At 37.8% G+C, this 72,089-nt stretch overlaps 1 pseudogene; it reads left to right on the forward strand.

Annotated features, from left to right (window-relative positions):
* Window positions 1-3,027: 3,027 nt before the first annotated feature.
* On the forward strand, window positions 3,028-32,141 carry LOC138808705 (Golgi to ER traffic protein 4 homolog pseudogene; annotated as a pseudogene).
* Window positions 32,142-72,089: the final 39,948 nt, after the last annotated feature.

The raw sequence follows: 72,089 nt of genomic DNA on the forward strand, positions 1-72,089 counted from the left end.
GACAGTAGAGGCTTGACCCAATCACATTTATTTTTTTGTAGAATACAGAAATCTATTTTCTGCAATGAAGAACCAACCACGAGCTAACCTTGGAGACTGGAGGGAAGTTACTGGGCACCCTAACCTGGGCACTAAGGAGAAGATCAATCAGCCTGAAAGGATGCCTGAAAGAACACAGAACTGCAGCTTGGTGAGATGATCAAGCAGGTCCAGAGCATTGTAGAGGTGGCATTCACTTACTTTTCTACTGATGATATTCACATACCATCATAGTTTTATTTGCTTTATAAAAGAAAGGAAAGTTTAGAAAGTTCAGCATTGGGAATTTTCCAATGTAAAGGCAAGGCTTACTAACAATTATGTTGTGCTCAATAATAATACAGTATGGAAAAAGGATCAGTGTAGAGTATATAAAAACTTTAAGTACTGTGAAGATACTCTTTTATGAATCATGAAACTTTGTCCATGGAGCACAAATCTAATTTTATATGTTTTACAGTCCTGGGATATAATACATACAGTTTTCTGCTATCATTAGAAAAGGTACAGTTCCACATACTGAAATCCTACATGATTTAGATCTAATTAAGGAGTGTTTTATTCTGTGTCATTAGTAGAAAAATGATTGTTTTGTTTGGCCCCAAATAGCAAATTATTCTCAATGATTATGAACTATTTTGAACCTAATAAAGCTGTTTTGAATTCGAGTTCATTTTTTTTCTGCCAGTTCTGCTGGGACATGAACTCAGTAACTGGGTGCTGCCCTGTAGCTTTATAGCTCTTGGCTAACATTCTACTGCTTGAGACACTGCTATAGTTTTTTTGCTGGTTGGTCTTTTACTGGTTGGGATAAGAGACTTATAGACGGTTTTGCACCAACTGGCTGCAAACCATGATCCTCAAATCTCAGCCTCCTGAGTGGCTTGGATTACAAGCATGAACCATCAGTATGTGACTTCTGTTATGCTTTTTCATAGTAAATTTTCTCAAATGAGCCCGAAAATGTATCAATATGTGCATCCATGAATGAGTGAATACATTTATTTCTTCTGTGAAGTAAGTCATAAACTAAATAAGATTAAATAGTTTTTTTTTCAAATCTGAGAACAAAACCCAGGGCCTGGCACTTGTGTCTGGCCATTATCTCTCATTGGTTCTCAGAATGACATTTTTCTTTTTTTGCTGCAAAAACTGGCAGTGGCCACTTCATTGGCCCGGATAGAACAGGAGCATCTTCAGAGATTGTGTTTGGGGCCTAAGTGAATGTAAATAATATCTTCCCCACCAGCTAATATGTCCTCATCACTGTCTAAATAATTTCTTTTAGATATATTGTCTTATTATTGTACAAAATAATGGACTCCATTATATTTTCCTATTTTCATACTACTTATTTTCATAATATTCACTTTCATTACACTCTTTTGCCTGTCTCCTCCCATGGTTGCTTCTTGTTTTTACATTTTTCTCTCTCTCTCCCTCCCTCTCTCTTACTCTCGCTTTTTCTCTCCTTCCCTCTCTTTCTCTCTCTTTCTCTGCTTGCCTCTCTGCTAGTATTTGCTTTACACTTTCTACCTGCACTCCCCCTTTTAAGCAAAGCCTCAAGTTCTGGGTTTCTGCTTATTAATTGGAATTAAGAATTTTATCCAGGCATCGGTGGCCCTCACCTGTAATCCTAGCTAGTCAAGGTGCTGAGATCAGAAGATTGCGCTTCAAAGCCAGCCTGGGCAGGCAAGTGCATGAGACTCTTATTTCTAATTAACCACCAGAAAACCAGAAATGGCTATGTGGCTCAAGTGGTAAGGTGCTTGCCTTGAGCTGAAGAGCTGAGGGGTAGTGCCCAGGCCCAGAGGTCAAGCTTCATGTCTTACCAAAAATAAAAGTGTTTCCATAGATTTTTCTTTCAAACCATGATAATAAATTACATTTGTTCATGTAGATAATATAGGAATTTAGTATTGTTGGGTTATTAACAACTACTTAAATTATTTTTGAAAAATCATAATGAACTATGCTTTATGAATCTCATCTTATTCTGAAATATTACAAAAACAGTAGAGTTCTTCTATAGGGTCCCAATGTAATAGGAAGCCCTGTTCCATATCAGAAGTATCTATCAACCATTTCTTTCTCCTGTATCTTATTTTACATCTATTCAATTATTATTTTTATTTGTCAATTATCTTTCAGTAGTTGTACAAAGGAGTTGCCATATAACAAAAGCAGTTTATGAATACAGTGCATATTGATTTGTGCCACACCTACAATAATCACACCCCCCTCTGACCCACCATTCCCTTTTATTTCTTAGTTTTGCAGTATAGGCAATGAATTCCTTTTTAGCAAATTTAGTTTTATTTATTTATTTATTTATTTATTTATTTATTTATTTATTTATTTATTTATTTATTTATTTATTTATTGTCAGGCATGGGGTTTGAACTCTGGGATTGGGCATTATCCCTCAGCTGTTGCACTCAAGATGAGCACTCTACCACTTGAGCCAGAGCGCCACTTCCTGTTTTTTAGTGGTTTATTGGAGATAAGGGTGACATGGAGTTTCCTGCCCTGGCTGGCTTTGAACTGAGACCCTCAGATCTCAGCTTCCTGTGTAGCTAAGATTACAGGCCTGAGTGGCCTGTGCCCTGCTGATTATAGTTATTTTAAAGAGGTTGTGTAGAGGGATTTCATTTGCATAAGTCAGATGAGAACATTTCCTTTCATACAACATCTTCTGTTCCCTCACTTTCTCCCAATGAGCTTGACTACATTCTGCCCCTTCCTCCCTTCATTTGTCTACCCTTTCCCCACCCTCTTTTTGATGTACCCCAATTTCTTGCAATAATATTCTCAGGCTTTGTCCTAGTCCTTCTAAAGATTATACTACTTGGGCCACATTGGCAGCAGCGATGGTGGAGCAGGAAGGCTCTCACAATGAAGCCCACAATCACATGCAAGTTAAGCTGCATGGAGAAAGGCGGCCAGTATGGGGCACACCAAATGTACTGGACCATCTTCTTCAGGTACATGTCCCAGAGCAAGCCCGCTGAGGCCCAAGAGCTCATGTGCTCAGGAGCATACTGCTGTTCTTCCTTCATGGCCAGCAAAAAAACACAGCAGAGCTGTCCATGCTGGTGTTGGAGTCCCTGAAATAGATGTAGATGGCAGAAATGGATGGAGTGTCTGGCTAGGATGTTCAGTTGATGGACCCCTTCTCCAGAGCCCTGAAGTGTTCCAGTTGGGGTTCCTGGAAATGGGGCCATCCTTAGCTCCTTCCATTTTGGGCCCTGACCCTGTGGAAAGAGCCGAACTACTGGGAATCTTGATACTACTTTCTACACTCCACAGACGGTGAGGGCTGCGCCAACATGCTGGTGGAGGACTCCACGGCCCAAAGCTTCCATGGCAAGTGGACATACTTGTGGCTCAGGCAGTGCTGCAGTTTCTCTATTGGAAAACAAAACCAGGTCTGTGGTCTTCATCATGTATGCACAGAAGCAACATCCATCAAGCACGGGCCGCCCTCCATCCAATCCCTGCTCCACTTCATCTGATTTCTGCTGCTGGCCTTGGATGGCAGCAAGCTAACCACGTTCATGGTGCTGTGAGAGCAGTTCCAGCCCTCCCTGTGCAGGTACCCAATACATGACAAGTAGCTCGACAGGACAGAACAGGACAGGAGCATTGTCCCTCAGGGTACATCCCAAGCTTTTGTCTTCCTATGGAGGCAGTTGGCCACGTCCTGGCCTCCCTTAGTTACTCTATCACCTACAATTTTTCTTAGTTATGCTCTATGTATTAAAAACTTCCTTAAAGACAAGTTATACTGTTCATGGAGTTCATACTCACAGCTCTAAATACTGAGATGCCTAAAATATATCATTCTGCTTTGAGTAAATTCCCTCCAAAAGGTTTTCCAATTCAGAAGTTTATCTTTAATGGATTTTATAAAACCTTTCAAATGTTATACAAAAAAATAAGGACTAAGTAAATGAACGATCAAGTACTTAATGATTAGAAGACTCAATGTCCTGAAACAATTTTCCTTAACTGCTCAGTACATAGAGTATAATTCCAGACAAAATTCAGCCAGATATTTTTACGAGAAACTTTTAAGAGGGCAAATAGTATTTCCTCACTTTCTAAGGAAATATTTTTGTAGAATCAAAATGATCTCTTCAAAGTTTTAGGAAAAGTCAATAATAAATTCATCAGTACCTAGAGTTTTATAGATTGAAATGCATTTAAATGTAAATTTAGAAAATTTGTGTAGATTCCATTTTTTTTCGTTCTTCCTTAAGTAGGTTTGATAGGTTTCATCTTTGAATAAATCATCTGAAGTTGTTTATTACTGTACTTTTAAATTTTATAACGGTAGGATTTCTGATAAAGTACTCATTTGTTTTGGTTATTGGCAACTGGTTTCTTCTCTGTTTTGTTATTTTGTATTTTGATACGTCTTTTAAAATATATATCCATTTATTGATCTATTCAGATACAGCTTCTATTTTCATTGATTTTCTCTGCTGTGTTCAAAAGCAGGATTTTTTTGCCACTTAACGAAATGATTCTTAAATAGAAAAGCAAAAGAAGAATAGAATAGAAAAATAAGAGTATCAGTTCAAGCTTGTAATCCTATCTACTCAGTAGGCAAAGAGCTGAGGATTTTGTTTCAAAGCCAGCCAGGGGAGGAAAACCTGTGAGACTCCTATCTCCAACTAAACACCAAAAATGCTGAAAATGGAGTTTGTGGCTCAAGTAGCAGAGCACTGAGCTAGAAGTACATATGTGAATCCCCAGTGTCCTGGTAAGTTGTGTTTGTTTGTTTTTTTTTGAGGAGTGTAAATGTGTACAAATTTTAAGTCCTTAACGTAGCCCACTGCATGTGGTATGAAGTTACACATGGTCTGATCTACTGTCCATATGGTAATCACTGAGATTTAAAATTCTGTCTTCCTGAACATTTTCCAATTTTCTTCTTTGACCATACATTTAGGTATCAGGGGTTTCCTATGGTCAATTTTCATTTAAGGAAAAAATCATTTCAGATTTCATTTAAAGTTTGAGACTGAGACTTGTACTTGGTGTTTGATGTTGTTGCTCTTTAGCTAGTACTTTACCAACTAAGCTATGACTTTAATCCATAATTTCAGGTTATTCAAAATGCTAGGAAAGGTAATAGTGATAATAATGCTATTAAGTCTTTCGCCCATCTAGATACCCACATTTGATTTGTTTGGGTTCCTAGTTTATCAGTATATTTATATGTCATAACTTTTGTTTTTGTTTTTGTGCTATTACTGGAGCTTGAAATCAGAAACTTGCCCTCTCCTTGAAACTGGACATTGTTAGCACACAATGGTAATTCTATCTACTCAGAGAACTGAGATCCAGGTTTAAATCCAGCCCAAGAAGGAAAGACCATGAGTTTCTTATCTCTAAATAATCCCCCAAATAAATTTGGAAGGGAATCTGTGGTTCAAGAGTAAAACACCGCCCTTGAGGGAAAATGCATAAGTGAGAAGGTAAGGTCTTGAGTTTAAACTCCAATATCAGCACTCAAAAACGTTGCTTTCCTTGAGCTTTATATTAAATTGCTCAGAAAATCAGCATTGTAGTAATGTTTAACATTACTATTACAATAATCAGTTATATTTATTGATGTTATTCCTTTATTTTCCTAAAGTTTACTGACACATTAATATCCAGTAATAGAAAGACAGGATTACTCTTTCTTTCACAAGTATTTATGGTAGTTGAATATATGGAACAGAGGTGCATACCAGGAGTTTGGACTGAAGAGAGATATTTGCAAGCTCTTCACATAAATAAATGATAGTTGAAGACCCTGTGGGCATGTATGAAATAAGCTAAAGAAACCAGCAAGGAAAGATAAGGCATGATTCTGGAAAGCAAACAATTTTGGAAGAATAGAAAACAAGAAAAGTATGTAGCTTTTGGTAAGAACTTTCTAACTCACCTACACAGTGAGCACATTTGATTCCTCATTTCTAGTAAAAGCCATTTTATTTTCATTAACAATGATCTATTTGTTCCATTATATAAATTTAACATATTATATATTTCCTAGTAGATTAATATTTATACTTTTTTTCCTTTATAGAAGAAGTCCTACATTGTAGACAAGGCTTACCTCAAATCCTTATTCTCTTGTGTCAGGTTCCTGAGTTTTGGCTGGAATTACCATGTGGTAGCATAGTACTATATCCACTTATATTATTTACATTTTGTACACTTGAAAATTTGTGTGAACAACTTTAAGCCATAGTATTTTCTTGAATTTGAATAAATTTCTTTCAGAAAAATGTTATAAGTAGAGTTACTGAGTAAAGTCAAGTATGGTACACATACCTGTAATCCCAGTACCCAAGGGTATTGTAAGTTTAATAGCACCCTGAGCTTCACAGCAAGTCCTTGTCATCATCATCATCATCAACAACAACAACTGGTGGGCTTGGAAGAGAAAAAGTATTAAGTGACGTGATAGGAATATACAAAATTGTGTGTGTGTGTGTGTGTGTGTGTGTGTGTGTGTGTGTGTGTGTGTGTGTGTGTGTGTGTGTTCGCCCTAGGGCTTGAACTCAGGGCCTGGTCAATGTCCTGAGATTTATGCTCAAGTCTAGCACTCTACCATTTGAACCAAAGCTCCACCTCCAACCTTTTTAGAGGTCATTGGAGATGAGTCTCATCCAGTTTCCGGTCCAGGCTGACAAAGAACCTAGATCCTGAGGCCTCAACCTCTTTTATAAGTAGGATTATAGGTGTGAGCTTGTAGTAGGTGTTGTATTACTGTTAAGTAATATGGTAAACATCACGCCAGTTTTTACTCGCCCCAGCAGTGTTTGAGTGTTGCACACACACTTAAAACACAACCCACACCATGTTTGATGACATCCAGGTCTCATAATCCTGTGAGATAACTATTGTTACCTATGAAGAATTTGAGGTCCAGAGACTTTAGTTAACTTTGAATCCACACCTTGTATAGAGTGGAGCTTGTATGCAAGCTCAACTAGGTTTGTATATTTCAGAAAACATGGTATCAACATGTGTTCTAGGCAACATGTGTTCTAGCAAGTACTGCTCTTTACAGGTACTATTAAATTCCTCTTGTATGTATGACTCATTCCTCACCCTTTAAATATTTGCACCCCATCTCATAAGCTAGGGAAAGTACAAGTGATGAGAAGAGCCATTTTTGAAAGAGAAATTGATAATGGGGTTTGAAATTGGTATTGGATATTAATCTGATCTAATTCCATTTCAGATTTGCCTCCAGCACTATATTTCTGTTTTTTTAAATTTTATATTATGATAAAGGTAATTTACACATAGATTATAGTCATATAAGTCAGGTATGAGTATATTTCTTTTTGGAAATATCACCCCTTACCTTGCTGTCTTAGATTTTCTCTCATTGGTTTGGTTTTTATTAACTTCTTCTTCTTCTTCTTCTTCTTCTTCTTCTTCTTCTTCTTCTTCTTCTTCTTCTTCTTCTTCTTCTTCTTCTTCTTCTTCTTCTTCTTCTTCTTCTTCTTCTTCTTCTTCTTCTTCTTCTTCTCCTTCTCCTTCTCCTTCTCCTTCTCCTTCTCTTTCTCCTTCTCCTTCTCATTCTCTTTCTCCTCCTCCTCCTCCTCCTCCTCCTCCTCCTCCTCCTCCTCCTCCTCCTCCTCCTCCACCTCCTCCTCCTCCACCTCCTCCTCCTCCTCCTCCTCCTCCTCCTCCTCCTCCTCCTCCTCCTACACCTCCTCCTCCTCCTCCTCCTCCTCCTCCTCCTCCTCCTCCTCCTCCTCCTCCTTCTCCTTCTTTCTTCTTCTTCTTCTTCTTCTTCTTCTTCTTCTTCTTCTTCTTCTTCTTCTTCTTCTTCTTCTTCTTCTTCTTCTTCTTCTTCTTCTTCTTTTCCTCCTCCTCTTCCTCCTCCTCCTCCTCCTCCTCCTCCTCCTCCTTCTTCTTATTACTGTGATGTAGAAGGTTTGTTACATACGTTTGGTAATGACTACCTATTTTTGTCTTTGTTTTTGTTATAGTCATGAGGCTTGAACCCATGGCCTGGGCAGTGTTCCTGAGCCCTTTTGCTGAAGAATGGCATTGATATTAAGCCAAAGCTCTACTTCAATGAGTATATTTCTATTTGGACAATGTCACCCTTTCCCTGCGTCTCCTCCAGTTTTCCCCTCCTTCCCCACCAACAAGTTTCATAGTGCACTTTCAACATAGTCTCAACTGAGTGCCACTGCTGCATTTGTTCATCCTTTGTCCCTCCATTGCTATGCCCCCTTTACATTCCTAAAGAGAGATAAATGAAAAAATGACAAAAATGAAAGAAAATAAAGAAAAAATATTATCTTTCTTCTGGTCCTTGGTCACTCGTTATTTTTGAGATAGGTTTTGTGTGTGTGTGTGTGTGTGTGTGTGTGTGTGTGTGTGTGTGTGTGTGTGTGTGTGTGTGTGTGTGTATAGTGGGGCTTGAACTCAGGGAGCTGACCTTTAGCTATTTTACTTATAGCTAACTCTCTACAACTTGAACCAAACATCCATTTCTGGATTTGAACAGTTAATTGGAGATAAAAGTTTCACAGATTTTCCTGCCTGCGGTAGCTTCAATCCACTTTCCACAGTTCTCATCCTTCTTAATAGCCACAGTTAAAGCTAGATGTGAGCCACTGGTTATGCTTGGCCTACCTTATTTTTATTAAGTAGTTGAAATGTAAAATAAAGTTGCAGCAGTATTACAAAAGAATCAATTTAACTTACACAGCTTCTTTAAGTTTTAAAAATTTGTCACATATGATATATACAGAACAACAGTTTTTGTAAATGCCCCTGAAATTTGGTTTTCATCTGGGATTTTTCCTCATCATGAACTTGATTTTATAACTTTTTATCTAATAAATATTGATGAAAACATGTCCAGAGGGCATTATCTTTTCTTGGCTTTCATTATGAAATTGTGCAAGGTAACGCGTCATGATAAATTTGTGTGCCGGACCCTGATGATATATTCACATTCTTAGTCAGAAGGCATTAGTGCCTGTTACAAATCACCTAGATCTGACAAAACCCTATCTCAGGTCTTGTTACCACATTCCTCTATGTCGTTCTCTGAGAGAGCAATTCCGAGTCTCCAGTGATCATGACAGAGCCGTCCTGGACCCTCTCAGGACCCACCAAGAACACCACTCATGTGTGTCACCTAAAGAGTGATGGGAGACTGGTGTCTGCTTCCTATGATAGAAAACAACACAGGATCTGTTACGTCCTTAAACTGTCCTCAGTCCTGAGGATTCCTCAATGAGCATTGAAACTTAAGAATTAAGGAGACATTAAACTTTCTCTTCCTTCTGCCAGTTTCTGCTGCTGTCATCTTCTGTGGAAAGAAATAATCTGAGCTCTAGAAGCCATTTTGCTTATTCTAGGCCCTTAGAGTAAGTCTGGCTTTTATACTTAGACATTAAGATATGTAGTGATAAAAATAGCAAACAACATTTTTCCTATTCTATTTATTACTCAAATTGGAGTTTGAGAAAGTGACTTCTAATTAAGTGCTTCATACTAATAAGAGTTATTGGTAGAATTTGAAAACATATTTGAGTAAGTTCCTCAGTGAGCTGTGCAAAAGAAACCACAGCAAGTGTGCTGGGTCCTCCAGTCTAACCTCTTGACCAGGAAGGAGCACCTCCCTGCTAGGCCTCCAAATTGAAAAAAGAATACTGCTTATATCTCAGATTACATGCCAAAGCTAGATACCAAAGAAAGATAAGGATAAGTGATTAGTTTGACTTTGGAACAATGCAGATGGCAAAGAGAGTTCTAAGTGAACAGAAACAAAAAGAAATTTTCTTTTGTTCATATAGTACAATAAAAAGAGCTTTTCTTATTATCACTAAATTGTGGTTATTTGTACTTAGTACTAGCTTCTTGAAACTCCTAAAACACTCTTTCACATGAACTCAGAAGTTCCCAAGGTATCACCTTGACATTTGATGGGAAAAATTCATTTTTACACTAAAAATATTTTATTGTAAAGATGCTGTACAGAGGGGTTATATTTACACGAATAAGTTACATTTCTCATTGAAAATTGTTTCCCACTCTATTGTTTTTCTCTGTCTATCCCTTCCCTCCACTCCTTCCTCCCCCCATGTCCCCCATGTTGTTGTAAAGATCATTCCCGCTTTAATGTAACCTATTATTGTTGCACTGGGTCATCTTTCAGCATTTTGTTATTTCCCTTCCCTTTCCTCAAATACATGCATATATAGGATGGAGGGTACCAGAATCAAAGACAAGAATTGCCAGGGATAAAACTAATTTGAAAAGAAAAATGAAATAAAGTAAAAAGAAAGAACTAGTTACTGTACATTGGCTATATCAAGGTTGACAACTAAACAAAATAAGACCTGTTGTTTCAATATCTTCGTGTTCATTTCAATTAGCATCATTTTGTATGATCACACATATGTTTATAGTACTTCAGCTATTATAATCCTCTGTCAGGACTAACAGGATAATACTAATTGCAAATAAGGGAAATCATAGAGCCTATGTTTCTTTGGGCCTGGCTTACTTCACTTAATATGATTTTTTCCAAGTCTATCAATTTTCTTATGAAAGGGACAATATCATTCTTTCTTACAGAAGCATAAAATTGAGTAAATATACCACGTTTTCTTGATCCATTCATCTATTGTGAGGCAACTGGGTTGGTTCCATATCTTATCTATGGTAAACAATGCTGCAATGAACATAGTTGTGCTGGTAGCTTATTGTGCTCTATTTTGAAATCATTTGGGTGATGGCCAAGAAGTGGGATAGTTGGATCTTACGGGAGTTCTATGTTTAGTCTTTTTAGGAACCTCCATACTGCCTTCCATTCCCACCAACAGTGTAGTAGTGTTCATATTTAGCCACATCCTGGTCAACATCTGCTATTATTTGTTCTCTTGAAAATGGCTATTCTAACTGGGGTGAGGTGGAATCAATGTGGTTTTGATTTGCATTTCTTTCATGACCAATGATGCTGAGCATCTCCCTTCTCCTTTCTAGAGGCTACACAATTACAGATTTCTAGTGTCTCACCAGAGGCATAGAAACTTGTAATGCTGTGTGTGATTTTAGTTTTACATTCACTTCCTTGGAGCTTAAACTGACTCCTATAACTTACAATAAAGGTTTATACTATTTCACTTACTGAAAAATAAGTAATTTTCAAAAACGTAGAAAAAAATCTCTTGGTCAGGGGTTCCAGATTTTTATTGGGAAATTTTTATTTCGTTGCTTGTTTGTTATATCACTTAAGCACACGTTGAATTTTTGGTTTTCCAACCAAATCTTCAACAACCAAAAGCTATGTTGCCTTATTGGATTTCACTTCATAAGTTAGCAAAAAATTGACATATTTTTGGTTTGGTCTTTCAGGGATTTTTGGCTTATGGAGTGTTAGTGGGCCAGTACACAGGCTTGGACTAAGGGTCTGGAAATCTTGCTTAGATTATTTTACTCAATGCTGTCACTGTGCCACTTGAACCACATATCCACTTCTTGCTTCTTAATTGAAGATAAGAATCTTGAGGAGTTATTTGCTTAGGTTGGCATCAAACTGTGATCCTCAGATCACACCCTCCTGTGCAGCTAAGATTAGAAGAATGAGCCAGACCCTGGATATATTGTGCTCCCTATGTAACCTAATCAAGGGCACAGAATTCTGAAGCATATGTGTATGGTTATATATTTCAAAATTAGATGGCAATATATAGACTTTTGTGTGTGTGTGTGTGTGTGTGTGTGTGTGTGTGTGTGTGTGTGTGTGTGTGTGTGATAAATGTGCAGAGGGATATGAGGATGAATCTGATTTTGAGGAAGTTTTCACCTAGAGCTTTTCACAGATTGGGCTACGCTGTACAGAATGCTTGAGACTAAAAGTGAGGTAAATGCTGTCATCATCCCATTCTCCTACATCCCTTGCTAATATATTTATACCTGTGATGTTGTCATGGTTACTTTTTGTGTATGAGAGCCAGTACTGGGGCTTGAATTCAGGGCCTGGATGTCCCTTAGCTTTGTATGCAATGCTAGCACTCTGGCAATTGAAGCACAGCTCATCTTTTTGTTTTTACTGGTAAATTGAAGGTAAGAGTCTTTTATTCTTATGTTGGCTTTGAACTGAGTTCCTCATATCTCAGGGTTCTGAGCAGCTAGTTTTACAGGCCTGTGTTCCAGTGCCTAGCATTTCATTACTACTTTTACAAGCTGCATGCTCACACACATACTTTGCATTACAAAATCTCACTGCTCAGGATATGTGACAAGAAGTGAGGAAAGATGGTTGAGTGGATAAGTTACCAAATGCGCTTCTACCCCCATTAACATCATTCTGGTCGTTAACTTACCCTTCAGTCAGTGAGAACATATTTCCCCTTTCATTCTGAATTTTTCAAAAGGAAATCAGTGAAATGTTTTTGTTATATCTTTCAAAGATTATCTCCCAAACAGGAGATATTATTTGAATGTATTTGATAATATTTCAGATTGGGTTGGTCTTGTGTGTCGGAATGTGGGCAGAGACCGTCCAGCCAGCTGGGCATCAGGCACAGAGCTGATGCTTCCTGTCTGCTGGTTGCAGAGAGGAAGGTTTTCTTCCTGGCCAAGCTTTCAATTGATATCCTTTCATCTTTGACTTCTAATTACCTAGCATAACAAGCATGAACCATCACCAATAGGCTCATTTTAGAAGTATTAGTAGCTTTTCATTCATTGCTTTTTTCCAGGAAGTTTGATCTGGGCATCCTGGTTGTACCTCATAAGGTTATTTTTATGATACACGTTGCCTCTGCCATTTCTGAAATTCATTTCCTCAGTATTAGATAAATGAATTTGATCTAAAGCCAATAGTATTTTCCTTCCAAGATGCTAGGTACCTTATTTAAATCTTTTATCCTTTGGCAAAGCAATCAGGATGTTTGTGTAAAACCCTAATTCTTCAAAGAATTATAGTTATAAGGTATCATGTGCAAACTTTCATATAGTATCCTTTTTAATGTTTTTATTGTAAAAATACTGTACAGAGGGGCTACATTTACATGAGCAAAATAATGAGTATATTTCCTATCAAGCATTGTTACCTCCTCCTTTGTTTTTCCCCTACCATCCCTTCCCTCCCACCTCCAGAAGTACACTCCCTCCTCTCTCCTTCCTTCCTGCCTAAATTGTAAAGTAAGTTTTTCAACATAGTGTCTTTTACATCTCATTGTTACAGGGGGTCAAGCTGTATCCATTGTTAAGCATTTGGATTTTTCCCCTCTCCTCCCAAAGCTAGAGAAATATATATAGAAGATGCATGGCACCGACATCAAATGCAGTGAAAACAGGGATTATATTGTGGCGGAGCAACATATAAAGACACAAAAATTCACATAACTAATGTAACAAGATTGGGTGGAAAAATGATGATGGTAGAATTAATTTGATAACTCTTCTACAGTTTTTAATAGTTAAGGCTTTTTAACTCAAAGGAGGATTAAAACACACAGAATAGAGGAATATAGTTACTACTCATTTGATGTGTATGGAAAGATTATCAGAATTGTGATGATTAATAAAAATATATGTTCAAATTTCCAGTGGCAGTAAATGGTGCTGGCAAAATTGGTTAACTACATGTAGAAAACTTAAGCTAGATCCTTATATATCACCCTGCACCAGAATCAACTCCAAATGGATCAAAGACCTTGAACTCAAAGCAAACACTCTGAAAACATTACAGGATGGAATAGGAGAAACCCTAGGTCTCCTTGGCTCAGGCCGAAATTTTCTGAATAGAGACCCAGAAACACAACAAATGAAAGAAAGGTTGGACAAATGGGATTGCATAAAGTTGCAGAGCTTCTGCAGGGCAAATGACATAGCTAGCAAGATCAATAGAAAACCCAAGGATTGGGAGAAGATCTTTACTAGCCATACAACGGACAAGGGTCTCATATCTAAAATATACTTGCAACTCAAAAAATTAAACGCCCCAACAACAAATCCTCAAAGAAACAACTGCCCAATAAATAAGTGGGCGAAAGACTTAAAGAGAAACTTCTCTGAAGAAGAAAGAAGGAAGGGCAATAGACACATGAAGAAATGTTCAACATCCCTAGCCATAAAAGAAATGCAAATCAAAACAACATTGAGATATCACCTCACTCCAGTTAGAACAGCAAAAATCAAGAACTCTAACAACAACAGATGCTGGAGGGGATGTGGACAGAAAGGAACTTTACTTCATTGTTGGTGGGAATGTAAACTTGTTCAACTACTTTGGAAAACAGTATGGAGGTTCCTCAAAAGACTTCACATAGAACTCCCCTATGACCCAGCAATCCCACTTTTGGGCATTTACCCAATTGCTTACAAACAAGACCACACTAAAGCTACCAGCACAACTATGTTTATTTCAGCATTATTTACCATAGCTAAGATATGGAACCAACCCAGATCCCCCTCAGTAGATGAATGGATCAAGAAAATGTGGTATATATACACAATGGAATTCTATGCCTCCATCAGAAAGAATGACATTGCCCCATTTGTTAGGAAATGGAAAAACTTGGAAAAAATTATATTAAGTGAAGTAAGCCAGGCCCAAAGAAACATAGGTCCCATGGTTTCCCTTATTTGTAATATCTAGTATATGTATGAGTCAAGCGGAAAAGGTCAGATAATGTGATGTCAGGAAAATGAACCCTTAGATGTGTATTTTAATGTTTTTTTTTCTTCCATGCATGTGTTTCTAATGCATTTATAAGATTATCTCTTTGTTGCTTTGTATGTCCCTCCCCCACAGTATAACCCCTGCTTTCACTATATTTGATGTCAGTATAACTTGTGGAGGAGATGGGGAAAAACCAGTTGTTTAAGGATACAGTTGTACCTGTTGCAACAATGAGAAGTAAAGTTGTCATGTCCAAAACGAGCTTTACAACGTCGGTGTTGTGGGGGGGGAGGGAGGGGAGGAAGGAGAAGGATTGGGATGGGGGAGGGGGGAGGCTGGGAAGGGATGTGAAGGGTAAACAAAGGAGGAGGCTGCAATGCTTGGTAAGAAATGTACGCATTATCCTGCCCATGTAATTGTAACTCCTCTGTACACTATGTTCACAAATAAAATTAAATTAAATTAAAAAAAATTTCCAGTGGCAGACTGGTATGCTAAATGGGAGCAGACATTGGTGATGCCAGGGGTTTGAAAGCGGATAATGAAGGAGAATATCAGAGGAGAGCATTTGCTAAGGATATAATTTCCAAAGGTCATACCAAATATATGGAACTAGAATGCTAAGTGATGATCTACTGAGCACTAAATTTTATTTGTTGGATTCTTTGTTTTATGTATTCCAGGCATTAGAACCTTGGGCTTGGGTACTGTTCCTTAGTTTTTGTTTCTCAAGGCTAGTGCACTACCAGTTGTTTCACATGATATTTTGGGTGGTTAATTGGAGAACAGTCTTTCCAAATTAACTCTTTGGGCTTGCTTCAAACATGATCTTCAGGTATCAGCCTCCTGAGTAGCAAGCATTCCAGTTGTGAGCCACCAGAGCCCGGCTAGAGTCACATTTTAAAAGTATTCTCTTGGTGAATCATATGTGTCTAGCTCCTATTTGAGCACTTTGGTTCCAGGGGTCATGTTAGATTTAGAATAACATGAGAATTTTTCATTTTGTAACCCGCAGCATCCAATATCTATCTAATTTATTCTTATCTTCATTTCTGATCTTTTTTTCTTCATTGTAGCTTTCCATTCTTACTTCACAAGCAAGCATGTCAGTGCTGTTTTCCTTTTCTGAAGCAAGTCACGTCCATTCCCATTAATTGGGGATGTACTTACTGTTCTTACTGCCTGCAGTACCTGCTTCTAGATAATTGCATGGATGATGGCTTTCAAGCTAACTATCTCCTTCTCAGGGATGTCTCCTCGCATCCCCACTTTGAAGTTGTTGCCACAAAACGACCAATGTCATGTCTCTGGTTTATAGAAATTATCATTATGACTTCTGGTTTTCTATTCAGCAAGAAATTGCTAAGGAGAGATCCACGTTCACATCTGTTTCGCCAACATCTGTAATAATGCCTGGTCCTTAGTGCTCAGGAACCTTACTTGGAGATCAGCCTTCTCCAGCTCAATTTATGCTAGTTTCTGGTCAAGCCAGCTCTTCAAGCTGAAGTCTGGTGGCTAGCATTCTTTGTGCCTTTCTGTGTCGCTGAGTCCACTTCAGGGCAAGATCAGTGCCTGACACCTATTTCCTGCTATGGAAAGATGGCTGTGGCATCATAGAAGTTATGGCTATTGTTTTGTGAAGCTGCGTGAGGACACACATCCCCACAGAAATTCACCAAGCCAAGTGTGTCCCATGCCCAGAAGTGCATTCTACAACTCAGCAACCAAATTATCACCCACTCCCTGATGAACTCTATATTTCCATTTCCTTAAAAAGAAAGAAAAATTCAAAACATGCCTTTGATGATTTGTCATTGAATTACTGAAGCAGAGTATACAATTTTGTGTATTTGTAAGTCTTTCTCCATCTCTCTTGAGCCATTGACATATTTCTATGTGTTTGAAGCTTGGAAGGTAAAATGAGGTTTAATTCAGCATAGTCAGAAACACTTTTGGAGGGAATGCAAACTTTCAATATGATGTTCTACAGATGTCCATCTTGGCACAGGAACTGAGTATACTGTCATAAGATAAGAGGCTTGTTCTGATTTCTATTGACTTTCCTCTGGGTGCAGGGAGTGTGATCCCACTGCATGTGTGTCTCTTTGTTACACTGGAGGGCCAAGGACTCCTCTCAAAATCTAATGCGATGGGGGTAAGAGAGACTAAACCTCAGAACCCAGCTTCCCACATCACTAGGATTACAGACCTGAGACTCCTATACTCAACTCATAGCTGCTTTTTTATACATAGTGTACTAAGTTTCATTCTATTCACTTCATAGACAGATATGAAAATATGTGTATATATTTATTCATCTATTTATAATCAGTATTATATCTAGAATCAAAAAATATATTCATATAATTATAATCAAAGTTATATTACCACTTTCTCCAATAATGATTTACACTAGATTTGTGAAAAATATACTCAAGACAGAAAGTGATAAATGCCTTTGTAGTATGAAAAATCATATTCATTCTTATACATCATATAATATACTATAAAAATATAAAGAATATAACAAATATTTGCATATAACTGATTTAATAGTGGATTTTTTTCCTTCCTGACTTTGTCTTTGTCCATCTATGTAAGCCTTCTTTCTTCTATTGATGATGGCTTTTACTTTCCAATATAGGTATTTCCTATGTATTTTGTCAAATATTTTCAGCCCTAAGTACATTTTGGATATTATTGGAGCCAAATTTTTCTTCAATATTTCCCAAAGCACAATAAATATGTATACAGACTTGAATTCACTGTTGGAAGAGAGTCCCATATACCATTATAAACATTGTAGCATTTGTCACAATTGACAGAACTGCTTTCTAAGGACATCTGATCTGCTATGTCCTAGAGCTTTTGGAGCCACCTTATCACCTCATTCAGGCATGGCCTGGCTTCCTTGCCACTGCCTGTGCATTTAACAGTCCCCTTTATATCCATAAGTCTCTCTTGTACAGCCCCCTCTTACTCTGTGTTTTCCCACAAACAAAACAAGTGCATGGTGCTTGAGATTGTAGGTTGAAAAAAACCACATTTAGGATTCATGAATTGTATAACATAATATAAACATTGGCATTTTAATAACGTTAGAAAAATAAATAGAATGAACATTTTACAACAATAAGGACAAAAAGAAAAAGAAAAATTTTCCCAGGAAGAGGTGAAGGAATCTCGAAATCTAGATTGGCCTCTAAGTTGCCTTCAGGCAGCAATTCTGCCTCAGAGTCCTCAAAGAGATCTACTTCCTCATAAAAGATAGAATTTTTTCCTGAGTCGTGGGAGGGAGAGATTATAATTTCTCAATTGGATATTGGATCCCCTGCAGCAGGACAGATTATTCTGGATATTATGTGAGGACAGATTCCCTTTCGTCAACTGAAACTAGATTTTGGACCTCACTTATTGGTTTTCCTAAACATAGACTGGGTCATTTTCCATTGGCACACATTTATCCTGCACTCCAAAAAGAAAAGGTATGTACATATGACCAAATAAGTGAAATGAACCACAAGATAGGGACATAAGTGGTTTTTTCTTTCTTTCTCTTGTTTCTAACGTATTTACAATATATCATGTGATTTTTTTGTTCTTTGTATGTTCCTCCCCCATGGTATAACCGCTGTTTTCACTGTATGTAATGTCGATGCCATGCATATTTTATATATGCTTCTCTAATTTGTGGAGGGGAAGGGAAAAAACAAAATGCTTAAATAGAGATACAGGTTGACCCATTGTAATAATGAGATGCACAAGACACTTTGTGGAAAAACGATCATCAGAATTTAGGCGGGATCAGGGGGAGTGTAGCTGTGGAGGGGGGAGGGAAGGCATGATGGGGGATAAACAAAGGAGGAGGTAATAATGCTTGACAGGAAATGTACTCATCACCTAGATTATGTAACTGTAAACACTCTGTACATTATTTTTTACATTGAAAATGTATTAAAAAAGGTCAAAAGACCCAGAAATAAAACCACATACTTACAATCATCTGATGTTTGATAAAGGAGTGAAAGATGTACAGTGGAAAAACATAGCTTTGCCAGTTGCCTGTGGCTCATGCCTTTAATCCTAGCTACTCAGAAGGCTGAGATCTGAGGATCGTTGTTCAAGGCCAGCAGGGCCAGAGAAGACCATGAGACTCTTATCTCCAATAAAGCACAAGAAAATGGGAGGTGGAACTGTGGCTCAAGCACTAGCCTTAAGCTGAATATCTGAGGGACAGCGCTGAGGACCAGAGTTCAAGCCCCAAAACCAACACACAAACACACACACACACACACACACACACACACACACACACACACACACACACACACACACACACACACACAAATCATAGCCTTTTCAACAATTAGTGTTGGGAAAACTGGGCAGCTATAGTCAGAAAACTAGAAGTGGATCTCTGCTTGCACTAACATCAATTCAAAATGGATTAACTACCATAAAATCAGCCAAACTACTGTAACACAGAATACGGATGGCATTAGAAATTGTAGGTACAGGCATGGACTTCCTGAATAGAGTCCCAGGGACACAACAGATAGGAGAGAGACCCAACAAATGGGACTACATCTAAGGAAAGAAATTCTTCAAAGACTAGGGACATAGCCACTAAACTAAAAAGACAACCAACAAATTGGGAAAAGATATTTACCTGCAATACATCAGACAAAGGGCTAATATTCAATGTATACATGGATTTCAGGAAACTACCCCTCCCAAACCTAATAAACCAATCACTAAATGGGCAAGGAGGTAAGGAGAGACTTCTCAGAAGAAGAGGTAAATATGGCAAAGAAACATCAGAAAAGGTTCATCATCCCTGGCCATAAAAATGTAAATCAAAGCAATCCTGAGGTACCATCTTACCCAAATATTCTGAATTCTGAAAACAAATGCTGTTGGGAAGTGGATGAAAAGGAATCCTACTGCACTGGTGGTGGGAATGTATACTAATACAACCACTCTGCAAAGCAGTCTGGAAGTTGCTCAAAAATCTAAATACAGGCCTTCTCTAATACCATCCCATACCAGTTCTAGGCATCTAACCTGAGAATCATGAACCATAATATGACAAGGACACTTGCATAACCATGTTCCTTGCTGCTCAATTCACAGTGCCAAGTTATGTACAAAACTCAGATGCCCCACAATAAATAAATGGATCCAATAATTATGCTATCTATATACAATGAAATTTTACAGAAAGAGCCATTAGAAAGAAAAAAATAATGTCATTTGCAGGGAAATGGATGGAACTAGAATAAATCATGTTAAGAAAGTTAAGCCAAGATCATAGAGACAAATGGCACATTTTCTCCCTGATATGTGAAAGTTAGATTTAAAACTCAAGGGGATATGACAATCTGTACATGATTCTAGGCATCATATATAATAAGAACAGAAGAGGACAGGCTTTGGAGAAAATCACAAAATTGTAATACCCAAGCACCTCTTCTTATGTGTATAAAACAATACATATAACTGAATAAAATTACAAAGATAAGGAAACAAAGGAACTTGTCTTAATTCATCTATTCATTTTGTGATGACTCTGTATTCTTAACCCAATATACATTATATAATATGCGTGCACATCTAAGGAAAGATAGGGGAAGGGTACAGAATCAGTGGAAAGTGGATGAAAAATTGCAGCAGTAGAGCCCACTGGCTGTACTGGACATTGTTGAAAGTGAACTATGGAACTCGAGGGTCTAGATGGGAGGGAGGAAATGGATGAGAATGGGGGAACAGATGAGACTAGGTAAAAGGAAGAAAATGTACTAGTTACCTGACATAGAGAAAGGTAACCATGCTGTATATCACCACTAAAACAGCAATATTTTTTTTTTAAAAAGAAAATAGTTCCCAAATGAGAATATGAAAAAAGTGAAATACAGGGCAGATAATTCTTTTTTTTAAGTCCTTGGTACCTGAAAGTTTCAATCATTAGCTATTGTCCTACAAACTGAGTCATGCCTCTAAACCCAAAAGTCCTTACAATATTCATTTTTTTGTCCTTGATTTCTTCACATTGTCTATTTACTTTTCAGTGTGTGTGTGTGTGTGTGTGTGTGTGTGTGTGTGTGTGTGTGTGTGTGTGTGTGTGTGTGTGTGTGTGTGTGTGTGCCAGAAATGGAGCTTGAACTCAGGATCTAGGTGCTGTCCCTGAGATTCTTTTTTGCTCAAGAGTGCACTCTACCACTTGAGCCAAAGCTTCACTTCTGGATTTTCTTGAGCAGTTTATTGGAGATAAAAGACTCACACAAACGTTTTTGCACCACTACATTCAAATCATCATCTTCAGATCTTAGCCTCTGGAGTAGCTAGGATTACAGGCATGATCTAAGGTATCTGCCTTATTAATTGTTGCTTTTTCAAAAAAGCTGGTGCCAGTGGCTCATGCCTGTAATCGTAGCAACTCAGGCGGCTGAGATCTGATAATCGAGGTTTAAAGACAACCTGAGTAAGAAAGTCTGTTAGACTATTATCTCATTAACTGGTTACCCCTTCCCCAACTCCTTGGCCGGAGGTCCATCCAGTGGCGCCAACCCAAACAGCATCAACAGAGACAGAGACTGAGGTGAAACACACAGAGCCATCACCACCCTGCCCAGCCCACAACCATCTCAACTGAACTCTGATTGCAATGGCAACCAATGACCTACATCACACAGAAACAACAACTAACTCCAGGGTGAGTACACCCCAGGGGACAGTGTATCCCTCAAGGGAGACCAGAACTGGTGGGAATCCCCAGACCCTGACCCAGACTCCTCCCCCACAGGATCCACTTAAACTGGGAATAGTTTGAGAGCTCCACCAGCCCATGGAGCACACCCAGCTGGCCAGGCTAGAGCAAGAGCGCCCCTGGAAGGGAGCGCAAATGCCCAAGCCAGGAACAGTGCCCCTGGGTCAAAACAGCCTACAGTGGAAGAAATTTGAAATGTGTACTCCAGGCTGTGTAACCTAGGCAGGATACACAGCAGCACAGGTCCAACTGGCATGCCCCAGGGCAGGGGCCGGGACAAGGCCTGGGGATCCAGTGCCTGAGCAACACAACCAACTCTTCCCAACTGAATTCAGAAGCTTAGCATATGCCTCAGCAGAGGGGGGAAAAACAAGGAACTGCACCCGCCTTGGAATCATGCCTCTGACAGCAAAAGATCAGGGGTCCAGCACAAGAGAACCAGAAGCCAAAACCCAACCAGAACCCGACCCATATATCCTAGGCTGGTTATTGGACAACGCAGGCCGCCAGCACCTGATAATAGTCAGGAGGTCAGGCTGGTAAGGTGGCTCAGGATTAGAGTGCTTGTCTTGTGTGCATGAGGTCCTGGATCTGATTCCCAAACACCATATATGCAGAAAGGGCCAGAAGTCGTGCTGTGGCTCTAATGGTAGGGCACCAGCCTTAAGCTGAAGAGCTGAGGGACAGCGCCCAGGCCCAGAGTTCAAGCCCACAACCGGCCAAAAAAAAAATCAGGAGCCCATAGCAGACTCCAGCAAATGGGAGAGTACATCCAGCACATCCGATCTCACCAAGAGCACCTGTTGGAATAAACAGGAACATTCTAGGCTGCTCAACCCTTCTATAGGTGGGAACTGCCATTGTTCTACAGCAGAGAGCTGAGAACAGAACCCTACATCGGTCAGAGTAGAAGCTAGAGGTTGGCCACCAACAGAACTGAGACCAGGCAGGTATAATCTCTCTCTACCAGCACAGAAACAGCAACCAAGCAAAGCAGACATCTATTGACCAAAACAAAATTTCAGATTAGTCTACAATAATCCCTGAAAATAACAGAAAAAAAATTACAAGCCTTATCAACACCCTATATAGCAAGCTACCCCCAAAAGCCAGCAGCTACGCAGGGGAGAGGCCCAGTGGGAGCAAAGCAGGAATGGAAGACAAAGTTACATCCAAGAGATGCAGTAGGTAATGACTCAAGAATTAAAGTGAGAAATAGACCAGAAATTTAAAGAACACAGGGACAAAATATTGAAAGTGATGCAAGGTATCACACAGGAGGTGCATGCAAAAATAGAGGCAGTACACACCTCACTAAAAGGTGAGATTAGTACAAACACAGAGGCAGCACAGACCTCACTAAGAGGTGAGATTAGTACAAAAATAGAGGTAGCACACACCTCATTAAGAGGTGAGATTAGTACTTGGAGAACCAACATTGAATCCAGAAATGAGTCCATGCAAACCACAATGGAAGCTGTAGTTAACAGAGTGAACAAAATGGAATGTAGAGTGTCAGATACAGAAGACAGAATACACCAACTGGACCAAAAAATCTCAGATATGGAAAAAAATCACTTAAATTATGCCAAAGGGAAATCCAAGAGCAAGCAGATAGTTCCAGGAAATTTAACCTTCATATAATTCGAGTGGACAAAAGTGAGGAATATCAAAGCAAGCGAATGCAACACCTATTCAAAAAGATAATCTGTGAAACTTTCCCCCATCTCAAAAAAGAACAAGTTACCTACATAACAGAAGCATATAGAATACCAAAGAAGCAAGATCCCAGGAGAAACACTTCTAGACACATTATAGTAAAAAATGGTAGATCTGAAAAATAAGGAAACAATCTTGCATGCAGCAAAAATGAAGAAGCAGGTATACTACAATGGGAAAAAATTAAATCAATGCAGATCTCTCCACACAGACACTGAATGCAAAAAAGGCCTGGGGAAGTACCATACGAGCCCTGAGAGTCAATAACTGCCAACCCAGACTGATATAACTGGCAAAGCTAGCATTCACAGTGGATGGAGAACTGAAAAACTTTAAAAGTAAAGGAAAAATAAATCAATACATAAACATTAAGCCAGCATTACAAAGAATACAATAGGGGGAACACAACCTGAAGAAAGCAACCAGGAACAGGGACCCACACCAGACAGGCTTTAATAGAATTCTAACTGAGCAAGCACAGAAGGAAAGGAAAGAAGAAAATCTTATAGAAACAGGGCATGACAGGGACCACAATGCATCTCTCTGTATTATCTCTTAATATTAACGGTCTTAATTCACCAATCAAAAGAAAAAGAACTCCAGATTGGATCAGAAAACATGACCCATCCATTTTAGCCTTCAGGAGACCCACTTCTCAGCCAAACATACAAACTCGGAGTGAAGGGTTGGAAAAGGATCTACCAATCAGATGCCCCCAGTAAGAAAGCAGGAGTAGCTATCCTGATATCTAACAAAATAAACTTTTCATTAAAATCAATAGAAAAAGACAAAGAAGGACACTACATATTAATACAGGGAACAATCCAGGAGGAGGATATTATCATTATTAACTTATATTCCCCACACATTGGCGCACCAAAATATGTTAAGCAAACTTACAGAATAAAATAGATCCCAATACAATAATACTAGGAGACTTTAACACACCACTCTCACCAAAGGACAGGTCTACCAAAGAGAGGATTGGCAAAGAAGCTACTGAATTGAGTGAAGCCAAAAGCAGAACTAACTGAAATCTACCCAGTATTTCACCCTAAAACAACAATACACATTCTTCTCAGCAGCTCATGGCACTTTCTCCAAAATCATAGTTCATGCAAGGAACTTAAGCAGATACAAGGGGATTGACCGAATCCCGTGTCCTGTCCAAACACAGTGGAATCAAGCTACTTGTCAATAATAAATCAAACCGTAGAAATTATTCAAATACATCAAAATTCAACAGCACACTTCTATGAAAAACCTGGGTAACAGAAGAACTTAAAGAAGAAATTAAAAAGTTCCTACAACTCAATGAAAATGAAGATACATCACAAAGAAACTTGTGGGACACAGCAAAAGCAGTCTTAAGGGGCAAATTTATTACCTTCAGTGCCCACATCAAGAAAATAGACAGACCAAGTAAAAAATCTCATATTGCAATCAAAACAGCTAGAAAAACATGAAAAAATGGTACCCAACGTTACTAGACAAAGCCAATCAAACTAATAGCTGAAAATTAATGAAATAGAGAATAGGAAAATAATAGATAAAATTAATAAAACAAAAATCTGTTTCTTTGAAAAAATAAGTAAAATTGATGGACCGTTGGCAAGATTAATTAAGAAAAGAAGAGAGGAAACCCAAATTAACAAGATCAGGGATGCCATAGGAAAAATCACAAGTAGCCAGGATATCTGAACAATTTTAAAGGAGTCTTTTCAAAAGTTATATTTTCTAAACAAAGAAAACCTGGCAGAAATGGATGCATTTTTACAGAAACAGAAGTTCCCCAAACTGAGCAAAGAAGAAGTAAATCAATTAGCCACTATGTCACAATGAGATGCAGGAAGCAATCAGAAGTCTTCCAATAAGGAAAAGCCCAAGAATAGATGGATTCACAACAGAATTCTATAAAACCTATAAAGAGGAAGTAATACCCATATTCCTCAAACTCTTCAGAGAAACAGAGAAGGAGGGAACTATCCCAAACTCATTCTATGACGCCAATATTACACTCATCCCCAAATCAGGCAAAAACTCAACCAAAAAAGAGAATTAGACAAATTTCCTTCAAAGACCCTTAACAAAATTCTAGCTAACAGAATCCAGAAAACACACACAAAATAATCATACACTATGACCAGGTGGGCTTCATCCTAGAGATGCAGGGATGGTTTAACATACATAGGTCAATAAATGTAATCCAACACATCAACAGAGCCAAGTCAAGATTGACGTGCTTATCTCCAAAGACACAGAAAAGGCTTTTGGTAAAATACAACATTCATTTATGTTAAAAGCTGTGGAGAAAATAGGAACAGAAGGAACATTTCTTTTTTTTTTTTTTTGTCGGTCGTGGGGCTTGAACTTTGGGCCTGGGCGCTGTCCCTCAGCTCTTCAGCTCAAGGCGAGTGCTCTACCACTAAAGCTACAGCGCCACTTCCAGAAGGAACATTTCTTAAAACAATGAAAGCCATACACAACAGACCAATACCCAATATAATAAGTAATAGGGAAAAGCTACTACCAATTCTCCTAAAATCAGGAACAAGGCAAAGATGCCCACTCTCTCCACTCCTCTTCAATATAGTCCTGGCACAATTAGCCAGGACAATAAGGCAAGACAAAGACATTAAAGGGATCCTCATAGGGAAAGAAGAAGTTAAACTATCCCTTTGTGCAGATGAAACGACACTGTATCTTCATAACCCCAAAAACTCAGCCAAACATACAAACAAATTCAGAGTAAAGGGTTGGAAAAAGATCTACAAATCAAATTCCCCCAGTAAGAAAGCAGGGGTAGCTATCCTGATATCTGACAAAATAAACTTTTCATTAAAATCAGTACAGAAAGACAAGGACGGACACTACATATTAATAGAGGGAACAATCCAAGAGGAGGATATTACCATCATCAACTTATATGCCCCAAATATTGGAGCACCCACATAGGTTAAACAAATACTCTCAAACTTACAGAATAAAATAGACTGCAATACGATAATACTAAGAGACTTTAACACACCACTCTTACCAAAGGACAGGTCCACCAACCAGAGGATTGGCAAAGAAGCTACTGAATTAAGTGAGGCCATACTTCAAGCGGAATTAACTGACATCTACCGAGTATTTCACCCTAAAACAACACAGTACACATTCTTCTCAGCAGCTCATGGAACTTTCTCCAAAATAGACCATATCATAGTTCATGCAAGGAACTTAAGCAAATACAAAGGGATCGACATAATCCCTTGTGTCCTATCTGACCACAGTGGAATTAAGCTAGTTCTCAATAACAAAGCATACTGCAGAAATTTCTCTAATACAGGGAAATTGAACAGCACACTTCTTAGCAATGCCTGGGTAACAGAAGAGATCAGAGAAGAAATAAAACATTTCCTACAACTCAATGAAAATGAAAACACCTCGCAAAGAAACTTGTGGGACACAGCAAAAGCAGTCCTGAGGGGCAGATTTATTGCTCTCAGTGCCCACATCAAGAAAATGCAAACAGACCAAGTAAATAATCTCATGTTGCAATTAAAACAGCTAGAAAAACAAGAAAAAACTAGATGGAGCCAGATACCCAAATTAAGAGCAGAGATTAACCAATTAGAAAACCAGAAAATTATAGCCAAATTTAACCAAATAAAAAGCTGGTTCTTTGAAAAAATAAATTAAATTGATGGACCGTTGGCAAGATTAATTTTAAAAAAAAGAGAGAAAACCCTTATTAACAGGATTAGGGATGCTACGGGAAAAATCACCACACGTACCCAAGATATCCAAACAATCCTAACGGACTACTTTCAAAATTTATACTCTCTAAAGGAAGAAAACCTGGCAGAAATAGATGCATTTTTAGAGAAATACAAGTTGCCCAAATTGAGCAAAGAAGAAGTAAACAATTAAATAAGCCAATATCCTACAACGAGGTACAGGAAGTTATCAAAAGTCTTCCAACAAAAAAAAGCCCAGGACTAGATGGATTCACAGCAGAATTCTATAAGACCTTTAAAGAAGAGCTATTACCCATACTCCTCAAGCTCTTCAGAGAAACAGAGAAGGAGGGAGCTATCCCAAACTCATTCTACGATGCCAATATCACACTCATCCCCAAAACAGGCAAAGACCCAACCAAAAAGTAGAATTACAGGCCAATTTCCTTGATGAACATAGATGCAAAGATCCTTAATAAGATTCTAGCTAACAGAATCCAGAAACACATAAAAAATACACTATGACCAGGTAGGCTTCATCCCAGAGATGCAGGGATGGTTTAACATACATGTCAATAAATGTAATCCAACACATCAACAGAGCCAAGGTCAAGAATCACATGATTATCGCCACAGATGCAGAAAAGGCCTTTGATAAAAATCAACATTCATTCATACTAAAAGCTGTGGAGAAAATAGGAATAAAAGGAACATTTCTTAAAACAATAAAAGCCATTTATATCAGACCAATAGCCAATTATACGTAATGGGGAAAAGCTAAAACCAATTCTCCTAAAATCAGGAACAAGGCAAGGATGCCCCCTGTCTGCACTCCTCTTCAATATAGTCCTGGAACCCTTATCCAGGGCAATAAGGCAAGGAAAAGGTATTAAAGGGATCTGCATAGGAAAAGAAGAAGATAAACTATCCCTTTTTGCAGACGACATGATTTTATACCTTCTCGATCCCAAGTACTCCATCCATTTAGAAATCATAAATCACTTCAGCAAAGTAGCAGGATACAAAATAAACCCACAAAAATCAGTTGCCTTCCTGTACACTGACAATGTACAAGAAGGGAGGGAAATAAAGGGAGCAACCCCATTCACAATAACCTCCCCAAAATTTTTCTCTGCATTGTTATCTAAATATTATCACTATTGGGAAATGTTATCACTGTTTTACTTAGCCTGGTGTTCACTTAAATGGAAAGTTGTCTTTATTGATTCAGAAAGGAAGGGTGGATATTATGGTAGGCACCTCAGATGTATTGCTATGTATATTAAGGGCTATAGACCCCACCTGTAATGTTTTACTGTTTTGTAAGCAGAATAGATGATGCATTTTGTGTGCAAGTAGAAACTACTTTGAAGCTTAAGAAAAAGAGGAAACATATCTCAGATGCTACATATGCTATTATATTTTTAAAATTTGTATGATAACATTCAAATTACGGCAAATTCACTATGTATTTTTGTACAAAAGGGGTGATTTTCCTGAGCCTTCTCTCATTACATTACAAAACAGCTTCACACACTTAAGTGAGATATAGTTTTGAACCCAGGTTTATTGCTTACTGGAAATTTAAATTTTTTTCCCAGTCTGTGGTTGTTTTTTTCTTTTTTTTCCAGAAATTGTGGTCAAATGCAAACAATTTAAAATTGATCATCTTTTTACACTTTGTATTAGCATTACCTAGTTATATAAGTGGATTTCATTTTGATATATCCACATAGGCATACAATGTACACTGATCATATTTACCCTTTCATCATTCTCCTTCTCTTCTCCCAGGTTTTATTATCTTAATCATTTTAAGATTACAACATAGTAGTAAGTATATTTACAATATTGTACAAGTTCAATGTCCACACTGATATCATCCTCCAATATTAAAATCTATATTCATTAAATAATTTTCCACTCTCCTCTGCTTCAAGATCTCCATCAAGTATGATTTTGCTTCCTGTCTCTATCAATTTGACTGTTCTATGTAACTGATATAAGTAGAATTATGCAATATTTGATCTTGTTATGACTGGCTTATTTCATGTAGTACAGTGTCCCCAAGATTCAGCCATAATATAACATCTGTCACAAAATAATTCTTTTTAAAGTTGAAGTAATATACCACTGTATGTATAAACCACATTTATTTTATGTATTCATTTGTTGATGGCCACTTGGATTGCCTCCATGTTTTAGTATTGTACAAAATGAATATGAGTGCTCAAAGATTTCTTCAAGACCCTGCTTTTAGATCTTTAGAGTATATGCCCAGAAGTGGAGTCATTGGATCATATGACAATTCTCTTTCCTTCCTTTCATTTTTTTTTTCTGTCATGGGCTTGACTCAGGGCCAGGTCACTGTCTCTGAACTTTTCCTCAAGGCTAGTGTTTTACCACTTTAAAACACAGGTCCACTTCCTGTTTTCTACTCAGGCTAGCTTGGAACGATGATCCTTGGATTTCAGCTTCTTGTCCTGACTGGTTAGGATTACAGGCATGAATAATCCTGTTTTGAATTGCTGGAAAAGTTGCCATACTGTTTCCCATAGAAAGGTTCCAATTTTGCCACACTTTTGTCAGTATTGTTACTTTGTTTTTTGTAGTTATCCTAATTCATATGAAATGGTCATATTCTTCATTGTTTTGACTTACACTTTCCTAGTGATTAGTGACGTTAAACACCTTTATGTGCATGTTAACATTTTAATTGTCTTCTCTGGAGAAACATCTGAATTCTTTGCACAGTGTAAAATCAGGTTGTTTGTTATTGTTGGGATGTTGTTCTTTATATATTCTTGATGTGAACCACTCATCAAATATATGCTTGCAATGACTTTATACCATTCTGTGTTGCTTATTTGGACACTGATGATTGCATCCTTTGGTGCATCCTGTTTGCGTTTTCCTACAGTGACTGACTCTTCTCTGATGTCAGTTTCTAGTATGTCTTCTGGTCCTGTAACGATGAACCATCATATTGATTTGCACTCCTCTTTTGTAACAGTGAACTAAAGCTACATAATAATGCTCTGACTGTTTATCGGCTTCCATTTTTGGACCTATTCCCTCAGCTTTTAGTAAAAAGCCTTGGGGCATATCCACAAATTATTAGGTCCTAAAAACAACGTAGAAAGTTGTACCATTAAATATAGTTACTTCTGATGGAAATATGTGACTTCCAATTTCTAAAATAGGGCAAATATGATGAAATTGATACAGATTTTTTAATTGCCAGTCATAGTGCTTGAACTCTGGGCCTGGGTGCTGTCCCTCAGCTCTTCAGCTCAAGGCTAGTGCTCTATCACTTGAGCCACAGCACCACTTCTGGCCTTTTCTGTGTATGTGGTACTGAGGCATTGAACCCAGGGCCTCATGCCTACAAGGCAAGCACTCTACCACTGAGCTGCCTTCCAATGCTTGATAGGAAATGTACTCATTACCTTCCTCATGAAACTCTAACCCCTCTGTACATTATTTTTACAATAAAAATGTATTTTTTAAAAAAATGAAAATTGAGAGCTTCATAATGTAGAAGCACACCAAAACTCTAGGTATATATTTTTCTTCATATGAATATGTAGAATTGTATGAGGCTAGAGATTTAACCTACTTGCAAGTTAATAATGAACTTGTCACATTTTCATGGATGGTACACGATTTATGATACTCTTGGGTAAGGGACAAAAGGTACTTAATTTTTACAGCAATAGTGAAAGCCAGTGATGTGTGTGTGTGTTTGTGTGTATTTAAATATTTGAAATAAATCTCCCAGCCCTCAGTGCTACTGAGTGAGGTAAAGGTAGCCAGGTGAAACCTATACAAAAAATGGGTTCTGAGTTTGAGCAACTGCGATCTATATAATGAGCAATAGGCATGCCTGAACTTTACTCTGGAGGATGACAATAGCTTAGAAATAGGTTGTAAAACTATCCTTGTAAATATACTATAGAATAAAGAGCAACTAATGTTCACTTGAAGATATGCAAATACTTGAGACTGCTGTGGAATTGTTCTTTTTCTTTTGTTTCTTGAAGTTTCCTAGCTACCAAGACCAATACATATTTCTCCTGATAAATACATAACTCTCCTTAAAAGTGAGGCATGACAATCTGTTGAGATTACTTATTCTTTTCCTAGCCCTAAGCCTAAAGATGAAATAAGGACTTAAATCCTATCTAAAGTACAAATTCAACAAACGAAATAGATGGAGTTCATATTTTACACATCTAGAAACTTTTCTCTTAGAGCCATTTTTAATGCAGGAGTGGATGAAATTAAGGAAAAAATAGGTCCACAAATACATTTCATTAAGATATTCTATATATTTTAACCGTAATAAAGGATTACACTTCTGTTTTTTAGTGTATGAATATTTACCTAGTATGTACAGAAAACCAAAGTTTATTCCAGAGCCTATCATGGAATAGAATGTAGCAAATTTTCTATATATTGCTTGTATATTTATAGAATCCACCTGTCTGATTTCTCTCCTATTTTGATAAACAGAGCATCTGTTGTACATGTTGAAATACATTTTTATAACTACAGGATTCTACACACTTTGATGTCTACTAAATATAGAAAAGATTCATGCACAACCCTTACCTTCAAGGAGCAGCTCTCAGTATCCCAAGTAGCTTGTGTTTATCTCCCACCCCTTTCCTCCCGCTGTCAATCTAGGTGAGTGGTAACTGCTATAAGACAGAAAAACTTAGATAATTCACAGACATGCAGTTAGTATCCAATGGAACCTTCTTCACTTGGATTGTGTGTGTGTGTGTGTGTGTGTGTGTGTGTGTGTGTGTGTGTGTGTTGGTTGGGAGTGGAGTTTGAACTCTGGTCTTGGGCGCTGTCCCTGCACTATTCACCTCAAGGCAAGCACTCTACCGCTTGAGCCACAGTGCCGCTTTTGGTTTTCTAGTGGTTTATTGGAGATAAGAGCTCACAGATTTTCCTGCCTGAGCTGGCTTTGAATCATGATCCTCAGATCTTAGCCTCCTGATTAACTGGTGTTACAGGCATTAGCCACTAGCGCCCTGCTTGGATTATATTTTATCACTATGTTTTTGAGAATTTCAGCTTCCTAATTTGGAAACTGAGCTGTCCAGTTCCCAGTGAGTAGATGAATCTCATTACATAAAATTTCATTTAAGGCTTCGAGGGGAAGATGGCAGAGGAGAAGCTGGAGGCTAAACAGGCTCTCGCATAAGAAAGCAGTTTCAGAGCTCCAGTGAACAGTACTAAGCCAGAGAATCACACCAAGTGTGCCATCACACAGAGAGTTAGGCCAGAGAGAGAAAATACAGGCAAGGAGACAGCCCTGAGCACTTGTCAGCAGCCGCCGCCACAGCAGCAGTGGTGGCAGAAGCGACTGCAGCCACCATACCTGAATCACAAAGAGACCAGGACGAAGCAGCCAGACGAGGTGGATGAGCGGATTCTACACAACACCAGCAAGAACATACAAGGAGCACACATCTTCATCCTGCAGTTCACAGACCAGAGACTACCCAGGAACCAAGACTCGGCGTGCATAGCAGCCTAACGTCCTCACTCCTTCTCAGGGAGCAGAGGAGGGAAGGCCACCCCTCGCCCCCCAGTACCGGAGATCTCCATCTTGGATACCGACAAAGCTTGGTGGAGCTGCTAGCACCAACTCAGGCCTTGGAATAAATCTAGAGACATCTAGCAGGTCAAAAGAGCCTAACCTGACCTGCCAGACTCAGCTCCACACAGGGAAAAGTCACCCAGCTCAGGCGCCAGCCCTAGGAGTGGCTTTCTTCACTGGGTAATCAGAGCCAGAGGCTGCCCCTCCCTTTAGCAGCCTTGACAATCAACTGAAATTCAGTAAACAGAAACCCTGATAATGGCTCCAGGCTGGGCTCTGTGAGTTTCTCACAAACCAGCCCCCGGGAAAAGCTACTGTTTGCTGAAAGGCCTCAACTCTACCCAGAACCTAGCCTCATCACAGCACCTACAAACCCAAGGAAAAAGCCATCTCCCTCTTTTGTGATACTCAAAGCAGACCTCCCTCCCATTGAACTAACCTGGGAGGAGGGTTGCAGAGCATTTTTCTGCCTGTTCAAAGAAACTGACTTAAGTAACCAACCAAGCCACAGGAACACAAGCAGACCAGAGACTCCAACAAGGGGCTGGTTACGGACACAAGGGAGATACAGGATTTTTCCCGCTCTTCCCAAAAAAGTCAAAGAATTTTTTGTTCTATATTTTATAAAAAAAATTTTGTTTCTAAAAATTTTTTAATCTTTAATTTTTACCTTTTTTGAAAAAAAATGTTTTATAGTAATTTTTTGTCCTCTTAGAATTTTATTTTAGGGTTATAAGTGAGTGTGAGTTTTTCTCTCTTTTTTGTGTTTGTTTTTGTTTTTGTTTAGCTCTATTGAACTTCTGATCTTTTTTCTTTCTTTCTTACCCTTTTCATCTGTTCTTCTCTTTCGTTCTTTATGTGACTTAATTGCTGTTCTGCACATCCTCAGATAAACCCGTAGTCAATTATTAGACGTTATCCCCCATTGTGTACACACTTAATCCACAAATTTATTACACAATTCAAAACCTCTTAGACTTAAGTTCCTTAATAGCAGTACTACCTCTTTATACCTATATAATATTTTAAGTATTTTTATTTTTAAGTTTTTCACATCTCCTCTATATCCCTCCCTTTCTCTCATTAAATTGATTTTCTTCTCTGAATAGTTTGTTTACGAATATCTATAATATTTTTAATTTTTACTTTTCTATTTTTTCTGGTCTCTTTTTTCCCCTTTCTATTTCTTTTTTTTCTATCTCTCTACTTTCATCCTATCCAACCTATTTCCTGCTTTGAGATTAGGACTTAGTTAACACTCACTGTGCCATCCCACATCACTCTTCCTATTTTTTACCCACAACTCTTCCTAAACCTAATAATTTGTGGTCTTCCAAATTCTTCTTTGTGGTTCATAGCCCATTAATATATAGTTGTTTGATGTTGAATAGATGTATCTGTTGAACTAGATTGTATCTGCAGACTATTGACTGTGCAAATATAGACTTTGGTTGATGCTTGCCTTAAGATAGTGTTCTAGCACAAAACTGGTGTTAATTTCATCCCAAATCGGCAGAGTTAGCCGGAAAAACACAAGAAAAATTGCAAGTCCCGGTATCTCAAATCCCACTCATGATAATCAGGGGACAGAACAGATAACAGATAATGAATAATCCAGAAGAGAGTTCCCAAATAGCTCTACGAACACTGCTGGCAAACATGATAAATGAAAAGATTGAAAACATTCCAAGAATTTTGTATGAGCAGGATAGGGAGAGAGTGGAGGCAATCCAAAAGTTTATACAGGAATATCATAAGCGTGAGGAAGGTACTCAAAAACTGATACAGGATTTGCATGAGCAGCTTGAGAATACTCAAAGGGAAAGGCAGGAATGGCGTGAGCAGGCAGAGAACACTCAAAGAGAACTACAGGAATCGCATGAACCGGAGGAAGCTAATCAAAGAGTAATACAGGAATTGAGAGAGCAGGATGAGAATACAGAAAGATCACTAAAGGCATTCAGGGAATCCATTAACAAAGAGCTGAAGGAAGTCAGGGAGCCCACAAAGGGAATGCTGAATAGAAAATAACAGAAGGAATGGGAGTCCAAGGAAACCATAACCAATCAACTAAGTGATTTGAGTATAAACACTGAGCACCAAATTAAGGAAGTAAAGAACTTCATACAAGATCTAAAACAAAGCTTCAACAAAGAATTTGAAGCCATCAAGCTGACCAACTAGAAGGAAAAAAAATAAAAAACAAAGTAGAAAGTCTCGACAGGAGGTCAGACCATGCAGAAGATCGAATCTCGGGGAGAGAAGAGAGCCTAAACATTATAGAGAAAGAACATACAACCATCCAAGAGAAATCCAAAAAATATGAGAGATCTATCCAACACTTGGAAGACACCATCAGAAGGCCTAATCTAAGAGTAATGGTTGTAGAGGAGCACCTAGAAACAGAAGTTAATGGTGAAGGAAATTTGTTTAACAGGATCCTAGCAGAGAACTTCCCAAACATGCAAAAAGATAGGCCTATTCACATACAAGAAGCTTTTAGAACTCCAAATAGGCCAGACCAGAATAGGACATCCCACTGTCAAATTATAATCCACATAGGATCAATTCAGACCAAGGAAAAGATCCTTAAAGCTGTCAAGGAGAAAACATTAATGACATATAAAGGGAAACCAATTAGAATCACCTCAGATATCTCAGCAGTGACAATCAAAGCAAGAAGAGCCTGGAATGATGTATGCCATGCACTAAAAACAAATCACTATCAATCAAGAATACTCTACCGAGCTAAACTCTCCTTCATTACTGAAAGCCAAATAAAAACCTTCCATAGCAAAGAAAAATTGAAACAATAGATCTCCACCAAACCAACCCTGCAAAAGATTCTTAAAGATGTCTTACACATAGAAAACCAACAAGACCACAATAGAGGCCAAGAAACTGCACCCAAACTGAGAATCCAAGAACCATAGGAAGAACCCAGTTTTCGCAGCCACCAAGAAGGTGGAACTCCCAAATACCACTCAGTCCTATCTCTTATCATTAACGGACTTAACTCTCCAATTAAGGGACATAGACTGTCTAGTTGGATTAAAAAACAAGATCCTTATATATGCTGCCTTCAGGAATCACATCTTGCCCGTAAAAACAAAAACATTTTCAATGTTAAAAGTTGGAACAAAATCTACCAAGCAAATGGCCCCCATAAACAGGCGGGAGTTGCAATCCTAATATCAGAAAAAATAGACTTCAAATTAAAATTTGTGAGAAGAGATAAAGAAGGTCCCTACATACTAATTAAGGTTTCTCTCCTTTAGGACGATATTACAATTCTAAATATCTATTCGCCAAACAACGGAGCTCACAAATTTATCCAAGAAACACTACTTTCCCTCAAATCCCACATAGATCCAAAGACATTAATTGTTGGGGATTTTTACATACCATTCTCCCCACTAGATAGATCACCTCCGCAAAAACTCAACAGAGAAACCGCAGATCTAAACAACTGCATAGATCAACTAGATTTAACAGACATCTACCAAATATTTTACCCAACAGCATCAGAATACACATGGAACATTTTCTAAAATAGACCACATTTTAGGCCACAAAGCAAAATTGTCCAAATTGAGACACATTGAAATTATACCTTGCATTCTGTCAGACCACAAGGGAATAAAATTAGAACTCAACACCAAAAGCCACCAAAGAAAGTCCGGTAACACATGGAGGCTGAACAACACACTGCTGAATCACGAGTGGGTCATGGAAGAGATCAGAAAAGAAATTCAAGTGTTCATGCTATTCAAAAAACTGAGCACAAAAATTACTAGATCCTCTGGGACATAGGAAAGGCAGTAATCAGAGGCAAGTTTATAGCTCTGAGTTCCTACCTCAACAAATTGAAGAGATCTGAAACCAACAATTTAATGAGACATCTGTACTTCCTTGAAAAAGAGCAGCAAGATAAACCCCATTCCAGTAGACGGAAAGAAAAAATTAACATTAAATCAGAATTAAATGAATTAGAATCCAAAACAAACTATAGAAAAAAATCAACAAAACAAAGAGTTGGTTCTTCAAAAAAATTAACAAAATTGACAGACCCTTAGCAAATCTTATCAGAAAAAGAAGAGAACACACCTAAATAAAAAAAACTCAGAAATGAGAATGGAAACCACGGAAACCACCAATATTCAGAAAATTTTAAGGGAATACTTCTCAAACTTTATGTTAATAAGTTTGAGAACTTGGCAGAAATGGCCCTTTTCCTAGCAAATATTGACATGCCAAAACTAAACCAAGATGAGTTAAACCATCTTAACAGGCCCATATCAAGCATTGAAATAGAAACAGCAATAAGAGACCTCCCAGCTAAGAAAAGTCAAGGACCAGACGATTTTACAGCGGAATTCTGCAAGGCCTTTATTGCAGAGCTCACACGAATACTCCTCCAACTCTTCAATGAAATTGAAAGAGAAAGTTCACTACCAAACACAGTCTATGAATTCATCATAACCCTCATCCCAAAACCAGGCAGGGACTCATCAAAGAAAGAGAACTATAGACCCATTTCTTTGATGAACATTGATGCAAAAATTCTCAACCAAATTATGGCCAATCGACTTCAACAATTCATTCAAAAAATCATACACCATGATCAACAGGGTTCTTTTCAGGGATGCAAAGCTTGTTCAATATGTGCAAATCAATTTTTATTATTCATCACATCAACAGGAACAAAGATAAGAACCACATGGTTTTCTCAATAGATGCAGAAAAACCATTCGACTAGATCCAACACCCCTTTATAATGAAGTTTCTGGAAAAATTAGGAATCCATAGAACATTCCTCAATACAATAAAGGATGTATATTACAAACTTACAGCCAGCATTATACTTACTGGTGAAAAACTAAAGCCATTTCCTCATAACTCAGGAACAAGACAAGGATGTTCACTCTCTCCACTTCTCTTCCACCTAGTGTTAGAATGCATAGCTACAGCAATAAGACAAGATGCAGACATAAAGGGGATCCAAAGAGAGAAAGAAGAAAAAAACTCTCTCTTCGCAGATGATATGATCCTGTATTTAAAGAAACCCATAGACCCCATTCCCAAATTACTCAAGCTGATTCAAAATTTTGGCAAAGTAGCAGGGTATAAAATTAACCCCCCAATTCAATGGCTTTTCTATATGAGAACAATGAGCCAAGTGGGGCTGAATTTAGGAAAGCAACTCCATTTGTAATAACCCCACAAAAAATAAAATACCTAGGATTTAACTTAACCAAAGAAGTGAAGGACCTCTATGATGAAAACTTAAAAAACTTGAAAAAGGAAATCAAAACAGAACCTAGAAAATGGGAAAAACTCCTATGCTCCTGGATTGGAAAGATTAATATCATAAAAATGGTAATACTTCCCAAGGCTCTCTACAAATTCACTGCGATACCTATCAAAATTCCAACCTCATTCTTCAAGGAAATAGAAGAGGCAATCCAAAATTTCATATGGAACAATAAAAGACTCTGAATAGCAAAAACGCTCCTCAACGGAAAGAACACAGCTGGAGGAACATCAATACCAAATTTCAAACTCTACTATAAAGCCATAGTAGTCAAAAGAGCTTGGTAATGGCACAAGAAGAGACCTCAGGACCAATGGAATAGAATTGAAAACTCAGTAGTGAACCTACAGACCTATAACCATCTAATCTTTGATAAGAGAGCTAAAAAAAATAGAAAGGAAGAAAGACAGCCTCTTCAGTAAATGGTGCTGGCAAAATTGGTTAACTACTTGTAGAAAACTAAAGCTAGACCCTTGTATATCACCCTGCACCACAATCACCCCAAATGAATCAAAGACCTCGGAGTCAAAGCAGACACAATGAAAACATTTCAGGATGGAATAGGAGAAAACCTACGTCTCCTTCGCGCAGGCCAAAATTTTCTTAATAGAGGCCTGGAAACACAACAAATCAAAGAAAGTTTGGACAATTGGGATATTGGTATTTCATGAAATTGCAGAGCTTCTGCATGGCAAAGGACATAGCTAGCAAGATCAATAGAAAGCCCACGGATTGGGAGAAGATCTTCACTAGCCATACAACAGACAAGGGTCTCATATCTAAAATACACTTGGAACTCAAAAAATTAAATTCCCCAACAACAAATCCTCAAAGAAACAACTGCCCAGTAAATAAGGGGGCTAATTACTTAAAGAGAAACTTCTCTGAAGAAGAAAGAAGGATGACCAATAGACACATGAAGAAATGTTCAACCTCCCTAGCCATAAAAGAAATGCAAATCAAAACAACATTGAGATACAACCTCACCCCAGTTAGAATGGCATAAATCAAGAAGTCTAATAAGAACAGTTGCTGGAGGGGATTGGACAGAAGGGAACCTTATTTCATTGTTGGTGGGAGTGTAAACTTGTTCAACCACTTTGGAAAGTAGTATGGAGGTTCCTCAAAAGACTTCACATAGATCTCCACTGTGACCGAGCAGTCCCCCTTTTGGGCATTTACCTAAATGTTTACAAACAAGACCACACTAAAGCTACCAGCACAACTATGTTTATTGCAGCATTATTTACCATAGCTAAGATCTGGAAGCAACCCTGATGCCCCTCAGTAGATGAATAGATCAAGTAAATGTGGTATATATATACACAATGGAATTCTATGTCTCCATCAGAAAGAATGACATTAATCCAGTTGTTAGGAAATGTAAAAACTTGGAAAAAATTATATTAAGTGAAGTAAGCCAAGCCCAAACAAACATAGGTCCCATGATTTCCCTTATTTGCATTATTTATTATATGTATGAGTCAAGCAGAAAAGTTCAGATAATGTGATGTTAGGAAAATTAACCCTAAAATATGTATTTTAAATGTTTTTGTCTTTCATGCATTTGTTTCTAACACATTTGTTTCTTTGTTGCTTTGTATGTCCCTCCCCTACAGGATAAACCCTGCTTTCACTGTATTTGATGTCGGTATAATTTGTGGAGGGGAAGGGGAAAAATAAGTCGTTTAAATAAGGATACAGGTGGACCTGTTGCAACAATGAGAAGTACAAGTTGTCATGTCGAATACGAACTTTACAACTTGTGGGGGTGGGATGGGGTGGGGGGAGGAAAGATGGGAAGGGATGGGAAGGGTAAACAAAGGAGGAGGGTACAATGCTTGATAAGAAATGTACTCACTATCTTGCCCAAGTAATTGTAACCCCTCTGTGCAGTATTTTCACAATAAAAAAAATAAAATTAAAAAAATTTTCATTTAACTGAAATTGGAAGAATTAATTTCTCAGACACTATTCATATTTGAGATGGAGTAGCCATATATAGTCAGTGGCTACTCTGTTAGAGAATGTATATATAGAATATTTCCATTATCACAGATGTTTCTGTTAGAATTGGTTTAGAGCGTGTTTCTGCTTGTTATGGGATGGTCCATGTTCATAAACTACTTATGCTCCATCGTTTCTACTCAGACTGAAGATCAGACTAGAAAGGCTAGATACCCATTAACTTAATGTATAGATATAAATTGTTCTACATAGGCACATTTATTTGTGAGGAGGAAAAGGATCAAACAGTCAACAGCAGCAGAGTCAACTGTCTCAACTTTAGGAATGAATAGGTGAAAATTTTAGCAATTCTTTGCAGCTTTTCTTTTGTGATTGAAATTGGCTGTGGTATTCTCAATGGTGATTTTGTTGGAAAGTTTAAATGTGTAATTATCACATTAGCTCACAGAAGAATTAGGGTTTGTGCTTTGTAAATATCATTTGGTAGTTACATGTGACATTTCTAATTTTCCTGGCATCCATACACCACAAATATCTTTATAAGATTTCTGAGGTGTTTCTTTCGTTAATTTTGATTTTTCTTACAAGAGGCATTTAAAAAATTAGTGGAAAAATTAAGACGTTCTTGTGTTTTATAATCCCATTAGTACTCAGTAAGCTTAATAAAGAATGAGATTCCAAGAACTATGTGTAGAAATTTTATCTCCAATAACCTGTTTCCTTTCATTAATTATTGGAGCAAAGAGAACTGGCTCCCCAGAATCTCCCCTTCAGAATTGAAGAATGAATTGGGAATAAGGCAAGGAAAGAGAGCCACAGTAATTTGCACTGAAGTTACTGTGCTGTCACAATGAACACATATTCTCATGCAATCTTTTTGAATCCCACAGTTAGCATTTTTGTGTTTTTATTAGTATGGTAAGGATGACTGACTTTCCCAGACTGAGAGTTGGAAATGTGTGGGACACATTCCTTTATCTATGGAATCTTCCACAAAATTGTGTAACATTCATTTTGGCTTTCGGTGCCTTTTCCATCCTTGTCACAGGTATGTATTTCTACAAATGGAGAAGTTGATTCATCAATCGCCTTTAAATGATCAAATTATGTGGATTGGGGGATTGTGTGATTTGCTGTAGAAGCACGGTATTATGGGTAGGATCCTTTGGTCCACGTTGGCATTTCTTTGTCGAATTCTTTTTTTTAATTAAAAAATGTATTGTGAAAATACCGTACAGAGGGGTTACAATTACATGGGCAAGATAATGAGTATATTTCTTATCAAGCAAGGTTGCCTCCTCCTTTGTTTCCCCTTCCCATCCCTTCCCATTCCGGGCCCCCTCCCCCACCCCTTGCCGAGGTTGTAAAGTTCATTTTTCGACATAACAGCTTGTACATCTCATTGTTGCAATGGGTCCACCTGTATCCTTATTTAAACGATTTGTTTTTTCCCTTCCCCCCCATAAATTATAACAACATCAAATACAGTGAAAGCAGGGGTTATACCATGGGGGAGGGACATACAAAGCAACAAATAAATCATCTTATAAATACGTTAGAAACAATCACATTGGGGTCCTTACTTATGGACTCATGTGTAAATAATTCTCTCCATATTCCAGTATAATCCAGTAGAGTAGGGCAATGCATTAGAACTTTAAAACATGCCAATAATTCTTTTAAAATATACTTTTAAATAGAATAACATAAGTAAAAGCTTTTGGTTGTCTTTTTTTTAGTTTTTTTCATTTTAATTTTATTGTCAAGGTGATGTAGAGAGGGGTCACAGTTACATAAGTAAGGTAATGATTACATTTCTTGTCTAACTTTTTGCCCCCTCCTTTATTTTTCTTCCCTTTTTCCTCCCTTTCTCAATGCCCCCCAAGTTGTAAAGATCATTTCCAACATATTGTCACTTTTGATTTTCTTTAAGTAAATGTTTATGTTGTTCCCATTTTGGACTTCTACAAGGTGAATATTGGAACACTACGGTTAGACCTTCTGCCATGCATATATGCATATACATATTTTCATATAACTTTGGGGTGATATATTTGTTTGATTATTCATTTGTTTGTTGCCAAAAGTGGAACTTGAATTCAGTGCCTGCGTATTATTCTCGGCTTTACTTTTTCCCCCCAAGGTTAGCCACAGCTCCACTATTGGCATTTTGATGGTTAAATTGATTTTCCTATGGGGGCTGGCTGTGAACCATGATCCTCAAATCTCACCCCTATGAGTAGGTAGGATTACAGGTGTGAGTCTACATCGCATTATATCATGCATATATTTCCTATCTAATAACATCCTAAGAAATTGCACTGTTCTAAGAACATCACTTATAATGATTACATGGGAGTCCAGTGCTTATAAATACCATAGTTTATTGAACTGTCTCTACCCTGAAAATCTTTGTTGTCTCCAAAATATTAAATGCATCATTAAAGGTCTTTTGAATTTTTCATTCTAGTATTTATTTTTTATAAACAGATAAGTCTCTGCTAGTTGTTAGAAAAAAACAAATAGAAACTTTCTTCTTACATAATAATCCATCTTAACTTGCCTCATCTAAAAAAAATAAGTTACCCCTCTCTGTGAAGTTGTTCTTTTCCCAGCATGTAGTTCCAGTTTTGTACAATTTTACACACCTTACCCACTGTAATGCCTTTTTCTAAAATCCTTCTTGCTATCATCCAGTTTTTTAAAAAACATTTTCCAAATTATTTCATTAATAGGAAGGCATAATTAAATATTAGCAACTTAATGTCATCATTTCCCTGGGTATTTACATTTTAGCCTGGAACTTGATTCTAACAAGATTATACTTTAATGGAAGAATCAGAGCATCAATCAGGAGGCTGAGATTTCCATTATGAACAATTTTTTTCATGCATTGCTTGTTTTTGTTTTAAGATTTGAAGGCTAAAGATTACCAGCTCATATGACCCTGGTTCCATCTTGTATATACATTTTTCTAATTTGGGGAGGGGCAGGGAAATAACAAAATGCTGAGACAAGGATTCAGTTTGATCCATTGTAACAATGGCATGTACAAGACACTATGTTGAAAACGAACTTCACATCTTCGAAAGTAGGGGGAAAGAGGAGTTGGGAAATAGAGAAGGAAGGGAATTTAGGGGGGAAACAAAGGAGGGGGTAACAATGCTCAATAGGAAATGTACTCATTACCTTACTCATGTAATCGTAACAACTCTATACAGTATCTTTACAAAAAATTTTTGAAAAGATTACCAGCTCATACTTCCACAATTAACTGGCTATACACCTTAAATACTTCATATGGCACAAAATAGGAAACCAAAAAAAAGCAACTTTCAATATAGATTGTCCATTGTTGTAAAACTGAGATGCCAAATGCAGTGCCCAGTGCACAGGAACCCAGAGTACAGTCATTAACATCTAGAATGCTGAGTTGTCTTCTTTGGCTGGAAATTTCTTAATTTTATTATAGACATTATGCAGCAATGTCCTGAAACAATATTCATGGAGAATAAACAGTTCTACAAAATCAGGAAAATTTTACCAAGTCAAAAAGAGGAAAACATGACAAGAAAATTTCTATTCCTGGTTATATAAAATATAGGATTGAACAATCGTCTACCAATGGTCTGAAGAAGAGAACAATTATTTAAGTGAGTTGTTATTATAAATGTAATAATAGAGTGCTATGCATGGTAAAATAGAACCTGATGATGATCCATGAACTCTGTCTGGGGAGGTCAGGAAATTCTTTCTTGCACAGTGTCTTGATACATGGGAAAGGAGTAAAAAAGATGAAACGCTTATGAAGTTTAGTAGTCTCCAAATACTATGACCAAGTAATACAAAGTATCAGGAACAGGGTAGCAGTGAATCAAATTGGAGCGATTGAAATGGCCATGTAACTTAGTTTTGTTGCAATTGCTTAATATGCACAAGGCCGTGCGTTCAATCCCAAGCCCTAAAAAGGAAGGAAGGAAGAGACAAAGAAAGATATGTGAGGTGGGCCTAGCACCATCATAGAAGTTTTATTTTCTAGCCCAGGATTTCATACTGTTAAATACACATTATTACTGCATGGGGATTTAAAAGTACAGTTGCCCAATTCTTATCTATTTGTGTTTGAGTGGGTAGAGATGTATCAACTTCAGCTGATATGACTTGGGGGCAACCAGGATAGAGATATCACGGTAGTGCATATGAGTTTAGAACATGGAAAAAAAGTTCGTGAGCCTTTTATTTCTGCAGAAAAACAAATGCATATGGTATATCAGCCTAAGTATGGATACAATTTCGTCTGCATTTAACTGTACAAATATATCAATTTTGCAAATTTGGGTAAATTACCTACCTCTCTTTAAGCCTTGGTTTCCTATTTTGGACATGGGAGCCAATGAGACTATAATGACAGAGTGTTTATAAAGTGTTTTCTGGCTATGCATTTTAAAATGTATTATAACTGCCTTTAGTTGACTTGTTTATATAGTGTAAATTTGTACCAGGTGCTGAAGAGCAAAGCAGACGAGGATCAAGTGTCCTGTCTTAGGTATCTTGGGCACTTGATTTCATTCCTTATATTCCAAAATTTGTGAAGTCAGAGTTGGACAAGAAGGCAGTTTTAAAACATTTTCCCTAAGGAGCCTTAACATTTTTCAGTATCACAGGGACTCTGGAAATTTGGTAGAGAAACCACAACAGTCCTTTTCAGCTGGCTTACTGTTCATCCTTTTGACTTATGATGACACATTACCAGACACTGAATTGGTTATAAACACTAAATTTATTTTTACATTCTGGAGCCTGGAGGTCCAAGATTGCAATGCCAGCATAGTCAGTATTTTTTTTTCTGAGTGATGCACTGTATTAAAGATCAGGAGTGAAATCTCTTTGGTTTTGTTTATTTAAATCCCATTCATGAAGGCTTGCCTCCATGACTTAATTAACATCCACATACACACAAAAGCCCACTTCTGTAACATTACATTTGAGATAGGATTTCAACATGTGAAACTGGATGAAGGGTGTAAATAAATGTAAATAAATACATTCGTTCCCCCCCATAAGATTGTGGATCTAAGAACAGGAAGATCCAGACATTGAATAATCATAAAGCTGACCTCTGGGCCACTCTATGATTTTGGAGTATTATATTGATCTGGCTTATTCAATTCTATGCCTTCACTACAAGATTATTTGGAGAATACATAAGATAATTACACTAAGTGAGTAGTTATTTAGAGAATTATTTCATATTATTTACTTTTCATTTTTTGGTAGGTACTTGGGTTTGAATTCAGAGCCTTGCATTTGCCAGGCAGGCACCTTACCCCTTGAATCATACCACATCCAGCAATTTTTGCTTTGGTTATTTTTGAGGTAGAGTCTTGCATTTGTTTATTCCTAGGCTACCTGGATAGTAAACTTCCTAGTTGGATGTCCAATACAGGTAGGATAACACCCACACATTGGCACACCCCGCTTTTATTGACTGAGATGGAGGTCTCGTATGTTTTCCAGCTTAACCCTGAACTCCCACTATCCACATGTCCATTTTCAAAGAAGCTAGGCTTATAGGTATAAACCATCTCATTTTATTTATGTTTATGAAAAGTCTGAAAGCTATTAGAAAATCCCCTAGAGTTTACTAACCATACCCACATTCTAAGTGATATACTCATGTTTATTCTGTTACAAACTGTGTTTTTCATAGTTTTATATAGAGATGTGGCACATCAAGAATAAAAATATTACTATTTCCAATTCAAGTAGCTATGACTAATATCTATGTGTGGATTTATGTTTTCTGGAAAAAAATCCTGAGTACATAGGCCAAAAATTCGATATTCCTAACAAGCAAAAATTTGCTTCCAGTATGATCAGCAGTTTGCAAATGGGGATTCCATGCCTGTAGAGGAGACATGACACAGGGGAATTCCCTGCTGTGACGCTAAAATAATTCTGTCCTGTTCAAAATATCAGAATGGTAAAATTTTGTCAAAATTATTACATGGGAACTTTCTTGACCTGATAAAGAGTACTGAATTAGAATGAAAGAATTCCTAGTTGCTCAGGCAAAGATGTCATCAATTTCTGTTCAATCACATAGCAGGCATTTTTGCTAATGAAACAAAATATAAAGATCTTGACAAATTGCTTTATTCATAATATATAAAGGACTCTTAAACCCATGAATAAGACAATAATAACCCCATTAAGAAGATACAGAGAGAAGACAAATAAGTACACCAAAAGCCCATATATTATAAGACTGTTGTAGAAATTCTTCTCAAATGTGTTCAGATAATGCTTTCTGGAATGAAAGGAATGTGAATAATTTCACTATCTTGATTCTTCAAAGAATAATTTTAAGAAAACCTGCATAAAGAACTTCAGAGTTCATGGAATTCTTGTTTCATATTCTGTGCATAACACTTTACAAAAGGCATATTTTTTAATTTTATAAAGCACCAATATTTTTAGCTTTTTACCAAAAACAACACATGACAACTCTAAGAAACAGTTCCATGTTACCCAGCCAGCAGAAGAGTTTCAGATATTAGTATAGTCACGAGGATTGCAAATAATGAATTGAATTTAAGCCATGTATTCTGGTTTCTGTTCATGGATTCTGGTTTCTGCTCATTCTCAATTGTAATTTACACATCAGCCTTCAGAAATACACCACCTTTCTTCTTGCCTCCATTTCTGTATTCTGAAAATGAAGATAATATTCTCCCAACCTTAGATGATGAGGTATGAAACACCACCAGATGACAGAGAACACATATTTGCATTGTTGGGATTTATCCAACAATTGTTGAATAGCTTCTCTAAAAATCTATAAAACAATTGTCTTATAGCTTTTATAAAAATCTCAACAATAATTTTACTGGCTAAACACCTTGTTTAAAGGTGTTAAAATACCAACCAAATTTAACCTATTTTTAAAAATTAATATAAAATGAACTCAATCCTCCTGTTCTTTTAGGAAGTAAATCCTCTTAATGAGCTCCTCACCTTCTGACACATAGCTATTAAGTGCATTTTCATGAAACCATTACCTCTCATTTTCATCTCATTGAATTCAATTTTACAGAGTTGTTCTGTCTTACAAAACTGGTTGCAAAGACTTTCCCTTGATTTCCACAAATAATGGTAGTCATTTGTGTAAGTGACTTCTCAAAATTTTACGGCAATTGAAGAAGGAAATTATAGCAGAAAATTGTACAGAAAATATCTTGAAAATTGTAACAAGAACCTTTTTCCTTTTCCTTGTCTTTTGTTCTCAGTAGAAGGTATGGAATTCAGGGCCTCAAACTTGCTGGATAATTGCTCTTGATCCATACCCCTAGCACTTTGTTTAGCTTTAGTTTGCTTTTCAGATAGTCTCATATTAACTGCCTCAAACAGTGGTCCTCCAACTTCTGCCTCTCTTATCAACATATGGCACCAGTTTGCTTTAGAGATTTGAGTTTCAGTATTATATTTTTACCATATCAACAGCAAACATCCAGTGTCTATCTCATAATTAATTAGAATTATAGGCATGTACCAGTATATCAAGCTGAAGTTTTCTAAAAAGAAATCATCAGTAGTTCTGCTAACAGGGAATTATTCACTAACTTTTCTTTAGTCTCCAATTCTCTGCTTCTGTAACTTCTTTGTCATTTTTCTCCTCACTGAAGCCTGCAAATTTGTGATAACTTCAGTTTTGTTAAAGCTTTCAAAATATTCCTGTTTAGTCTATATTCATCATGTCTCATGTTCCACATCACAGTGATTTTCCTTACCAAAAATATTTGTCTCAGCCAGGAGAGGTGACCAATGCCTACAATCCTAGGTACTCAGGAAGCTGAGATGTAAAGATTTTGGTTGGAAGCCAGCCAAATATTTTCTATCTAAAAGGAAACTTGGTGCCACCTAGTAATATTATTTCATATTTGACATAATAACATCTTGCAAATTTAAAGATATTCATTTGATAACCTTAAAAGAAACAAGAAATTAAACATGAATTTCTCTCAGGAAACCCAAGCCAACACCTTAAGCAATCTACTTATAAAAAATAAAAGTTATTCTGGCTGCCTGAGGCTCATGCCCATAATACTAGCTACTCAAGAAACTGAGATCTGAGGATTGTGGTTCAGAACCAGACCAGGGATACAAATCTGAGAGATCTTTTTCTACAACTAACCAGCAGAAACCTAGTACTGGATGCATGTCTTAAGTGGTAGAGCACCAGTTGTGAGCAACGCAAAATGGTCAAGCAAGAATGAAAGCCCTTAAGTTCAAACACCAGTATTGCACACAAATAGATAAATATATAAAATATAAAATTAAGCTAGCCGCCCATGGCTCACACCTGTAATCCTAGGATAAAATATGAGGAAAGTCCTTGAGATTCTTATCTCCAATTACCCACCAGAAAACCAAAAGTGGCACTGTGGCTTATGTGGTAGAACATTCGCCTTGAGCTGAAGAGCTCATGGACAGCTCCCAGACCTAGAGTTCAAGCCCCATGACTGACCCAATATATATATACATATATAAATAAAATTCATGAGAAAATTTGAAATATATCCACAATGGAGTTTTCAACTATACATAGCAATAAAATATGTCATTGATGGCAAAATGGATAGAACTAGATACCATTATATTAAGCAAAAGTAAATATGCTGAGAAAGTAAAATATTATATGTTTTTGCTTGTATGCAGTATCTAGCTGTAAAAATGAAAGACAGAAATATAAAACAGAAGAGAACCTGTTTGAGGGGCGGTACCAGTGGAAGGGGAGAAGATAAAACAAGAGGGCATGGAGGGGGAGGGTGCAGTATTATCTTCTACATATTCTGTTCATATTGTGTGTGTGTAAGAAGAGTACAATAAAACCTGTTGAAATTGTTTCAAGAAGAGGGAAGTAGAAAAGAGAGAAAGTGATAAAGGGGATAAATTGTGATAGAGTTATATAGTATGTATGAATAACAGTGAAAAAGTCTATGTACAAATAATACAGGCAAATACAAAGTGGAAAAATTATAAAAAGCAACAGTGATACCAAAATAATATTTAAACATGTAAAAGTTTGTATCAAACATTGAAAGAATTCTCCTAAAGACAAAATTTCTATAGTAAAATTACTTTCTTCTATTGTTAAAAGTAATCTGCTATATATACTGTGGACTGGTGGCTCACATCTGTTATGTTAGCTACTCAGGAGGATCACAGTTCAGAGCCTGCCTGGGCAGGAAAGTCCATGAGACTTTCATGTCCAATTAACCACCAAACATCTAGAAGTGATCTAGTACTAACCTTGAGCAACAAAGCTAAGAGACAGCAGTCAGACCTTGAGTTCAGCCCTACTGCTGACTATATAAATTAATACAATTTTTAAAATATAATGAGATGTTATTAAGGAATATAAGAATAATTACTGAATATGAATGTTCTAAGATGTGATTATAATAATAGATTAATTTATCATGGGCAGAATGCTTAGGAAAATAACACCTATGATAAAATCAGGACTACAAAAATGAGAAAACTTTGCTATGCCAAATAATGAAATTGGTCATCACTGTAGGAAAAAAGCCAGCAAGGAAACAAAAGCACACTGGAATAATATAAGAACCTAGAATTCTCTCTTTAATTTGTCACTAGACAAGGCAATGTGCAACTTTTTATTTAAATCTTTGAAACTCGTACATTGTTTTAAGTCCAATACCACCAACTATAAATCAACAATCACATGAAGTAAATTTCATGGAAAAAAAGCTCAAAAATTTCTATATTTGACTGCATTATAATGAAATATTATCAAATTAATGATTGATTGCTTATTCTTGACAGAAGAATCTTCAAGGAGGAGCTGCCATTGTCCTTGACTTTATTAGATGAGTGAATTTTACTAAATGTAAATATAGAGCCATGGAAGGGAAGGTTGGGGAGCATGCAAGCAGGGCAAGCTACATATTTCTCCATTAGGATGTGACTATCCATCACCATGATGGTTAGACTCTAGCACCTGGAATGATAAATTGGAGGATCATACTTGGATAAAATATATAAATACTTAAAATAACTTACTATTCCTGATTACTGATAAAATAGGTAATATCCTTTTTTTTTCGAGGAGGCAGAATTTGGAAAAGAGGATTTAACGCTGACCAAATATATATATTTGATTTAAATCAGCCTTCTAAGTCAGTTCTGTGACATGAACAGTACAAATCATTGCATAATATAGATGTTCAGAACCAATTGTTTTGTATGCACTGATAACACTTATTTATTATTTCCATATTAAGTTATTTATCTAGTAACTACACATACTTGAATAATCAAGTCTTATGCCAAAAATGAATAATAACTTCAAAAGTCTGATGTGCCCATTTCTACAAAGAATGGACTCACCATCTCTTCTGAATCTCATCCTGTGTCTCTTTCAAGTCAAATATCTTTCTTCCATTGTTAAAAAAATAAAATAATGATGTTAAAATCAAGCCAGAGTTTTATCCCTTATAACTATACCTGGTCATTAATATACTTGGTCCATCGCCCATATTTTAAAAAATAAGCTACAATTTGAGTATTAGAGTTTTCCAAATAAAGTTTTCTCTGAATAACCTATTCAAACATATATACTATAGTAGGAATCTAGACCCACTAATGCCTTAAGTCCTATTACAATGTGAAACAATACATTAGGAAAAGCATTGGTATTTGTCTTTCAATAATGTGTGTGTGTGTGTGTGTGTGTGTGTGTGTGTGTGTGTGTGTGTGTGTGTGTGTGTGTGTGTGTGTGTGTGTATGGGCACATGCACGCTGGTCTTTGGGCTTAAAATCAGGTCTAAACACTGCCCCTGAGCTTTTTTGTCCAAGACTAGTGCTTTTTCACTTGAGCCACACCTCCCCTTCTGGCATTTTGGTAATTAATTGGAGATGAGTCTCACAGGACTTTCTTTCCCTGGATGGATTTGAACTATGATACTCAGATCTTAGCTTCCAGAGCATCTAGGATTACAGGCATTATCTATTGCTGCATGTTTGTTTTTAATATTTTAAGTATTTTCCCCTTTCTAATGAATTAAAAGATGTTCTTTCAGTATTTCTGTACATTCTGAAACTGTTGTTCCCAAACTGTCAAGATGATAAGCATCTGTTTGATGGATAATTGTTCTTTTTATTGTGTTTGACATATTTTTAATTGTTTCTATTGATTTATACTTCCTAGTTATTGATTAGAACATTTAATATGTAGAATTCAGCTTCGCCTCCAAGGAGATGGTAGAAGTCATATTCAAAAGAATGTTTTAAAAATTATTACAGAGACAACATTGTGAGCTTTATACATAAAAAGGACAAAAATTGTTTAGTTGGTCTTTTTTCCTATGAAGAAAATTTTAAAAATAGGACTTAAATTATATGGTTATATATTTTTTAAATTCCAACTGAACAAAAAATTAAAATATGATAGTCAGCAATGTTTTCCCTAGATGACTGTCCCATTTATGCCTCCCCCACTTTCCCCTGTTTTGGAGCCTAGGAAAGAAAACTGAAATTGGTGTTGATTATTAAACATTGTGAAATTCTCAAACTAGCTTTTTAGAAGCTCTAGAACTGTGGTAGGTACCAAGCCTAGCATGTGCAAGGAAGAAGAAGAGGAAGAAGAAGAAGAAGAAGAAGAAGAAGAAGAAGAAGAAGAAGAAGAAGAAGAAGAAGAAGAAGAAGAAGAAGAAGAAGAAGAAGAAGAAGAAGAAGAAGAAGAAGAAAGAAGAAGAAGGAGGAGGAGGAGGAGGAGGAAGAGGAGGAGGAGGAGGAGGAGGAGGAGGAGGAAGAGGAGGAGGAGGAGGAGGAGGAGGAGGTACAGAATCAAACTTATTCATATTTTATTTAGTGGGTAATTATGGCAAAATAAGAAGGTCAAGTTTCTGTCTTTCTGATCTTTATAGTAGTTCCTGATTAGTCTCTGGAGAGGCATTCCACGTGAGCACGTGAAATCAATGAAGCAATTTATACAGTTAACCCTCAGTATCTACAATTTCCACATCTAGGGGTTCAACCAACCAGAAATTTAAGATAGGAAAAGTTTGTTGCTCCCTAAGCAGACAATATAGCAACTATTTATATACTGTTATATCTATGGTGGTAATAGAAATAACCTTGATGTGATTTAAAGTGTAACTTACTTTGTATGAAATATTATGCTATTTTCTATATGGGACTGGATCCTATGCTGATTTTACTATGCTCAACAGTTCTGGAAGCAACCCTATAAATACCAAGATGACCATATATACTATGCTTTTACCCAGACAATTATAGCTACAATAAAGCTTAAGTTATAAATTATGTACAGTAAGACAATAATAACAGTAACTAATAAAATAGAAGAATTGTAACAATATGCTGTAAAAATGTAATGTGAAATGGGTGTGGAAATGCACACATATAATCCTAGGAAACAGAAGCTGAGGCAGGAAGATAATGAGAGAGATATACAGTGAGACCTTATATGCAAAAAAAAACAAAAAAGAAAAAAAGAAAAAAGGTATTATGTGAATGTGATATCTTCCAAAATATGAGACTTTTTCCATTTAATCTTTTCAAACCAGAGTTGAGCACAGGTAACTAACTACAGAAGGGGAATACAGTGAAGTGGATTACTGTATAATTAAGTGTTTTGTGAAGAGAAAAAACATATCCTATTTAAAGGTTCTGTTCTGAGAAGAAAAGCCATGCACCTTTCTTTTACCTTTTTCTGAAAATCTATGGTATTTCTCCCCTCCTACATAACCACCGTCCCACCTGAGTTGTGGAAAGGACAAACGCTCAAAGCTAGCTTGGCTGTGGAAGAAGTCAAACATATTCTATTCCTGCAAGCATCTTGCAGCCTGTTTCACTCCTCCTATTTTGCTTCCTGAAGCCCAGAGGACCCTCCTGTGAAGACATATTCTGTATTTTCAGGTGAGTGAGATAAATGACTTCCTTAGAAGACAATGTGACTTTGAAGATTGAAATTGAAAAAGGAAATCAAACTCTTCCATCTTTTTTTACTAAGGGCCAGAAAAAAATGATAGGTTCTTACCTGCTGAGAGTAAGCAACTTTTGCAGCCTGTGCTAATGAATTTAATCTTGATGCTGATGTGAAATGTGTTTGAAATGTTTCCTAAGCCCTAATTCCTTACTTTCTGAGAACACCACCCCTTTAGAAACTCGATTTATGATGTGAATATTTACTTCCTGTAAAAAGTAGCTGCTTTGATATTTTGATTTTATGAAGGCAGAGTGAATTTGATATTGTTCTCTCAGTTAAATTATAAGCATGTGGGGCTGGGAAGGTGGCTCACTGGTAGAACGCTTGCCTTGCATGCATTAGGCCCTGGGTTCGATTCCTCAGCACCACATAAACAAAAAAAGCCAGAAGTGGTGCTGTGGCTCAAGTTGTAGAGCGCTAGCCTTGAGCTGAAGAGCTGAGGGACAGCGCCCCAGCACAGAGTTCAGGCCCCACGACCGGACCCAAAAAAATAAAATAAAATAAATTATAAACATGTAAAAATGAATTGAACCTGATTAACTGAAGTTCTTTCTGCCCATTTTCTCTGGTACAGATTTCTATGATGTGGAGAGTCTATATTTTAAGTCATTTTGGATTCCTAACTGGGTCTGTGAATGTGGATGAGTCCGTAAGAAATGCAGAATTTGCCCCATTGACTTTGGAGAAAAGACTGAGAGATGGAAACTGGGCAATGATTCAGAAGACAGCTGAGGCTGCAGCCATGAGCCTTCCTGCCTGTGTTCAGCTCCCAATCTCTTCTAAAACAACCCTCACTTCCCATGCGGTGGTTTATTTTTCTATCCAAAGGGTTTTCTGGAGCTTCATCTTATTCTGGTTTCGTAGTATGCCAACATGAGAAGAGTGAAAGCAAGCAAGGGAGATGTGGCAGAGGGATTTTATCTGAGGCTCCATCACATTTGGGAGCTTCTGGCTGAAAACTCCAGAAAGAAAAAAGTGAAGAAACAGCTAAGAGAAAATGTAAGAAAGGAAGCCACAATGCTTAAGCCTGAAAAGTGTTTCTAGGATAAGGAGACTCAGGATTTGGTGTCACCTGAGGAGAAGCTGGTAGAAGAGAGAATATTCAGGAAAAATGAGAAGGGAACAGGAGGAAATGGAGACAAAAAAGGCCTAGATTACCTAGAGCTGGGGCCTCAATGTGAACTTAATTTTACGGTGGGATAACAACTCCAATGACGCAATAGCTTACAACTTTGATTACTATCTCATGCTACAAGCCTAATCCATGTCCACTGCCACTCAGCATGCTGTCCATTCTGGGATTCAGACTGCCTGCTGGAGGATCCCAAGGGAAGAGAACAGTGTGAAAACCACATGACTAAAACTCAGAAAAGATACATGTCATCACTTCTCATATGTCATTTGTCAAAGTACGTTATATAACCACGCCTGGTAGCAATGGGGATGGGAATACATATTGTGAGCATTATAATAATATCTATTATTATTGTCATATAATAATCAAACATCTATTGTTTTCACCAAAGGAAAAGAGATGGTATTTCTCCCCTTTTTTGGAGTATTGGACAGGGCATTCTGTAGAATATTCTTCAGTTGTGGGCTCTCAATCTTTTCTCTTAAGATTGTAGCTATGAGGTTTTGGGGAGGAGAATTACAGAGAAAAAGTGAGTTCTCACGCTGGACACTGGTCGCTCACACCTATAATCCAAGCCTGAGATCTGAGGATTATGATTGGAAGCCAGCCTGGGCTGGGAAAATCCATGAGACTCATCTCCATTTAACGAAAAGAGCCAGAATTGGAGCTATGGCTCAAGTGTAAAAGCACTAGCTTTGTGTGTTTGGGGTGAGCGGTAGGGAGGCGAAAGTTCAGGGACAGAATCTAGGCCCTGAGTTCCAAATCCTGGGGGAGTTAGGGGAAAATGTGTTCTCTGTGCATGAAATCAAGGATGTATGTCAGCATCACTATTGATGTTAACTTCGTGGTAGAGTTGAACACTTGTATTCTGGAAATGATTTGTTCCACTCTTCTCTGTCCTATATTCTTTAAAAGAGGCAGCTATGCACAATCTAGACCTCAGAGTTATGGATTGCACTGATGCACTGGTTTCATTTTTTTCTACTTAAAAAATTATACCTAAGTACTTGTACAAAGGAGTTCTAATTTAACATGTCAGTTTGTGAGTACAGTACATCTTGATCAATGTCACCACTTAGATCGTTCTTCTCCATTTCTCTCAACCCCACCCCCAATTTACCTGGTGATATTTTCACAAATGTACATTGAACACTAAGACTGGATTCACCCACTGCACGAATTTTGCAAAGAAATGTCTTCATTCCACAGGCAAGGAAGATGAAGCTGAGGACAATAAGCCCAATACAGCATAGATATTAATTGACATCAAGATTATTTGACTTACAAAATCTTCACCAAAAGAAGCATAAGAAAAAAGAAAGTGGCCAGGAAAACGTGAAGCATCTATCTATCTTTGTGTGTGTATGTGTGTGTGTGTGTGTGTTGGTTCTGGGGCCTGAGTGCCTGAGTGCTGTCTCTGAGCTGCTTTGCTCAAGGCTAGCACTCTACCACTTGAGCCACAGCACCATTTCCAGCTTTTTGGTAGTCGATTGGAGATAAGAATCTCATGGACTTTCTAGCCTGGGTTGGCTTTGAACTACAATCTTCAGACCTCAGTCTCCTGAGTAGCTTGATTGCTGGTATGAGCCACTGGCAGCTAGCAAAACATCTATTAATTGCCTCACTTAAGCATGTGGTGTAGTAGGTCAATTGATAGTTGTGACACTCAGATAATGATTCTTCTGCTTGTTCCTCTCTGGTGTTATGACTAGTATGATAATGCTCGCTCAGGTTTATATCACTGTCCAATCATTGTTCCATTTTATTCAGTAAGCAGTTTTTCAGGACAGGATTACTGTGAGGGGAGAGTATGGGATGAAAATTTCATCTGTACTTCTTGTGGCCTGGCGAAAGCTTCTCAGAATGTTTGCAAGAGGAGTTAGGACTCCAAATCTGCCAAATAAAGGAAAAGACACATTCCTTCCACAGTAGCTGTGCCACAGAAGGACAAATGGGAAAACTCATCCAGGCTCAGAGGCAAAGCAACAGGATGGGTTGTTCAGGTGGGTGAAAATTTGTGAAGTTTCTCTTTCTTACCATGGGGATATCATTCAATGCTGGCATTTACAATATGTGCCAGGACTCATATCTTTGTAGGTCTCTTTTCTCTGAAACATCTTTGACAATGACAGAAAGAAGAATGTAACAATGGCCCTCAGTTATGTTTTTTGAACAAGGATCTCATCTCCCAACAAAAGCTAGAGTTATAATGAATGGGTAATAAAGAAACAATTTGGGGACATTGTCATTCATGTGGAGAATAATCTTTTTCTCAATTCATTTTTATGAATAAAATAGAAACTACCATACCCAAGTAACATGTGCATGCTACATACTTAGTTGTAATTATTTCATGCCCTTAAACATTTGCTTACATATTCTGATGTTAAGTGATTTTAAATAGATAGATCTCCTGGCTGGAAACCAGGAAGACAAGTTCCTCAGGCTTATTCTTCATACTAAAGAGACTTTTATATTTTCAGAAATGATTTTTCCTTCAGTTGCTAAAATGATCCAGACTTTCAAACTTTATTATGTACATAATACATAAGGCAGGTGGAACTTTTAGGGCATTCTGGGCTCCCAACACTCAGTGTATCCTGCAACACTGCACAGTAAATGTTTGCTGAAGGAATATTCAGGGACTGTTTTCAAGAAAAAAAAGCATCATGAATATTTATGACAGTAATAGAACACACACATTTCAAATGAAGGGCCATGTCTCAAGGCCATGATCATTAATTTCCTTCATTGAAAGTAGAGCTATTATATTTTTTATGAGACCAAGTACAATAAAGCTGTGTTGATTAACTTTGATTGTATCGATGTTCTTCAGAAACCCTGATTGAAGGCAAAAGTTTTGAAGTTGGAAATGATGACAGACATCTAGGAGTGTCTTCGGGAGCTCACAACATTTGCCAACCATCAGACTGTTTGGAGGAATACAAATTAATTTTCCCTAGGAAAATTGATAAAGGCACTCTACCACTTGAACCACAGTGCCACTTCCAGTTTTCTTTTAGTTTATTGGAGATAAGAGTCTCATGGACTTTCCCTCCCATGCTGGCTTTGAACCGTGATCCTCAGATCTCAGCCTCCTTAGTAGCTAAGCTTACAGGGGTGAGCCACGGGTGTCAAGCAACAGTTGGCTTTTTGAGGTATGTGAAGAAGTAAAGAATTTTGAAAGTCAGGGTAAAGGAAAGCAGTCAATGTCTATGTGGATTTTAATTCCTCTGCCTTTGACTCTTATAGTAAATTCACTGATGTCTTTCATTTGAAAAGACTTACTAGTCCCTCTCCAACTATGTTCCCAGGGACCTGCTGAGGAGGCCTGGGAGAGTAGAGGTAGAAAGAGGCCCCTCCCTGTGCAGGACAGAAATACAGGTCTGGGGCATAGGAGTTTTCAGATTTTCACTCAATTGTATTTTCCCATTTCTTATATTGTTCATGTATTCTTGATGCTGGTTTGCACACATATTTTAAAAAAGACGTCCATTTCTGTTCTATTGAAGGTGAGGAGGTGCCAAAGGGAACAGAAAAATAAATGTATATATGGGGTGGGCAGGTGTAGTATGTGAGCATGCCGTTCCTAACCAGTGCCTCGTGCTTAAGTTTTTGAGGTTCTGTCCTCCTATGTAAAATGAAGGCAGTGACACACATTTTAGAGAGGGTTGATATAACAATTAAAATGTATTTAATGAAATAAATGAACATTAAATAGTTGGAATGATGCCTTGTACAGAACAAGATAGTCATTATCAATGCACATTATCATGGTATCTTAAAGGAACATACTCAATTAGCTTAAGTTCAAAATGTATTTGAAGGGAAGATAGAAGTCTACTTGGGGAAAAACAGTAAAATCTCCTTGCAATTGGAAATGCTCCAAGAATGCAATCTCTGTGTGTGTGTGTGTGTGTGTGTGTGTGTGTGTGTGTGTGTGTGTGTGTGTGTGTGTGTGTGTGTGTGAGTCTGTGTGTGTGCGTGCTTGTGTGTGTGTGTGTCTGTCTGTCTGTGTGTCTCATTTTTCCTCTCTCTCCTTCCCCTCTGTCTTTCCCTTCCTCTTTCCCTCTCTCTTCCCACCCCCAGACACAAGCTTACATAGTTTCTCCATCTCTTGATTTTTCCTCCAGGCTTGATTGCTCCACTCATTGAATGAACTGTGGCTGAAAATAGAATTAAGTTCCATCACAGACTCCTATCTGCTGCCTCATTTTCAGGTCCTCAATTCTATTTTCTGAGGCAAGATTGGCACATTAGACTTGGTTGGCAGAGTTCTTCTCTCTTGTCATGTTGTCCTGGTGCCGACCTTTCCAGCTTCAGGGTTAGAGTGTCATGAAGTGATTGAGACTGATCCTAATCTCTTCCAAACAGAAAAGAACAAGAGTTGAGGGAAGGGAGAGAAAGAGAATATTGAGTAGATATGTGTATACACGCACACACTGTTGAGGGAGTATTGAGTTAAATGAATAATGTGTATATTTAGCACCTAGATTGGTGGTGCACATCTGTTACTTGCAGGAAGATCAAATCATAGATTTCAGTCCCGTTTGGACAAAGGGAGTGAGATAGTATCTCAAAAACAAAATAAAAGTGAAAGGCTGGAGTGTGATAGAACTCTTGCCTAAAGTACATTCATTTAAGTTTAATCTTCAGTATCTAAATAAAAGAGAGTATTTAGCATAGACTCTGCCACTAGAAAACTCCATAAATATTTTAGTGAAATAAACAGAAAAATGCTAGAGGAAATTCATTAAGACAATAACTGTTCGGGCTGTTTACAGATGATTTTTTTCTCATTGTTCTCAAGATTGTCTACTTAAAATAATTTTTTACAATAAATATGCATTTCTTACTCATTAATACAGGAAAGAAATGTATAAATTAAAGAGTGACAGTTCATTTGAATTTATATTCAACTACTGAATCCCCTATATATTCAACTGCATGAACATCTTTTTTAAATATCACACTACTTTTTTTTTTAAATTTTATTTTATTTTATTTGAGAACATACTGTACAGAGGGGTTACAATTACATTGGCAGGATAATGCATATATTTCTTACCAAGCATTGCAGCCTCCTCTTTTGTTTACCCATCACCTCCCTTCCCAGGCTCCACCCTCCCCCGCACCCAATCATACCCCCCTCCCCCCCCACACCGACATTGTAAAGCTTGCTTTGACATGACATTTTGTAATTCTCCTTGTTGCAACAGGTCCACCTGAATCCTTAAACGACTTGTTTGCCCCCATCTCCTCCACATGTTATACTGACATCAAATATAGTGAAAGCGGGGGTTACACTGTGGGGGAGGGACATACAAAGCAACAAAGAAATAATCTAATAAATGCGTTAGAAACACATGCATGAAAGAAACGAAAACATTAAAATACATATTTAAGGGTTCGTTTTCCTAACATCACATTATCTGACCTTTTCCGCTTGACTCATACCTATACTAGATATTGCAAATAAGGGAAACCATGGGACCTATGTTTCTTTGGGCCTGGCTTACTTCACTTAATATAATTTTTTCCAAGCCTTTCCATTTCCTAACAAATGGGGAAATGTCATTCTTTCTGATGGAGGCATAGAATTCCATTGTGTATATATACCACATTTTCTTGATCCATTCATCTACTGAGGGGCATCTGGTTTGGTTCCATGTCTTAGCTATGGTAAATAATGCTGCAATAAACACAGTTGTGCTGGTAGCTTTAGTGTGGTTTTGTTTGTATACATTTGGGTAAATGCCCAAAAGTGGGATTGCTGGATCATAGGGGAGATCTATGTGAATTCTTTTGAGGAAACTCCATACTGCTTTCCAAAGTGGTTGAACAAGTTTACATTCCCACCAACAATGAAGTAAGGTTCCTTTCTGTCCACATCCCCTCCAGCATCTGTTGTTAGAGTTCTTGATTTTTGCTGTTCTAACAGGAGGGAGGTGATATCTCAATGTTGTTTTGATTTGCATTTTTTTTTTATGGCTAGGGATGTTGAACATTTCTTCATGTGTCTATTGGCCATCCTTCTTTCTTCTTCAGAGAAGCTTCTCTTTAAGTCTTTCGCCCACTTATTTATTGGGCAGTTGTTTCTTTGAGGATTTGTTGTTGGGTGGTTTAATTTTTTGAGTTCCAAGTATATTTTAGATATGAGACCCTTGTCCGTTGTATGGCTAGTAAAGATCTTCTCCCAATCGGTGGGCTTTCTGTTGATCTTGCTAGCTATGTCATTTGCCCTGCAGAAGCTCTGCAACCTCATGCAATCCCATTTGTCCAACCTTTCTTTGATTGGTTGTGCTTCCGGGTCTCTATTCAGAAAATTTCGGCCTGAGCCAAGGAGACCTAGGGTTTCTCCTATTCCATCCTGTAATGTTTTCAGAGTGTCTGCTTTGAGTTCAAGGTCTTTGATCCATTTGGAGTTGATTCTGGTGCAGGGTGATATATAAGGATCTAGCTTTAGTTTTCTACATATAGTTAACCAATTTTGCCAGCACCATTTACTGAAGAGGCTGTCTTTCTTCCATTCTATTGTTTTAGCTTCCTTATCGAAGATTAGATGGCTATAGGTCTGTAGGTTCATTTCTGGGTTTTCAATTCTATTCCATTGGTCCTGAGGTCTGTTCTTATGCCAATACCAAGCTGTTTTGATTACTATGGCTTTATAGTAGAGTTTGAAATTTGGTATTGATATTCCTCCAGCAGTGTTCTTTCCGTTGAGAAGTGTTTTTGCTATTCGGGGTCTTCTATTGTTCCATATGAATTTTTGGATTGCCTCTTCTATTTCCTTGAAGAATGAGGGTGGAATTTTGATAGGTATTGCGTTGAATTTGTAGATAGACTTGGGAAGTATTGCCATTTTCACGATGTTAATCTTGCCAATCCAGGAGCATGGGAGGTTTTGCCATTTTTTAAGTTCTGTGGTGATTTCCTTTTTCAAGATTTTAGTTTTCATCATAGAGGTCCTTCACTTCTTTAGTTAAGTTAATTCCTAGGTATTTTTTTTTGTGGGGCTATTACAAATTGCGTTGCTTTCCTAATTTCAGCCACACTTTTCTCATTGTGGGCATACAGAAAAGCCATTGATTTTTGGGGGTTAATTTTATAACCTGCTACTTTGCCAAAGTTTTGAATCAGCTTGAGTAATTTGGGAGTGGAGTCTATGGGATTCTTTAAATACAAGATCATGTCATCTGCAAAGAGGGAGAGTTTTATTTCTTCTTTCCCTATTTGGATCCCCTTTATGTCTGCATCTTGTCTTATTGCTGTAGCTAGGCATTCTAATACTAGATTGAAGAGAAGTGGAGAGAGTGGGCATCCTTGTCTTGTTCCTGAGTTAAGAGGAAATGGCTTTAGTTTTTCACCATTGAGTATAATGCTGGATGTAGGTTTGTCATATACAGCCTTTATTGTATTGAGGAATGTTCCATGGATTCCTAATTTTTCCAAAACCTTCATCATAAAGGGGTGTTGGATCTTGTCGAATGCTTTTTCTGCTCCTGTTGATGTGATGAATAATATTAATTGATTTGCGTATATTGAACCAGCTTTGCATCCCTGAAATGAATCCTGTTTGATCGTGGTTTATGATTTTTTGGATGAATTGTTGAAGTCGATTTGCCAAAATTTTGTTGAGAATTTTTGCATCAATGTTCATCAAAGAAATGGGTCTATAGTCCTCTTTTTTGGATGAGTCCCTGCCCGGTTTTGGGATGAGGGTTATGATGGCTTCATAGAATGTGTTCGGTAGTGAGCTTTCTCTTTCAATTTCATTGAAGAGTTGGAGGAAAATTGGTGTGAGCTCTGTTTTGAAGGCCTTGTAAAATTCCGCTGTAAAACCATCTGGTCCTGGACTTTTCTTAGCTGGGAGGTCTTTTATTGCTTGTTCTATTTCAATGCTTGATATGAGCCTGGTAAGATAGTTTAACTCATCTTGGTTTAGTTTTGGCATGTCAATAATTGCTAGGAAGAGGTCCATTTCTGTCAAGTTGTCGAACTTATTAGCATAAAGTTTTGAGAAGTATTTCCTTATAATGTTCTGAATCTTGGTTGTTTCCGTGGTGATGTTTCCATTCTCATCTCTGAGTTTATTAATTTGGGTGTGTTCTCTTCTTTTTCTGATAAGATTTGCTAAGGGTCTGTAAATTTTGTTAATTTTTTCAAAGAACCAACTCTTTGTTTTGTTGATTCTTTCTATAGTTTTTTTTGGATTCTAGTTCATTTAATTCTGATTTAATTTTGATTATTTCTTTCCGTCTACTGGATTGGGGTTTATCTTGCTGCTCTTTTTCAAGGAGGTTTAGATGTGTCAATAAATTGCTAGTTTCAGATCTCTCCAATTTGTTGATGTAGGAGCTCAGAGCTCTAAACTTGCCTCTGAGTACTGCCTTTGCTGTGTCCCAGAGGAGCTGGTAATTTGTGTGTTCATTTTTGTTGAATACCATGAACATTTGAATTTCCTTTCCAATCTCTTCCATGACCCACTCTTGATTCAGCAGTGTGTTGTTTAGCCTCCATGTGATACCGGACGTTCTTTGGTGGCGTTTGGTGTTGAGTTCTAATTTTATTCCCTTGTGGTCAGAGAGAATGCAGGGTATAACTTCAATGTTTCTGAATTTAGACAAGTTTGCTTTGTGGCCTAGAATGTGGTCTATTTTAGAAAAAGTTCCATGTGCTGCTGAGAAGAACGTGTACTCTGATGCTGCTGGGTGAAATGTTCGGTAAATGTCTGTTAAGTCTAGTTGATCTGTGCAGCTGTTTAAATCTGGGGATTCTCTGTTCAGTTTTTGCCGAGTTGATCTGTCTAGTGCGGAGAGTGGTGTGTTAAAATCCCCAACAATTAATGTCTTTGGATCTATATGGCATTTGAGGGAAAGTAGTGTTTCTTTGATAAATTTGGGTGCTCCATTGTTTGGCGAATAGATATTTAGAATTGTAATATCCTCCTGAACGAGAGATCCTTTCATTAGTATGTAGCGACCTTCTGTATCTCTTCTCACGAATTTTAATTTGAAGTCTATTTTATCTGATATTAGGATTGCAACTCCCGCCTGTTTATGAGGGCCGTTTGCTGGGTAGATTTTGTTCCAGCCTTTAACATTGAAAATGTGTTTGTTTTTACGGGCAAGATGTGACTCCTGCAGGCAGCAGATAGAAGGGTATTGTTTTTTAATGCAACTAGACAGTCTATGTCGCTTAATTGGAGAGTTCAGTCCGTTAACGTTAAGAGATAGGACTGAGAGGTGTTTGGGAGTTCCTGCCATGTTATCTACCTTCTTGGGGGCTGCGAAAACTGGGTTCTTCCTATGGTTCTTGGATTCTCAGTTTGGGTGCAGTTTCTTGGCCTTTATTGTGGTCTTGTTGGTTTTCTATGTGTAGGACATCTTTAAGAATCTTTTGTAGGGCTGGTTTGGTGGAGATGTATTGTTTCCATTTTTCTTTGCTGTAGAAGGTTTTTATTTGGCCTTCAGTTATGAAGGAGAGTTTAGCTGGGTACAGTATTCTTGGATGATAGGTCTTTGTTTTTAGGGCCTGGCATACATCATTCCAGGCTCTTCTTGCTTTGATTGTCTCTGCTGATAAATCTGAGGTGATTCTAATTGTTTTCCCTTTATAGGTGATTACACTTTTCTCCTTGACAGCTTTAAGGATCTTTTCCTTGTTCTGAGTTGATCCTGTGTGGATTATAATGTGACGGTGGGATGTCCTATTCTGGTCTGGTCTATTTGGGGTTCTAAAGGCTTCTTGTATCTGAATAGGCCTATCTTTTTGCATGTTTGGGAAGTTCTCTGCTAGGATCCTGTTAAACAAATTTCCTAGACCATTAACTTCTGTTTCTAGGTGCTCCTCTACACCCATTATCCTTAAGTAAGGCCTTCTGATGGTGTCTTCCAGGTGTTGGATAGATCTGTCATATTTCTTGTACTTATCTTGGATGGTTGTATGTTCTTTCTCTATAATATCTAGGCTGTCTTCAATCCCTGAGATTCGATCTTCTGCATGGTCTAACCTGCTGTCAAGACTCTCTTCTTTGATTTTAATCTCTTCTAATTTGTCAGCTTCTAATTGGTCAGCTTTGATGGCTTCAAGTTCTTTGTTGAAGCTCTGTTTTAGGTCTTGTATGAATCTCTTTACTTCCTTTATTTGGTGTTCAGTGTTTGTCTTCAAATCACTTAGTTGATTGGATATGGTTTCTTTGGACTCCCATTCCTTCTGTTGGGTTCCATTCAGCATTCCCTTTGTGGTCTCCCTGACTTCCTTCAGCTCTTTGTTAATGGATTTTATGGATGTCTTTAGTGATCTTTGTGTGTTCTCTACCTGGTCTCTCAATTCCTGTATTACTCTTTGTTTAGCTTCCTCACGTTCGTGGGATTCCTGCAGTTCTCTTTCCATGTTCTCAGACTGCTCACGCCATTCCTCCCTTTCTCTTTGAGTATTCTCAAGTTGTTCACGCAAATCCTGTATCAGTTTTTGAGTAGCTTCCTCACGCTTATGATATTCCTGTATAAACTTCTGGGATCCCTCCTCTCTCTCCCTATCACGCTCATAGAGAGTCCTTTGTAAGTTGTCAAACTTCTCATTTATCATGTTTGCCACCAGTGTTTGTAGAGCTATTTGGGAACTCTCCTCTGGATTGTTCATTATCTGATCTGACCCCTGATTATCAAGATTGGGAATTGAGATACCCGAATTTGCCATTTTTCTTGTGTTTTTCCGGCTTACTCTGCCCATTTGAGATGAAGATAGCACCAGTTTTGTGCTAGAACACTATCTTAAGGCAACCATCAACCAAAGTTTGCATTTGTACAGTCAATATTCTACAGATACAATCTAGTTTAACAGATACATCTATTCAACATCAAACAACTATATTTTGAAGGACTTCGAACCGCAGAAAAGAATTTGGAAAACCAGAAATTATTAGGATTAGGGAGAGATGTGGGTGAAAAATAGGAATAGATTGGTGTGGGGAGGCACAGGGAGAGTTAACTATGTCCTAATCACGATGCAGGAAATGGGTTGGGTAGGATGCATGTAGAGAGAGAGAGAAAAAGAAGATAGGGATAGGGGAATGAAAAGAGACCAGAAAAAAAAATAGAAACGTAAAAATTAATGTTATTGTAGAGATTAAAAGACCATCTATTTAGAGAGGAATGTGAATATGTTGTGAGAAAGGGAGGGACATAGAGGAGATGTGAAAAACTTTAAGGATGGGAAAGGGAGAAGAAAAGATCAGAAGTTCAGTAGAGCTAGACCAAAAACAAAAAGATAATTACGAAAGAAAGAAAAAGAGAAAGAAGATAAGAAAAGAAAGGAAAACGCTCATTTACATATTCCTAAAATAAAAATTTTAAGAGGAGAAAAAAAAAGTTACTGGAAATCAATTATTTTTTCAGAAGAGGCAAAAATTAAAGATTAATAAAAGTTTTAAAAGAGAAAAAAATTATATATATATATATATATATATATATAAGGTAACATAAAACAAAAACAAACAAAAAAAAGAAAAGAAGAAGAAAAAAAAGAAAAGAAAAAGTCCTTTGATTTTTTTTTTGGGGGGGAGGGGTGGGAAAATCCTGTATCTGTACCTCCCTTTTGTCTGTAACCAGCCTTTTGTTGGAGTCTCTGGTCAGCTTGAGTTCCTGTGGCTTGATTGGTTTCTTAAGTCGGCTTGTTGGAAGAGGCAGAAAAATGCTCTGCTTTACCCAAGATTTTGAGATTCCCCCTCCCAGGTAGTTTTCTAGGAGGGTGATCTGCTTTGAGAATCATAAAAGAGGGGGATGCAGTGGTGAGGCTAGGTTCTGGGTAGAGTTGAGGCCTTTCAACAATCGGTAGCTTTTTCCTGGGGCTGTTTTGTGCAAAAAAAATCTCCCAGAGCCCAGCCTGGAGCCGTTCTCAGAGATTCTGTTTTTCAATTGATTGTTGAGGCTGCTAGAGGGAGGGGCAGCCTCTGGTTCTGGTTACACAGTGAGGGAAGCCACTCCAATGGCTGGCGCCTTAGCTGGGTGACTTTTCCCTGGATGGAGCCGAGTCTGTCAGGTCACTTTGACGTTAAGTTCTTGTGACCTGCTAAATGACTCTTTTTATTCCAAGGCCTGGGTTGGAGCTGGCAGCTCCTCCGAGCTTTGTCGGTATCCAAGATGGAGATCACCGGTGCTGTGGGGGGAGGGGTGGCCTTCCCTCCTCTGCTCCCTGAGAAGTAGTGAGGACGTCGGGCTTCTACTCAAGCCGAGTCTTGGATCCTGGGTTGTCTCTTGTCTGCAAGCTGCAGGATGAAGATGTCTGCCCTTTGTTGGTTCTTGCTGCTGTTGAGTAGAATCTCCTCGCCCGCTGCGTCTGGCTCCTTCATCCTGGACTCTATGTGTGAGCGCTCAGGTATGGCCCCCGGCTGCGGTCTCCGCCGCTTGCGACCCTACTGCCGCCGTGGCGGCGGCTGCTGGCGAGCACTCAGGTGTTTCTTTTTGCCTTGGCTTCCCTCTCTTGTCTAACTCTCTGTCCTGTGATGGCACACTTGGTGCGATTCTCTGGCTTAGGACTGTTCACTGGAACTCTAAAACTGCTTTCTATGCGAGAGCTTGTTCAGATTACACCTTCTCCTCCGCCATCTTCCCGGAACTCCCTCACACTACTTTTAATATTCTTATTTCATCACTTTTTTCTTTTGCACGGTAAGGGGAGAAGTGAAGTGTGGAGAGGCACCTAACTGAATGTGCTTTGTGATGTGTGATGGTTTCAGCAGTTGAAATTTTGTGGTTTGTGTACTGGATAGTTTCCAAGTTGGTAAAGTCTAGAGAAAGCATTCAAGAAGTAAAAACATGCAATGTAGGAAAAACTACACTTAAAATATTCACACCAAAATTAGTTATTTAGTCACAAGTTCAACATGTTGCTGCCTTTGATGATTGATTGGTATCCATCAATAGCACCCAGATAACTCTCTATCCTCTTAAATGTTGTTTTCCTTTTTACAGATATCCTGCCTTGTTCATCTGATTCCTGAGCATAATTGCTTTGTCTTTGATTTCAAAATCAGAACTTTTCAGAGAAAAAGAAAACATAAACTTGAAAAGTTTTCTTGTCTTGGATAATAAAAGTAGGAATAAGCAATGGTATAATACAGAAAGAAATAGTTTCATATTCTTAACTTGATGCCTTATCTGCTGTGGGAATTTAGTACTTCTTGATATTTTGTTAATCATAGTTAACTTTCCAGATTGTTTCTTGGATTGCACTTAGAAAGTGCAATCTCTCCCATGTGGCACCTTCAAATTTCCAAGGTTGATTCTCAGTCTGAAGACTCATAACCATTCAAGTCTCAATATTTTAATGAAGAAAGGAGAAGATGTGCTTAGACTGTACAAGTTGTATCTACTTGAGCAAATTTGTGTCTTTTCTTGGGAAACAAAGCAAATTCTTTGCCCCTGTGAAATTGCTACTGAGTCATTATTCATGTTTCCCTTTGTTCTGGGCCTCCCAAGAAGCTCAGAAACAAATCATAATCAATTTGTGACAATGATCCCTCAGAATTTTTTTGTGTAAAAACATTCCCTTATACTTTCTTTTCTTTTGTTTTTCTTGTAAATCTATTTCATTAACTATATCATTTTTACTGAGATTGCTCCATAAACTAACTCAAAACTTCACTGGAATAAAAAATTGCTTACATAAAAAGGGAAATTCACATGCCTTCTCTCAATGTAGCTGCTGGTATAGACCCAGGACACTTTAAAAAGCCTGTTACACTTTTTAAAGAAGGGAATTCATTCCTATGCCTTAGTCAGTGTCCAGTACAAAAAAGCTCTGTAGCACCACTGTGAACTTGTGACAAATTAAAGAATTACTTTCAAGATTTAGAAAGTTTCTTTGCTGCATACATCAGCACTGTCCTTAAATCTCTTTTTCAGTTCAATTTTATCCATAAAGTATTTCTATCTATGGGATTTTTAACAGATATTTATAATTCAGAATAAAACTTATATGCATATTGTTTCATGGTCCTTGAGGGTATCTCTATATAATTGTAAGTAATCCTCAAAAGCCCTGCAATAGCTTCATAATGGCGGCTCTATTTCAAAAGTGTGGAGACATAAGACCACATCCCAGTAAGCGGCAGGGATGGGACTGCAAGGCAGGTTCTTTTACTTCTAGGCCAGTCTGTTCTGAACTCTGAGCCATGCCAGTATTCAAGCGTCTAAAAGTTAATGGTCCTCTCCGCAGAGGACATGGAGGTTCTCAGGAAGCCGACCTCATCGTACTCTGCCTTGTTACCGCTGAATATCAGAGGCTGAGTGGACCGAGGGAGCTCATGGCCCAAACTCTAACACTGTCTGCCTTTATGGCTCTCTTTTCAGATTTCAAATATAAATGACCTTGGGATTTTTTCAGCCTTGTATATTTTAAATAATGCATAGATACTTACTATAAACACAAGCTTTTCAGCAAAACTCCCTTTGCAAATCAATTACAAAATGGTTTTGTGTGTGAGGATAAAGATCAGAAATTTTGTGGAGGGAAGGGAAGGTATATTTAAAGTAAAATAATTCATACAAAGTCCTTGCATTCAGAAAAGAAAAAAAAGCACAATGTTAATAGAATTATCATTGTTTGAATTGATACATTTAAAACAGAGATAAAGCATCTTTTTATTATTTGAATTTTATATTTGTAAGTCTAGCATGTCAAACACAAATAAGAGCTCTTTTTCTTTCTTTTAAGTGAACATATAGCTTAAAAATATATTGCCTTTAAGTAGTTATACAAATAGGTTTTCTTTCAAGGTGTCATTTTCTGACACAAGACATCTTGATTACTGTATCCCCTTTAAGCATTCTCTGTTCTCCTCCCCTGCCCCCAAGCCCCCAATACTACGATTTGAACTGAAGGCCTTGTGCTTATTAGGCAAGCACAAACCTCTAGCCCTTTTTCGCTGTTAAGCTTATTTTCTCAGATAGGGTTTCTCTCTTTTTTTATCTCTGTTTCACAGTGTCTGTTTCTGTTTCTGTCTCTGTCTCTGTCTCTCTCTCTCTCTCTCTTGAACTTTAGGCCTATTTTATTTCCATTACAGCATTTGAAGAAGTCTTGTGAGGAATAAATGATGATGCTCCTTATGTTTTATACCACAACTCAGATAGCTTTTTAGCATTTAAAAGACTTTTTAAATCTATAGATTTATCCAGAGTGAATTAATGAGGCATAGGCCTAATGGAGGACGAAATGTTATTCATTAACTTTTGGCTCAGGGAAACCCCAGACTGCAATCTTCCTACCTAGCTGAGATCACAAGTGGGAACTATCATGCCCAGATTACTGAATGATATAGGATTGCACTAGCTTTTAGTTAGGACTAGCCTTGCATCCCAAACCTCTTGATCTCCACCTCCCATGAAACTATGATTACAGGTACACGCCACCTTGACGAGCTCTATTCAGAACTCCTGAATTTCTTTTCCACCCACCATACAAAGCAGTTATGTGCACCCATCCCCAAGCTTCCAAAAATCATTATTGACATCTCCATTCTCCTTTTGCATTAAGCACAGGAATCATTTTTACCTCCTTGTTTTCCTTCACATATTACAGCAAAATATCCCTGTAATCACATTACGGACACACTACTGAGTTATACAGAGGTCTTGCTCTAGTGGTCACCTACCTGCATACTACATTTCCACTGTTTCTTCTTGCCCACTACATACCGTAGCAATAGCTGGAATTTTTGTTTAGTGTGTAATTCATTTGGTTCTTCCTATCCATTGCCTTCTTGAATTTTTGAGATCAGACAATAACCACCTCTTTCTCTTTCTTTCTTCTTTCCTTCTTTCTTTCTCCCCTCTCTCTCCCTCCCTTTCTCTTTCTTTCCCTCTTCCTTCCTTCCCCCTTCCTTCCTTCCTTCCTTCTTTTCTTCCTTCCTTCCTTTCTTTTTTTCTTTTTGTTTGTTTCTTTCTTTTCTTTCTTTTTCTCTCTCTCCTTCCTTCCTTCCTTCCTTCCTTCCTTCCTTCCTTCCTTCCTTCTCTTTCTTTCTTTTCTTCCTTCCTTCCTTCCTTGTTTCTTTCTTTCTTTCCTTCCTTCTGTCCTTCTTCTTTCTTTCTTTCTTTCTTTCTTTCTTTCTTTCTTTCTTTCTCTCTCTCTCTCTTTCTTTCTTTCTTTCTTTCTTTCTTTCTTTCTTTCTTTCTTTCTTTCTTTCTTTCTTTCTTTCTCTTCCTTTTTCTTTCTTCTTTCCTAACATCCCCCTTCCTTCCTCCCTTTATTCCTCCTTCCTCTCCTCCTCTTCTCTCTATATATGAGGGTGTGTGTGTGTGTGTGTGTGTGTTTGTGTGTGTGTGTGTGTGTGTGTGTGTATACATGTGTGCATGCATGCTTACACATGCATGCCAGTATTTGGACTTGAACTCATGGCCTTGTACTCTCTCAGCATTTTTGTCTCAAAACCCTACCATTTGAGCCACATCTTTGCCTCTTTTTGCTGGCTAATTGGAGACAGAGTTTTTCTACCCAGGCTGGCTGAGAACCATGATCCTCAGATCAGATCTCAGCCTCCACTTCCAGCCTTCCACCCTTGGATTACCCTTGGGATTCCTTGAACTCCAGTCTGCAAGAGGGGTGGCCTTCTTGCTTGTCTTTGAAATGTCCTGGCTTGGCCTTCACCTCAGGCTTTGTGTTTCTCACATCTTTCTGCCTTAAGCCATTTCTTCTTGGACTCTGTGTTGTCTAGTCCTTCAATTCAGTGTCCAGTCTTCATAGCAGCTATTCACTCTACCAAAGTGTGGCTCCTTCATCTCTCCTGCTGTTTCCTCCCCCTGCTGCTTTTTCTTCATAGCAAGTTCACTACCTGGTTGCTGCCGAATGCACATTCATTTCTAATCTGCCTCTCCTCTGGGAGCATTGGCAACAGAGGCCCCTGTCCACTCCAGCCCTCATGCTTACAGCTGTTTGCATATGAACGATGCTTTGCTATAACTTATAATCTATAATCAGAAATAAAGTACGTGCTTTCTCCAAAGCATGCGCTAAAACCCCATTTATACACTGAGAATATTCTTCAAAATGCAGCCTTAACAAAGAAAAAATGAATGCTCAGGAAAATTGAGAAGTTCAATGAAGAAAGTGAAAGGTGAGCTGAGCATGACCTGAAATGTGGCATTACAGAGACTGAGAATGGTAGTAATGGAAGAATGAAACTGAGACTGAAATTAAAAATAGGAAAGTCAATGAAAGCCAGTTTCTGGGTCATGGATGATGGAGCAGCAGAGGGAATCAAAATCTGTAATGCACTATGGAGAAGGATGTGCCCTGGGAAAAGAGCTGCCAAGGCCTACACTCTGTTTCAAAGCTTGGGTAACCCTTTAATGAAGATGACAGGCACAGTGGTGTAAGACTAGTTGCAGAGGGCATCTGAGATGGCAAGAGTGAGATCACATAGCTCATATAAAGTAATTGTACTACAAGAATATAGAAATGTTGCTCATACAGAAACCACACAAAGAACAGGCCATGTGCAGGAGGAGTACAAACTGTTTTCAAGGTCAGGATTCCTAGAATCATGTTTAATACTATACATGGCTAATTCCACAAACTATCCACATGCAAAAAAGAAAAAAATTCTAATATACTAGATGAAAAAGAGGAAAAGACAGTGGTTCAAAACAGCAGTTAAACATGGATGTGATATAGAGTTGAGCATCCCATAGAAATAGTGCTGAAGAAATCTGGAGAGTCTAAATCATTACACACATGTACAAACATGAACACGCTTATGCTTTCCATACAGAATAACATAGGAGAATATTTCTGCATGTAATTGATTAAAGATATGTCCTGGTAATAATTTGACAACATTGTTCAGAGCCAGAATCCCTGGGATTCGAGAACAGATCAGATTGCAAATTAGTTCAGCCATCTTCTCAGTTATTCACTCTTTGAAGCCTCCTTTTTTCTCATGGGTAAAGGAAGATTTCTAACAATTTATGTGTTATAATATTTGTGACTAATTTGTGCTAGAAGTATTACAAGTGGAACATAGCTCATGAAGAATAGACCCATTCCTATGAATGGCTTGAAGTCAACTATCCTTTATTCACCATTTATCCGCCCTTC

This window comes from Dipodomys merriami, unplaced genomic scaffold, assembly GCF_024711535.1.
Source record: "Dipodomys merriami isolate MVZ:Mamm:240054 unplaced genomic scaffold, mDipMer1.0.p SCAF_47, whole genome shotgun sequence".
Lineage (NCBI taxonomy): Eukaryota > Metazoa > Chordata > Mammalia > Rodentia > Heteromyidae > Dipodomys > Dipodomys merriami.